We start from the raw sequence: 71,418 nt of genomic DNA, 5'->3' as shown, positions 1-71,418 counted from the left end.
TCGACTTCAGATTTTCAATTTTATATCAGTTGTAATTAGTTTTTACCAATTGTTTGCTAGTTTAGTCTAGTTTTTATTTTCTGAAAATCCTTAGTTTCAGTTTAGTTTCGATTAGTGTCAGTTATAGTTTTAGTTGTGTTTGCAATAATCAAGTGCAACAAAATCCCAGTTTCATCATATCAGTCATGCTCTTCTGCTTATCCTTGGGTATTGAGACTATTAACTCTTGCCGCCCCAGGTGTTCGTAATTTTGGTTCAAGTGAATTGATAATCTTTTTGAAGGCAATTGACTCACACAGTTATGTAGATGTCCCCGTCCTGTTGTCTCGGGGTGCATCACGCTGCCTTGCATGAGGTTAGCTTCTGTTTTCTGGGGATGAGGGTTGAGTGTGCTCCCTTACCTTTTCAAGGTAAGCTAGGTTAGCCTTCTTGTGTGAGCTTTTCAAGTGCACTTTAAAGTTTGTGGGATTTTTCCCTTTATAAATGTCCCTCATAATTTGTCTCTTTCCACTACCAGACATTAGCTTTATCCAAAACAGAGTCATATTCAAAGTAATCCCAAATTGGACTCTGGCGCTTTCTCCCGACTTTTCCTGACATGATTCTGCGCGTGGACGGAGCAGCAACACAGACGACTCGACTAACGTACTGCCACCTGCTGGCATAATGAGACAGCAAGAAAAAATCTGGAAACTAAACTTCATTTTCACCCTTGACTATTGTAGGACACACACACACATCAATGAAACTAAACATATTTTGCTATAAATTCAGTTAATTGTAGTTAGTTTTGTGAACACTCATTACAGTTTTAGTTAGTTTTCCTGTTTTTGTTTTTATTTTATTTCCGTTAACGAAAATGTTTTTTCACTTCTAGTTTTCGTTGTTTCATTTTTTTCGTTAATAATAATAACCTTGCTCTGCACCCTGGAATAAACATAATCAACATGATCAACATTTTACTGCGTGTTATTTCACCATCTTATCGATTCAAATGCTCCATCCTTATGTGGTTTGCGACATTATGTTTATCCACTCTTTCTCTAAATGTTTGAAGAATTTTCAAGTTTGGGGTCAAATTTTGAGAATTTGACCATAAGTGAAAGTTAGCTGTAAAAACAAAAGCTCAGGACAGAACAGTTATCAGTCATGTACTTCATACAAAATTAGCATATATTGAATTTCATATTGATCCTCTGAGTGTAATGGTACATTTTAATTTGAATTTATCAAAGCTAAACACAATAATTTTTCTTTATTTTGCTCTTGTTCTTGTGCAGCACCACCTCCTATCACATGTCCCTGTCGGTTCTATCCTGCTTTTAAATTGCTGACTATTTCAATGAAAGGACCTAAATGACGGGGACCAGTGTTTATTGTTACATACCTCCATTTTGAATGTGACAAGCCTACCATTTCCCTGTTATTCATAGATAACAGGGAATAGAGTTTTTTTTTCCTCTATAAAAGTTAATTGACTCTTTACAGTGGCCTGCTATGGTTAATAATAAAATGTTCTGTCATGAATCGCTGTGTGGCAGGCAAGCAGGAGTGGTGGACCCAAAATGCAGAACTCAGACACGGAAGTGAAACTTAAGGCGCAGCTTTATTGCTGGGAAAAACCTCGTACAAACTAAACTCACCAAAAGAAAACCAAAAGTCAGAACAGAGGAACCAAGGACTGAAACACTGGAAAGAAACACTAAACTGGAGCAGGAGACCAAACACTAGGGACATAGAAGCAGAACACACAGCTAGTTGAGGGTACGACGCGACACTGACACAGAGAAACACAGGGCTTAAATACACAGACGGCAGTAATCAAGGGATGAGAGACAGAAGGGGAACACACCTGGGAGAAATCACAGCTGACGAGACAGGGGAACGTAACTGAGCACACTCACATATGACACAAACCTTCACAATAAAACAGGAAACTCAGACACATGGAACCAGGCAAGACATTGAACTAAACAGACAGATTCACAAACAGATGGGGTGACACCATAGACAGAGACAGACTCAAAGGCAGACCAAATATAACACACAGAACTCAAACAATAATAATCATCATCATCATCATAAACTAGAAAATGATAACTAAAAGCGCTGGGTCACCGACCCAGGACCATGACATGTTCAGTCATGAGTGAAATCAAACCTCTTCTTCCCTTTAGCATTTAACATTCCCAACAATATACTGTGATACATTAATCGAAACACAGCTACTAAAACACAATTTTCTTAATGCAGACCTCAGTAACTCAAAATTAGCAACCAAAGGGTTAAGTCTGCAGTTCACACTCATGTGAAGCTACAGCCTCCCCCTTTAGTCTCTGTCATCCTTCTGTTCTTGCAAAAACAAAACAAAGCAAGACAAAACATCCACCCTTCTTTTACAGGCTGGGTGAATTGTTTGTGGACATTTACTAATTCTAAAGTCAGTACCGTTTTTGTCTCAATATCAAGTCAGTTAAAAGTTTTAGTCCTCAGTCCATCACCATCCAGACACATGCATAAATCCACACACATTCATACCAGATATTGCTGATAATGGAGTCTCACGCGCAACCTATTCGAGCCTTCCTCACCAGCAAGATGACGTCATCATTTTAAAGGAAAACAGTTCCTTGTTTTTTAGACTGGATTGACTCGCTGCAATCCTTTTAGGCTCAGGACTTCTCATGTGATCAATGTCCCATATAAGTGAATTTCTCCCAAGCCCATTATAATCATGGGGAAAAATACTTTGCGACTGTTTCCAGTAAGAATATTTTATAGCGCTTTAAAGTTCAATCTCTCAGGCCTGGATTAAAGAGCTGATTTGTTAAATCAGGAACTCACAAAATACCAAAATATCACCACCGGTGGATCACACCTCTCAGATTTTCTTATTTCAGTGCACTGTAACAAATGCAAAAACAAACGTAACCAATAAAATACTCATATAATAACCAATACTGGGGCCCATTGCAAACATGTCCAAGCATAAAACCATCTTTCTCTCTCTTAGAGAAAGAAAACAATCCAAACCTCACTGATAAAATCAACCTAGTGTCAAGAAAACCCCAAAAATCAATCAAAACTTTACCAGAAAGTCTTTCTCCCTCCCGGGACAATATTGTGTAGGAATACAGGTATTGTAACTCCTTTTTGCACTGAAAAAAACCATGTTGGATTTACTTGATTCAATAGTGGACACTGGTTGCACACAAATGTTTTGCTTTGGCAGAAACTTAAACAACTGAGTTAAATCAACACAACCTTTTCATATTCAGTAAACCTGTGCATTTTGTGTTCATAAAACACGATTGAAACATGTTCAGATGGAGTAAGTTGAGCTCCTGGAATATTTTAATCCTTCCCAATTCTGTCAGTTTATTTCAACACTATTCAGTAACTTTTATCCAAATACTACTTGGTCACTTAAATACTACATGTTGTCTTCATATTGCATGCGGTTCAAGAAAGTCTAGATCATGGTTACCATAAAAATTGAAGGGGTCTACAACAACTACCATCCTCTTATCTTTATCCTGGTTACAGCAGGGCTGGGAAATAACCCTGAAGTGACAGGTTACCAGGCAGGGTACACCCCGGACAGCTGACCAGTCTATCAGATAGAAACAAACAGCCGTTTACACTTACATTCATGGATAATTTAGAATCATCAATTAACCTAGCTCTAATAACTGCATGACTTTTCACTGTGGCAGGAAACCAGAATACCCAGAGAGAAACCACTGCAAACTAGCCAGACTGTGGATTTGCACCCAGGAGCTTCTTATTGTCAAGCAACAGCACTAACCAGCATGCCAACAATGTAGGAAATACAGGAAAGCCATGATTTCCTGTATTTGAGGCAGAATTCTTTTGTTCTTGCCCTTGACAGGTTAATCCACAATAAATAGCAATAGCATGCATGGGGTGTGTGTGTCGTTGTCTGCCTCTTATAACTCCAGTGATTTTCCTGTAGTTTGAAATCTTATGCGGTGTTGTGAATTCCGTGAGTTCAGCAACTAACCACTCTTATTAGATTGTTCTCATTGAGATGACATGATACAAATTGAGTTGTTGGATTTCGTACAGATCTTTAAAGCCTGAGGCAACGCGTTACTTGTAACGCGTTACTGTAATCTGATTACTTTTTCGAGTAACGAGTAAAGTAAGGGATTACTATTGCAAAAACGGATTACCGTTACTTTCCCATAGGAACGCTGCGTTACTGCGTTACAAAAACCGTGATTTTTTGCGAGAATGTCTCATGACAGTGACGTAAGCGAGTGCGACGGCTGTGGTAGCTCGTGTGTCAATAATAGAAAACATGGAGCGAGGGATAGAATACGATCGTGCAGCATTTAATACTTGGAAATACCGACATTACTTTGAATTTGACTCTTTAAAAAGCGACAAAAACATAAGCGTACGTTGTACACTCTGCATCGGAAGAAAACTTTTTTCTACGTCGAAAAATTCCACTTCCAACCTGAGCAAGCACCTACCACGCTGCCACAAGAATGTTAAATTGACAGAAAACCCCCAGGATCCCCTCACTGACGTGACCGCTGTGGCTACCACATCTTCTTCCACCGGGCAAACCTCAGATGGACCCACTCCTGCTAAACAGGTTAAACTAGACGTAAGAGCGACAGGACTTAGTGCCGCTGAACTGAAGAAGCTCGTCGCTGCTTATATCGTCGAGGACGTTGCCGATTTCCACTGTTGACTCTGAATCATTCCGACGCATCATAGAAAAAATACCAACTAAAAGTGGTGTCAAGCTGCCCCAGAGAAAGTCATTTGTAGGATACCTTGAGAGAGAATATGACAAAATGAACTCTAACTTGAAGGCTACACTCGAAGAGGCAGAGTTTGTTTCCACCACTGCTGACATCTGGATGGTAAATAATAAAAGTTTTATGGGTGTAACAGTTCACTGGATTAATTCCACATTACAACGCAACAAGGCCGCTCTAGCATGCAAGAGAATTAGAGGCAGCCATACCTATGATGTAATTGGAGCAGAGATTGAAGAAATCCATTCATCATATGGACTACAAGGCAAAGTTATTGCCACTGTAACGGATAATGCATCCAATTTTGCCAAAGCATTCAGAGTATGTCAGCCCTGTCATTTGGAGTCTGAATCTGAAAATGAAGGTGATGACGAGGAACCGACCTTTACTGATGTCATAGAAGCTCTTTCAACTGCATCTGGTGATGCACAGTTTAGCCTCCCTCCACACTACAGATGTGCATCGCACACAATTAACTTGATTTAACTTGAAGCAATGTTGACAAACATCTAAATTCCTGTGCAGACACTAAGGCTGTATATAGGAGTAGCATTGCAAACTGTTCTGCTCTTTGGACTAAAGTAAGTCGATCAACATTAGCCTCTGAACAGGTGGAGGAAGTCAGTCGGAGGAAACTAATGGTACCGACATCCACAAGGTGGAATTCCCTGTATGAGGCCATTTCTAGAATCATCACAATTCCCTTGAATGAACTTAATCCCCTGTGTGTAAAACTGGGAATCAAGTGCCTTAATGAAAGGGAGTACCAGTTCTTGAAAGAGTACTGTACTGTGATGAAGCCCCTGATAGTGGCTCTGGACATCTTACAAGGGGATGAGTGCACCTACGGGGCTTTACTGCCAACACTCACAAGCCTGATGTCAAAGACGCTTGCCCTGAAAGATGACCTCTCTAGAATGACAGCCAGCCTTCCAGATGTCATTGTAAAGGTAAGATTATTATTAATTGCTTTGGGTGGATTTGTTAAATTTATTATACCATTCACAGTGCTTGGATGTTATACTTTGTTTTAAGCAGCGGGTACAATTATTAAAATGTAGAATAAAAGACCAAGTATTCACCCCTTGTTAAATATCAGGGACATTGATCATCATTAATCATGAATATTAATCATAATATCAACAAAAGCCTCAGCCAAAATTAAATCTCATACAGTATTGATAATAGAAAATATAGATGGTTTAGAGCTGTAAAGCCCACAAAATAATGACAATAGGTAATTATATAGTAAAATAATTTTATTCTTAGATGCATCATATTGTATGTTACAGGCCATCAAGACTCGTTTTGATGCTGTTCTGGACAGCCAAGAAGGACTTCTTGCAGCGGCCACTTGTCCCAAGTTTAAACTTCATTGGCTGAGAGATGAGCGTAGGAGAGAGTATGTGAAGGAGCTCCTGATAACAGAGTGTCGTAAAGCTGCTCCTGCAACTGAGAACACTAATGTGTCCCAAATCCCAGCCAGCCCAGCCGAAATGGACTTTTTTGAATTTCAGAATCAGCCCACAGAAAGCTTCTCAGCAGGAAAAGAAGTAACTGACTTTTTAAGGTCAGGCTATGAGCTTGAGATTCTGAATCAGTTCCCAAATCTCAAAAAGATGTACATGAAATACAACAGTCCAACTCCATCCAGTGCACCAGTGGAACGGCTGTTCAGTTTAGGTGGATTGGTGCTTTCCCCAAAAAGGAACAGAATGTCTGATAGAAGGTTTGAGAAGCTTCTGCTGATGCGATATAACCACTGTTTCAGTCCAAAAGAAAACAATAACACATAGGTCTTTTTCAGGGTCGCCACAAACTGAGACTGGATTAACAGCCTAAATGTAGCATGCAATAGCATTTTCTGTTTTTGTTATCTCAATATTATGCCTCTGCACTTTACCAACTGTTAAAAGATGTTATTGTTAATTTTATTTATTTTATTTACTTATTTTTTGCTGTATTTATATGAAAGGATGTGTGTGTGTATACACAAAAATAATTTATGTTATATGCTGGAGTATGCAGAAATACAGTTTAAGCCTTTATTTTCTTAAAATATGGTGTAATGTGCAGAAATATGTTCAAATGTTAAACAAATTTATTAAAGTCAAAGACTGTTGAATTTAATTAAATTTTTGTTTGATGCACTGTTTAAAAATTGAGATTAAAAGTAATAAACAATTTTTAAAAAAGACACTTTTCCATTTGATTCACTTTTATATGATGGATTATGCAGAAAAAATAGAATTGGCCCAAAAGGTCTATTGCTTTATCACGCATTCAGGTAGTGTATCATGTTTTTTTAAAAGTAACTAAGTAACTAAGTAATTAATTACTTTTGAAAATAAGTAATCAGTAAAGTAACGGGATTACTTTTTTGAGAAGTAATCAGTAATCAGTAACTAATTACTTTTTTCAAGTAACTTGACCAACACTGATGTAGACGTGTGTGTTTGTGTGTGTGTTTGTGTTCATTACTTTCCTGTTCTGGTATTCTAGGTAAACCACGGCCTGAAGCGTGCCCTGGGGTCCTGCCCTCCTCCATTTCAGTCCGTTTGCATCCATTGGTGTTGCTGCTCAAAGTTCTGTCCATACTGGTTCTGGCCCCAATTGAGGCAGTCCTTTTCTCCAGTGTCCTGCATCTTCTCCTTGTCCAGCTCCTCCTTAACTTGACCCTTTTGCTTCTGTAGCTCCTTCAGGGCTTGCTCCTGCTGTTGGAGCTTTTTCGTCAGGTTTGGCGACCTCCTGCTCCAGCAAGCTCCGGCCTAATTTCAAGTCCTGTGTCTGGGACCCCAAGCCTGACTGATGGGTTCGATTAGCAGCCAGCTCCTCCTGAGCCATGCTCAGTTTCTGCTCTGATGCCTTGAGCTCATACTGAGGGCAGAAACCTCAGAGTCTTTTCCGTACAAGTCAGATTGAAGTCCATTGATGTTTCCCTTGCTTTGCTCCCACGGCCTTCTGCAGCTCTGCTGTTCGGCTCTTCTCAGAGGTCAGCTCCTGGCCGAGCCCCGACACCTGTGCCTTCAGCTTATTTTCTTCTGGTGCTTTTGTCCATTCTGAGGTGCCTCCTGACCTCAGTTACTCCTCCTGTCTCTGGCACGCCCTTTTTGCTGCCCGATCATCCGTGTTGGTCCGTCACTGTCCTGCACAGTTTTAATGCAGAGTTGTTAAGGTCAGCATTGTCTTGCTCGGCCTCACTTTTCCTCCAGGCTTAATGGGCATTTCGTCACAGCTCTGTCAGCTGAAGCTGTCTGGAAATCTCCCCCGTGTAATGAAACGGGCCTTGGATTTAACGCTCTCCGTCTCCGCTGCATGAGATCGTTTTCCTGCAGCAGTGTTGACATTTTCAGGTTGTTGTTGTGGGTCCAGCTTCTGTAGCATTTGGTCAGGGTCACATCAAAGATGGTAGAGGGGAGAGCAGGAGTCCAGGTCAGCCTCGGCTTTCCGGGCCGACAAAGCAGCCTGTAATCAAGCATAAAGAGAAAAAACAAAACAAAACAAAAACAAAACAAAAACAGACGAACAGGAAAATGATGTTGTGTTGGCGGTATTATTCAGAGAGGGGAGAAACAACGGGGCCAGGCCCTGTGTCAGCCTTCTCTCCCCCTTTTTTTTGTTTTTTCTCACCATATAATCAACTCATAACCCACCAAGCTGACAGGACAACACAGGTACATGTTAAAATTCTTAAGATCATGTTTAAAAGCTCAAAAAAGGAATTTTCTTTCATTCAGTAATCACTTGTATTAATCAATCAGCAGAAAACATGTCACAATTTGAATCTTTTTGTCACGGTTCTGGGTCCGTTGGACCCAGTATTTTGGGTTTATTGTGTTTTGATTTATGTTTGCATCAGGGATTGTGTTCTTGTTCTCTTGTCGTGTTATGGTAATGTTTATGTCTATTTAGAGTTCCATGTTTCTGTTTATCTGGGTCTAAGATGTGGGTTTAGTTTCATATGTCATTTCAAGTCTGTCTCTGTCTAGTCTGTGTCTTAGTAAAGTGTGTTTTGTTTCCTGTTTTATTGTGAAGGTCTGCGTCTCATGTGAGTGTGTTCATTTTTACCTTTGTCTCGTCTTGTTGATTATTCCCAGCTGTGTCCACCACCTGTGTGTAATTCCCCTGTGGTTCTCTGTGTATTTAAGTCATGTCTTCCGTCATTGTTGTTGCTGGTCCGTCTGTGTTTCCACCCTGCGTCATCTGTGTGTTTCCCTGCCGTCACCATCTTGTACCGTCGTCCACCTTGCTTCATGTTTGAGTTCCGGTTTGTATTCAGTAGTTTAGTTGTCTCCAGTCTAGTTTAGTTCGTGCTCCATTTGCTGTTTGTCTATATTTATTTCGTGTCCAATAAACCACCTTCACTCCTCCACTACTGCCTGCAATTGGATCCTCATTTATTATTTTATACGGCTCATCTCACTCGCCGTGACACTTTTAACCACTAAATTTGTCGTGTCATCACTGGTTGGTCAGACCAGTGTCTCTTTCTTTTTTTTTTTTTGAAGTTAAGTTGTTGTTCTGCAACCCAGAGAGTTTATTTGTTAGTAGTGGATAAACTTTATCATTTAACAACAGGTGTATGTTAAGTTTCGCTGCTTTAGCCTTGCTGGAAAATCTTCACGTGTTCATGAATGTAAGCTGTTTCTTCATTGTGTCTGTGTGCGTTTGTAGGTGGGTTATTTTAACTTTTTTCTCAAACAAGGCATTTCTCTAACACGTGCCTTTCTCTCACATTTCTCTGCTTGTGTGTGTTTTTGTTTCACCTTTTGTTGTGATGCTCCGGATGCCTTCCCAACCTCCACAAGTCTGTTGGCCCCAATTTTATGTGTTAAAAACTTCTCTTAATTTCTCCTCCAATTCTCTCCTCGCTGCTGTCTTTTCCACAGCTGCTGATTCTTGCTGAGTGTGGTTTCCATTACTATAATTTTGCTTCGGCCGCTGTGCTTGTGGGGGGCAGTTGGTCCAGGCCCGTAGCCACCTGTATTAAAACACTAAGAGATTTATTTAATATCATTTTCATCACTGTTAAATAGACCAGCAGGCAACACGCCCACCTTTACAGTGCAGACTACATGCCAGTCTCCCAACACACTCCTCTCTCTACTTCTCAATAATTCTCCACTCTCCCTTTATTTCTCCTTTCTCTACGTCAGTTTTAAAACCCAACATATTTCACACCACAAAACAAATCACACCCGTATTTATCACACAATCTTACTCTGCCGACTGAAGTGCCGGTCTAAATCATGCACGATTTGTCTCTTCTATATCAAAACCCAGCCAAACATCAAACATTCACCCTAGTCATTCAAAACTTTATTTGTAATATTATAATCAGCAAAATCAGCGTTTTAATTACAGGCATGTATCATTGTTTGCAAATCATAATTATAAAACTCAAAAACACGCTAAACAAGAAGCAAAAGTCCTCTGTGCGCTTCACAGCAGCCACCTCATTTGCATGTTCACACACCGTCTAAAAATAGCTCGCAGCGCTGCAGTGCGCTGTCGTCACACACACAGGCTCACACAAAGCTCTGTTATTTCATATTACAAAGACGTCTTATATTTCCAATCACTGTAAGGCCTGACAGATTTAGCACCTACACAATTTTAACAAATTTAAGTTAACGGTCCAACCGAAAAAGTCCAACTTTTTTGTGATCAATTAACCAGTATCTGTCCAACAGTTTCTGGCCTCATCTCTAAAGTCCCTAACTTAATTTAAAAGTGTCCAACACCCAAGGTCCAACCTTTGCTGCCCAAAAAAGCGCAGATACCGTTCCAAATGGTAAAGTGGTCCAACCACTAGTTATTCTGGAGTGCCCCAAGCTCCACAGTGACCAACTGACTATCCCTCAAAGAGGACAAGGCCTAGGCATCCCCGGCTTTGGCAAGCGTTACCTCTGAGCACTGCGCTTCTTAGCGGTCCAACCGCCGTTCTATAATAATTTATAATACTTTGAAACAACAGTCAGCACCTCAAAACAAGTGTATGACTGACGCAGGTCGAACCTGTCTGACCAATGGGGACTTTAACCCACAAAATGACCAATTCCCTATTAAACTAAATTCACTCAGCAGTCCAACTGCTTTAACTTTAATGAGCAGTCCAACTGCTTTAAATCTCTCAGCAGTCAAACTGCTTTAAATACTCAGTACTGTCACTTTCAAAGTTTCATTATCATTACTTCAGCTTCAGTTCTCATGAGATTTTTTCATCAAAATCAAAACAGACATCTACCAGTAATTTCAGTGAGTAGACTTTAATTTTATCATGTCCAATTTGGCACACTTTGGAAATAGATTCAACAGGTAGTGCCTTACCTTTGTATAAGCCGGCTTATGCCCACTCATGTCAGACCACTGGCTCATGCCTGTCCGTTCGACAACCTCGGACCGTCCAAACCTCCAACTTCCACCCCAATACCACAGGACGAGCCCCCAAACTGTTACGGATTCAAATATTGGGGATGGATACAAGAGGAAAAACCAAAAGAACAACACTGGTCCGGCCGGGTTGAGTCAAACAATGATTTTAATGATTACACGCGTGGGAGATGGACACTGTACGCAGACAGCCTCAGATCTCAAAATGGTGGAGCATTGATCAAACTCTTATAGCCTCTAGTGGCCCCCACCTAATCATAAAAGTCTAAACATTCACATGCTTTCTCTCACACAGCGCCTAAGCTACGACCTTGGCTCCCTGTTTATCTGCTCCTGCTGAGATGGGGCAGAAAACTCCAGTATATTCTGTTCTCTTCTAATCAGACAAATAAGGCGATGACTTTCTGCGAACAGTATTTCTTATAACTCAGCAGTATAATGCATCATAAAACAATATCATTCATTCACAATAAATCAGCAGTCTAATGTAATGCAAATCAGTTTAACAAATGCAATAGTTATCACCTTCTTCTAATTCAGGAGAATAATGCAAACCAAAACTACACAATAATTCACACTCTCTAATTAGGGGTCTAACATGGCATAAAATAATATTATAATCTCACACATGGCAATATACAGTGTTAAGAAATTAACCAGCATTTTAGCCAAGACATCCTCCTGAAAAAGCTCTTGCATTTGTAATATTTGTTTTCCTTCTTTTAAAGTTCTTCTCTTCTTCTTGTCCTTAGCGGGCGACCAGCGGCGGTGGTCTCAAGTACTGTTAAGTGCATTCCTGCTGGAGTAGGTGCCATAACGGCTGCGTCTGTTGTTTTTTCCTCAGGAGAGAGGAACACGGGACTGCAGGACGCACAGGGTGTGCGTAGGCACAGAAGCAAAGAGCACGGAATACCAGCACTTGGGAGAAGGCACAACACAGGAGTTGAGGGAGCACTCTGGAGACTTATTGTGTGGTATACATTTACCCCCACTGTAAATAAATGCACTGTTCATTGCACTAAGTCCAGCGTTTGGGTCCTTTCTCCAACATCCCCCATGGCTTGCCCTGGCAAACCGTGACAGAACAATCCTACCAAATGGACCCAGTGGACTTTTCGGAGAGGTTCAGGAGAGAGGTGACAGAACAATCCTGCCAGACATGGACCCAGTGGACTTTTCGGAGAGGTTCAGGAGAGAGGTGACAGAACAATCCTGCCAGACATGGACCCAGCGGTCTCTGAGGAGAGGCTCAGGAGGGAGATTATGGACAGGGTTTACAGACTCTGTGAGTTATGGTGGGAGAAGCCTGCGGAAGGTTTGCGTCACGCCATGGAGAGGTGGCTGCAGGAGACGCTTGTTAAATTCCCCTGGCTGGTGGACTCGCTTAATCCAGTCGTCCTGGACTTCTTACTCTCTACCCTCCACCTCCACTTTCCTCCTCAGGCTGCTCACCGGCTCGGACAGCTGGTGGATTCGTAGCCTGACACGCCGGCCCCGCCGTCTACACGGAAACGATGTTCGCGCCGCCGGCGTTTCTCACCGCAGCCTAATCCACGGACATCTCAAGGCTGTGGTGAGTAATAAGGACACTTTTTCATTTCCCTCACCATCTGTTTGTGTGTCTGCAGTGGACGAGGACGCTGCCGTAAGCCATCCAACAGCGCAAGTAACATCACCTCGGTCAGAGGTCTCCACACCACTCGCTGCTTCACCATCTGCAGCGGTAGCACTGCCGTGGTCTCATCTGCCTGCAGCCACCATTCTGCCATCTTTTTCACCGCCTGCTACGTCGCCACCCGGACCTGCCCAGCCCGAGCCGGAGGAGTTCGCGCTGCCCGAGCAGGAGCTCAGCAAGCCGGAGCGGGAGCCAGCGTCGGCGCCGGAGGAGCTCAGCGAACCAGAGCAGAAGCTCAGAGAGCGGGAGGAGCCCGCGCCGCCAGCTGCGGAGCCCTGCGAGCCAGAGCAGGAGCTCAGAGAGCGGGAGGGGCCCGCGCCGCCAGCTGTGGAGCAGGAGCAGCACAGCGAGCCGGAGGAGCCAGCGCCGCTGCTAGCTGAGGAGCCCGGTGAGCCAGCGCCGCTGCTAGCTGAGGAGCCAGCGCAGCTGCCGGAGGAGCTCGGCGAGCGGGGAGAGCCCGTACCGCAGTCGGAGGGGCTCGGCGAGCTGGAACAGGAGATCGGCGAGCCTGCCACCGGAGGACCTCGGAGGTCCGGAGGGACCCGCTCAGTCAGACCTGGAGGTCAGTGTGCCGGAGGGACCTCTGCGTCTAGTAAGCCTTTTCTGGGATCGATTAGTAATGTCTCTATTCTCCACTAGGGGGCTTTCGCGCGCTCTCCTCATTGCAATAAACAACTGCATGAGAGAAACAAGTGAAAGTCACCCTCGCGATTCTTTTCCCCATTTTCAGGTAAAGGTGTTTAAAAGTTTATATATTTGCGGTCTAAGATATTTAGGATATTAAGATAGTTAAGTTACGATATTTCATAGGTAATGTTAGGGAGTTTTTATTGTTTTATTTGCTTATGCTTCAAAAGTTATGTTATACATATTTCACCAGACAGTTTTCTGTAGAAACAGGAAGCTGACCCTGTGACACTGACAAGAGACCAGTACAGAAATACATATCCGCAGAAGTTGACTTGCATTATATTATTCTTAGAAATTGACCTGCAACACACATACTTTGTGACACACACACACAGCTTGCACACAGACAGCATCAGGACCTGCGTAACAGGAAATGTGATAATATTTGCATATTGACGATGAAACCTATAAAAATAAACGAATACTGCAGTTCGGGGTGATTGCTCTCTGAGTAGTTCACCTGTGCAGCACGTTAAATATCTCAAGTATCTCAGTGTTGATTATTCACCTGACTGTTTGTTAACTGAATATCTCTGACATTTAATTGGTCCTTCGAAGCCGTTAATGGACTGGTATTAATAATAATATTATGCTCCATTTCACAGTGGTATCCTTCCTCAAGTCCCGACGCCGTGACAAGCCTGCGTCGAAGTCTCTGCAGAGCGCCCTCCAGTAAGGGTTGAAAGTCCAGGGACGCTAAAATTCTGTTAGGATGCCTGGGTCGTTGACCCAGGGTATTTGAGTTTATTATATTATTTATACTTTTTAGTCTTTGGTTTCTTTGAGTTCTGTCTTATGGTTTATGTCTCTGTCTTCTTTAGTTGCTCTGTCTCCCCTCAATGGTCAATGGTCAATGGTAACTTTATTGTCCCTGATGGGAAATTGATTCGCAGTATGTCAAAACAAAACAAACAACAAACATACAACCAACACATCACGTACACTCATTAAAAAAATTCTATAATATAATATAAGCCTGATAAAACAACCTAGATTTTCCATCGAAAAAAGTGCAATGTGCAATGACAACAACACTTACAATTTAGTGTTGTTAATTAAGATAATAGCACTAGGTACAAACGACAATTTGTGTCGCTTTGTCTTCACTGCAGTCATTTTATAACGACGACCTGATGGAAGCAGTTGAAAATCGTTAAAGAGAGGATGATCTGAGCACAACAGGACAGAAGTTGCCTTCCTCAGCACCTGCCTGTTATAAAAGTCCACAAGCTGGACCTGAGACCTCCCTGAAATCTTGCCCGCCACTTTAACCAGATTGTTAAGTCTGGTCTTATTATCCATGGACATACTACTGTACCTATCACCTGTATCCCCTTGTCTAGTTCGCGTCTCTGTGTATCCTTAGTTCCTATATCCCCGTGTTCAGTCAGTGTTTGTGTCTGCCCTGGTCCCACGTCTCTGTTCCCTCTGTAGTGCCTGCATGTGAGTCTGTGTTATGTGTTTCCTGTTTTACTTTGAAGGTCTCTGTCTTATCTCAGTGTGTTCAGTTTACGCTTCCTTTTGTCTCGTCAGTTCTGATTTGCCCCAGCTGTGTTTCCCTCCTGTTATTCATTCCCTGATTGCTCCTTCTGTGTATTTAAGCCCTGTGTTTCTCTGTGTCCGTGTCGCGATCTACCGTTTATTTTGCTGTGTGTTTTGTCAATCCGCCGGTGTTAGTTTATTTTTGACCTTTTTCCAGTTATGTTATGTTTGAGTTCAGCATTAAAGCTGTTTTGGTTTAAGTTTCTCTCTGGAGTCTGCATCTTGGGTCCTATCCCTGTCTGCACACAGCCGTCACCTAACAGAAGATCGCGACCAGAACATGGACGCCCGACAGACTCTTTTTCCTCGGAGTACAACACTGAGATGGAGCGGATGGTGAGCCTGCTTGACCGCATTGCCCAGTCCCCTGATTTAAGGACCATGGCAGTGGGGCTGAGTGCGGTGGAGGCCATCATTCGCTTTAACCCCCGGCTTAGCCAGTTTACTAAGGACACTAAGTTGGACGACACCATTACTGCCTGGAGAGAGCAAGTCAAGGCTGGTGAGCTTGCTCTCTCTCTCTCTACATCTTCCCCACCGTTACTCCAGGACAACACACACTCTCCTTCTGTCTCAACATTGCCACGGACTTCCTCTCCCTCCCCACACCAGCTGGGTTCTCGTTCACCTGCCTTTTTCCTGGCAGCTATGTGGTCAGAGGATGAGGAGGAGGTCTCTTTTTCTCCACCGGTTCCTGTTTCCTCATCCCGAAGGAAACGGCGTTCTGGCCGCCGCCACAACAGAACTGTTGAGCATTCTGACTCTGGACACTCTGACATCACTCCCACTTCATCTGTTCTACAAACTGGTTCTGCTGGAGGGTCCGAGGGGCCCGTTCAGCCACCTGTCTCCGCTGGAGGGTCCGAGGGGCCCGTTCAGCCACCTGTCTCCGCTGGAGGGTCCGAGGGGCCCGTTCAGCCTCTTGCCTCCGCTGGAGGGTCCGAGGGGCCCGTTCAGCCTCTTGCCTCGTCAGCTGGGGGTCCGGGAGGACCCAGCCAGCACGTCCCAGTGTCTGCTGATGGTTCTGGCGAGGCCGTTCAGCCACCACCGGCTCCACCACCTGGTCACACCGAGTCTGCAGCTCCGCCTGGTCCGGCCTCCGAGTCTGCAGCTCCGCCTGGTCCGGCCTCCGAGTCTGCAGCTCCGCCTGGTCCGGCCTCTGCTGCTCCGCCTGGTCCGGCCTCCGAGTCTGCGGTTCCGTCTGGTCCTGCCTCTGCTGGTCCGCCTGGTCCGGCCTCCGCCTCTGCAGTTCCGTCTGGTCCGGCCTCCGAGTCTACAGCTCCGCCTGGTCCTGCCTCTGCAGCTCCGCCTGGTCCGGCCTCCGAGTCTGCAGCTCCGCCTGGTCCGGCCCCAGCCTCTGCAGCTCCGCCTGGTCCGGCCCCAGCCTCTGCAGCTCCGCCCGGTCGGCCTCCTGACCTACTCCGTCGCCGCCGGTGTCTCCTGCCTGCCCGGCCCCCTGAACTGTTTTCTGGGCTCTTGGGCCGTCAGCCTCTGGGCCGCCCCCCTGAACTGCCCGGGTTTGGACTGTTGTGCTGTCAGCCTCCGGGTCGGCCCCCTGAACTTTTTGTGAACTGTTTTTCCTGGCCACCTGCGCCTGTCGTGAGCCTGTTTTTTGTTCTGTTGCTTTCCGGGCTCCATTGTTTGTTCTTTTTTTGTTTCTGGCTCCTTGTTTGGTTTTGTTTCGAGCCCTCCATCCTGTTTTCCCCGCCGCCCGCCCTGGTTGTGTTGTTTTTGGGGTTTTTTTTGTTTTGGTGTTTTGGTTTGGGCTGTCTGGAAGCCAGCCCTTAAGGGGGGGGGGGGTACTGTTAGGATGCCTGGGTCGTTGACCCAGGGTATTTGAGTTTATTATATTATTTATACTTTTTAGTCTTTGGTTTCTTTGAGTTCTGTCTTATGGTTTATGTCTCTGTCTTCTTTAGTTGCTCTGTCTCCCCTATCACCTGTATCCCCTTGTCTAGTTCGCGTCTCTGTGTATCCTTAGTTCCTATATCCCCGTGCTCAGTCAGTGTTTGTGTCTGCCCTGGTCCCACGTCTCTGTTATGTGTTTCCTGTTTTACTTTGAAGGTCTCTGTCTTATCTCAGTGTGTTCAGTTTACGCTTCCTTTTGTCTCGTCAGTTCTGATTTGCCCCAGCTGTGTTTCCCTCCTGTTATTCATTCCCTGATTGCTCCTTCTGTGTATTTAAGCCCTGTGTTTCTCTGTGTCCGTGTCGCGATCTACCGTTTATTTTGCTGTGTGTTTTGTCAATCCGCCGGTGTTAGTTTATTTTTGACCTTTTTCCAGTTATGTTATGTTTGAGTTCAGCATTAAAGCTGTTTTGGTTTAAGTTTCTCTCTGGAGTCTGCATCTTGGGTCCTATCCCTGTCCGCACACAGCCGTCACCTAACAAATTCGGGTCCTGGCCGACGTTATACAGGCTCACGGCGCTGGGGCTTGAAGGTGGACGCCCGACAGGCCGGCAACAGCGAAGCCAGGTGATTATTCCACATTTGACACACCTTGCGTAAAATTATCGGTGTTTAGGGTGACACTGTTCCAAGAAAACTCGTCCTACGGGGACTGGCAGTTTTAAGACTCGCTTGTAAGACGAAACTGGCAGTGTAATAGACACTCGTTTCGCAGTTAAAAAAGGCTGGAAGTCTAACTTTACTGGAAAGTAAATAAGTGTACGGAAAGTGTCAACTAACATAGGATAGAAATTGCGCGCATAAACTGTTTTTACTGTTTTGTTGGTGGAGTAAGTTGATTTAACAGCACATTAAGGTGGCTGAACTACTCCACTGAATTGTTTACCGTTGATAGCTCACGTACTGGCTGAATGAGAAATTAAGTTGTGCGTCATCACGTAAAATCGACAACCGCTTTCAAGAATCGCTTGAAAGTAGAAGCCTGATGTTGATAACTTATCTCATTCTTCGTGCCAGTGACAGCTTCACGGGTCTGTCTGTATATTTAACTCAATAAAATACCTAGTAAAGAAATCTTCTACAAAACGAAACCAAATGGTTTGCAGTCCCTCTGCAGTAACTATTTTAAGAGGAACCTTACAAACAGAACTAAACAATGAAATATAGTTGGCATGACGATCATGCCCAGATTGTATAAAATAAATAAAAGGAAATCATTCACATGAAAACCTTTTCTATAAAAAAGAGAGATGCATAAGGTAGATTAAGGCTGTGTCATTGTTCAGCCAAGGAAAGTGTGTGAAAAGGTAAATGTCTCCAGCCTGGGTGAGGGTGGGCTGCAGCCCACCCTAAGCCCTTGATGGATATAAAATATAGAAATAAAAATAATAATAAACTGCTTGTTTCGGCATGCAACAGAGAGAATGAATGTGACTGAAGGTTGGATCTGAGATGAGGCAAACAGAGGACCAGTCTAAAAAGTAGGCACAAACCTGTTAAGAGAAAAAGCAAATTTGTACAGATTGGATGAATTCTAAATTATCTGTTTGCTGAGTAAGATGATCCTAACTATTAAATTGGCTGAGTAGTAGTATAGTGATTTACACTGATAAAATGTTGTAATATACTGTTGTTATTATATAGTAAGAAAAAGATGATAATATTAATAAAAATATAATATTAATGACAAGAAGTATCCTAGTAAGTATGATGTGAGATGGATAATTGTTATGAAGTAGTCTGCATCAAGCTTAAGGTTTGCTCAAACTCAGTATAATGACATATGAGATGAAGAAAATAAAGGCAATATCTAAACCAATTAGGTGCATAGAGGCACTTACCCTGCTTGAAAACCTGTCATTTATCCTAGATAAATATTACTGAGATGTAGAGCACATTTATAATGACAACTAATAAGCCAAACCCTGTAGATAATAGCTAAAGCTACAAGATTGAGAAGCTGATTTAAATATGTGGACACTACTAAGCTAATGAGCAAATTAAACATTTTTATTTATTTGTTTTTAGAGCAGAAGCTGCATAGAGGACAGCACAGGGAGCTGTCTATCAATGAATAAGGAAACACACATACACAAATTGTTACATGTGAAATTATTTTTGGAAAAAATCAGAAGTGAGATGGTTTTGAATTAAGAAATCAGTGAAAAGATGCATGAATTAAACCTGATAATAACATACAGAGGCAATGAAGGAAGCAGCTCACACTCACTGAACATTAACATGCATAGGAAAAGTAATGAAGACCTGCTTACACTTATACACATAACATGAGTTGGTATTTCTGACCAGAGAGAGGGAAACGGGTAGTTTAAGTGCTCAGGATAATAATGAAAATGTCTTAGTTGTGTTTCTTTAGGAGCAAAACAGACCTGGACCAATTCTCCAGGTGCAGCGGTCGGAAGAAACCTATAGGTTAACATGACTGGACATGTCAAAGCAAGTTTCTGGTTGAATTGTTCACAGCGCCATGTCTCCATAAACCTGACAAGTGGGCCCTAACTTGTGTCTGAGGACAAGGGTTGCTGTTAATAAGGTGGGAACTTAAAGTTTGGGTTAGCAAATTTGGGAAAGAAAACTGACTGCTTAAGCGGAGAATTGTGCAGGAGTCTGAAACACTGCAAAAGCAACATATGCAAATTCACGTACATGATTTACAAATGCCCAGTTTTAGAGCTGTAAACTGTGAGCAATTCAAAGTTTAAAAAAAAAAAAAAAATATATATATATATATATATATATATATATATATATATATATAGAGAGAGAGAGAGAGAGAGAGATAAAAATAAGAAAACTTTAACTTCAAAGTTGAAATATGTAAGATGTGTGAATTCTTTGAAAAACTAGGGGGTATCTAGGAATGCCTCAGGTATAAACGTAATGAACAAAAAAACACAAAGAAGAAGAAGCAAAGAGCAATGGAAACACGGACGTGTATAACCTAGAACGATTTCTTCTAGGCTCTGAACACAAACACTCTGTTGTCAGATCTAGCAGATCCAGTTGTAGTAAAAACTACCACAACTTACAGGCCAGTTAAACCACAATATCCCTTAAGCACAGAAGCAAAAACAGGGATCAGGCCAGTAATTGCAGATATGGAAAAACCAGGCATTTTAGTAAATACAACTGAAACAACCTGTAACACTCCGATTTTCCCAGTGAAAAAAGCAAACACGGGGAAATATCGACTAGTACATGACCTTAGAGCAATAAATGACATAACAGAACAAATTCCACCTGTGGTGGCAAATCCACACACAATTTTAAATCAAGTGACACCAAGAGAACAATGGTTCTCAGTTATAGATCTTTCGAACGCGTTTTTCTCTGTGCCATTACATCAAGATTCACAAAAGCTATTTGGATTCACTTTTGACAACCAGAAGTTTACCTATATAGGGTTGTCTCAGGGATTCCAGAAAAGCTCTGAGAAAATCCATGTCATTTTGCATGCTTCCTGCCCCAGGTAAATTCCTGCTATACGTTGATGATATTTTGATTACAGGCTACACACAGACGGATTGCAAAGCAAACACACACAGTTTTGCAACATCTAGCAGAGCAAGGCCATAAAGTCTCACAGCATAAATTGCAATTGTGGAGCCAAGAAGTAACGTACCTTGGCCACAGACTGACAGGACTAGGCAGACAGCTGTTAGACAGCAGAAAAGTAGCTGTACAAAATGCTCCTAAGCCTGTCACCAAACAACAAATGATGAGTTATTTAGGTCTCTGCAACTTTTGCAGATGTTGGATACCTGAATATGCACTGCTGGCCCAACCTTTGCAAAACCTGGGGCCCGTTCTTCGTACGTCGCTTACTACATCCAAGATCAAATGACACATCCAAGATCAAATCATCGCGCTAACCGTGAGCTCGCTAATCCGGTTCCCCGAACACACCTGCTGTTGACGATTACTACAGCTGGACGCAGGAATGTGACATCACTGGGTGTCGTAAAAGGGGCTACGCATCGATAGTAGAAACATTGATCGGCAACCCGCTGATTGGTCGGCGAAAATGTCGAAGGGGCGTGCTCGGTATTTTCCGGCAGCAGAGCAAGAACTCATGAGTGAGGGATTTCAGGAGTTTCAGAGTTTAATTAAAACGCAAGAGAACACTGCAAAGGCTGCAAAAGCAAGGAGAGAGGGCTGGCAGAAAGTTGCTGACAAATCAAACTCGTAGGTAATTTAATAATAATAATAATAATGGATTGGATTTATATAGCGCTTTCCAAGGCACCCAAAGCGCTTTACGATACCACTATTCATTCACTCCCACATTCACACACTGGTGGAGGCAGCTACGGTTGTAGCCAGGCTGCCATATCGCGCCATCGGCCCCTCTGGCCAACACCAGTAGGCGGTAGGGTAGATCTATCATATGACACTATATTGTCCAATATCATATGGCATTATAATATATTATAATATGTTATATTATATCCCCTTTCACATTAGAGCCACAACAGGACCCACAAGAAAATGGGAACAAGTAAAAGTGGAATACAGGAGTATTCTACAGAATGGTAATATTTATCTCTTAGATTGCTTTGCGTCTCTTGGCAAGGTAATACTGGCCTGTAATACTCTGTTAGTTTGTTCATAACAGCAACCAAGAAAAGGGCAGAGGAAAAAAAGACAGGTGGTGGTCCTGCACCCCCTCGTCAACAAGTTGGTTAAGTAAATAATACCCTCACGGGAATATCGATATCTCTCTATGAGCACACTGTCGCGCTGAGGTAAAGGATCCTGTCTGTCCCGCAATATACGCTGAATTCTGAGGACTCTCCTTATCAATCTTGCACCTTCCGCAATGGGTTGGTCGCGTATACGGACAGGACATGGCTGCGACAGGCTTCCCAAATCCACCTTCACTTTTATAGCCGTGGTCTCTCATCTTGATTACACGAAGTAATTTACAATTACTACTCTGAAATATGAATTACATCTGTAATAATCACATACATGTAATAGAATGTTAATAGTTCATTTCCCTTTTTTAGGAAATGACCTGTATGTATCTGTGTGACATCAATAAAAGGATCAAGTGCTGCATTACCTTTAGTTACATTGATAATATTTATTTATGGTGAAACAGTGGAAAAATATCGCTGTTGCTTTCGTATAAATGAAGCGGACATACCTGCGTGGCCGCGATCTAATCCTGTTTACATAAAGTAAACCTGCTCCCGAGCAGTTTTAGCTTTGCCTGACTGTGACAAGCACTCTCCTTCCTGCGGAAGTAGATGGTGCCGAACACAGCTGTATGCAGAAGCTAACTGAAAAAATGAAACCCCGACCAGACATTTTTAGTACACTGCAGCCTACTGTTTTAGAAGCGAAAGCCCTTACTTCCTCTTTTTCAGCACAGAGTGCAGAACTAGCGGCTATCATACGTGCATGCTGCGCAATGGTCGAGAAATAGAAATATATAAATATTCACACTGACATTTAATTGGTCCTTCGAGCCGGATCATATCATAGTCGTTTTGTGCACATAGACACAGCGGTTTTGAGCCTCAATTTGGTACTGTATAACGGCCATTAAGCTAACGGCAGGAGCTAGAACTGTGGCTATTATTATCCATTTGGTGAGGAAACATGTTCCGATACATGTATATTAAGCACTTTAGTATTATGGTTTATTATTTAGTCTTCCCTTCCACCACGTCACATTAAGCAGTACAGAATGTGAAACATTTATGTTCATTTTCATTGCAAAGTCAAAATCACACTCGTGATTCTTTCCCCCCTATTTTCGGGGGTGACACAACTGATGAAATCAAAAATCTAATTGTCAAAAGCATTGTACAATAAACATTGCTTTTTTTTTTTATTTTCTTGCACTGCCACCACCTGGATTGTAAAAGAACATTACACTATATCTGTTGCAAACTGACAATCATAGCTGGACTGGCCATCGGGCATACCGGGCATTTGCCCGGTGGGCCAATGGTAATCTTTCGTTTTTATGGGCCGATGTTTTTTTGTTGTTGTTTTTTTTTCCCGTAAAGGTGAAAACAGTGAAAGATGGTGGATTGGACAGATGCTGGCAAATGTGTTAAAATAACTCACTTGTTTGGTACTGGCTATGGTGGAGCTTTCACAGATTCAGTAAAATTAGCACGTGGTGGAGGCCAGCAGGTGGATGAGGGAAAGGGGAGGCTGAGGAGGAGAGACCCGAGGCGGCCGCCGGTCCGAGTGTCAGGTGAACTGAACTTCAGGTAAGAAGTTATGACCTGCAGTCTATCTGGGTCAGATATGAACCAAGTTTTGGTGTAGTTCATTTTCGTTGTGCTGACTTTTTACAGTCAGTGACAATAACTCGTGCTGTGTACTAGCTAGCATGACGGAGTTTCTATACTGCTGGGCAGGGGCTATGATGTTACTGATAGTGAACTTTATTTTATTCATAAGGTTAGTTAGTAGAGTTGCCAACTGTCCCGTAAAAAACGTAATCCTCTCGTATTCAGAGTTAATATTACGCGTTTCGTATTGCGCTGAAAACAAAGGCGATTTGTCCCGTACTTCAGCTAGAATGGAAAAAAAAGACACAAAGCTGGAGTTATTCTGTGTCTTTACGCTATCAGCTGCCTCTTCTCTCTTCTCTCCTTTTGCTACTTCAATCACGAAACTTATAAATGATCAGCTGATCGGCATTTCTGCCGCAAGTCCTGTCTCTGTTGTTTGTTTATTGCCCACTTTGCGCCAGAAAGAGGAAACCAGCGGAGGTCGCATTAAACAACAGCAGCACGTTTAAGCTTGATCAGCTGTTGTTAGAATTTGTTTAATATTACTTTCTAGTATCAGCTGATGTTTGTTGGAGCCACAGCTGTAAAAGCTGTTGGTCATGATATCGGCTTAAATATCCTGGTGAGAGGGAAACATGAAGATGAAACCAGGAGATGTCCTTACTGAATTATCAGAGCTTAACAGGTGATGGAGAAACAGGTTTACCTTTTAGGTGACATGAATGAGTTGAAGTTATGAACTGTTTCTGAGAGACAAATAACAGCAGGATCCTTTTCTAAGTAGCGGACAGCTGGTAACTAGTGATGTGCGATACCACTGATTTCCTTTCCGATCCGATACCAAGTAATATTCAGGGTGGTATCGACGATACTGATCCGATACCGATACTTTATTTTATTTATTGTATCTCAAATTATAGCGTCATAATGATTGCAGGGCATCAGATTACTTATTCTTATCACTTAATAATGCAGGGTTCATCATATAGAAATAAAAAAACTAAAGTTGTGCCTATTTGAACACCTTGCCTGCCTGCAGCACTAAAGGACTCCGTGAGAGAGGTCTGTCTCGCCCTAGCAGCATCTGCCCCTCTCCTCCTCTTCAGTTCGCCTCAACATACACACCTCATATTCTGCGATATGATTTACTCTGAGGTGTTTGACAAGGTTAGTGATGTTGCCACAACCATACATGCCAACCCTCCCGATTTTTCCGGGAGAATACCGAATTTCAGTGCCCTTCCCGAAAATCTCCCGGCGCCACCATTCTCCTGAATTTCTCCCGATTTTCCACCCGGACAACAAAACTGAAAAACCATATCGCAGAATTCATAGCGGGCCCAGCCAATTCCAGTTTCCTTTTGTTTTTTTTTTTTTGTTTTTTGTTTTTTTGGCCTGTCCCGTTTGGCTCTTTTGCCATCAGAATTGTTGTCTAAAGGCAAAGAAAGATGCCCAACGGATTTACTTTACCAAACTGACCATCCCAGCCTTGCCGTAATGGTCCATTTGATTCACCTTTTATTGTTTATTTTATTTTCACTTACTGAATACGGGACAGACTTGACTGGGGGAAAGAAGGGGAGAAAGAAAGAGGGAAAGAGAAACAGCTGAGAAGAGGGACGGGGGAGAAGGGCAAAAGACAAAAACCAACAGAACGGGCAGAGAAAAAAAAATTCCAGTTTCCAACAATGGTGGCAGCTACTTAGTTTTAATATCACTCTTATTTGTCTTTCTGGGTCGCAAAAAACTTTTAACATATTTTTAGGTGAGAATGTGGCTGTGTAAACTTCAAATATCTGAGCCAACTGACACATTGTTTTCAAACCCCCGCGGTCTTTCGCTACTCGGGTTAAACATGATATATAAGTCACTTTGATAACTTAAAAATGTTATTGTTTGGCTTTTTCAGTGTTTTATTTGTTCGTGAGTAAATCGGTTTGGCTGAGATTAAAGTTATTAGATTAGATTAAACTTTATTAATCCCTCAGGAGGGTTCCTCCGGGGTTTTCACACAGCTGAATAAACGTCAAACAGAAGTGTGAGACGGTCGAGAGTTTACGTCAGCGCCCGGTTGTATTCACCCTCCACCGAGGGAGCTCGTGACGTACAACCCGGCTTTCTTTAGACCGCGAAGGCCAGGTCTTCAGGTGGACCCATATGGAAAAGATATGTATAAATCTTATAAAGTTTGTATCTGTCTTGTGTGAAACTTGTATGAAAAGCATATAAGTGTGAAAACAGATATAAGATCCCTTAAAAAATTATATAATGAAACTTGTATGTTTTGGATACTTACTAAAACAATGTATGAAAGTAATGTGAAAGTGGCCACTTTCATGAGTAAATCATGTAAGCCTTATTTGATTTACTCATGAAAGTGGCCACTTTCATGAGTAATCACATATAAGTTTTTACTATTTCTTTTCCGTATGGGGAAGCAGCCTCTGAATTTGGACACCCGTTTCCGGGCCGGCCAATAATAACAGTGATTTAACGTATTTTATCCGATAAATAAACCCTGTAAAATGTATTTATCACCCCCCCAACAGACCTTTTGAATGTCTCCCTAGTAGGCTACGGCCACAACACCTCACTCTTGGAGCACTTTTTTGCCACATGTATCTCAAACCACGTCTCAGCTGTTTGTGGAGGTAAATTACTTCCGCACAATTACGCTCAGCCATTGTTGTGAGTGCTCACGCCAAGGCGCTGCGAGACATTTATACAGCCGTATTTCGCACATGACTATGAAAGGCGGAAGAGGAAGTAGTTCCTTTGAATGTAGACAATCCGAATGTTATAGTTTCTTTCCACTGTGTTCCTGATAATGATAAACTACAAATTTACTCTAAATTACTAAAATATCGATATTTTAATGTGAGAATCGATTCTAGAACATAAATGATTGGTATCGGAGGAATCGATATTTCAGGATTGATCCGCACATCACTACTGCTAACTGTGCAGGGGCTGGTGAAGCAAAGTTTCTTTCTTATTCTATTTTAAAATGTCTAGCTTTTAACAAATAATTATTCGAATCTTACAACCAAAGTTTTCATCTGATGTCACATGTATAGAAATCCATTATTGTACATAGTAATTTTTTTCAGGGTCCCAACATAATTTCTTCAGAAGTAAGTACTGTATATCATCGGTGTTGGTCAAGTTACTTGAAAAAAGTAATCAGTAACTAATTACTGATTACTTCATCAAAAAGGTAATCCGGTTACTTTACTGATTACTTATTTTCAAAAGTAATTAGTTACTTTTTAAAAACATGATTTACAACCTGAATAGGTGATAAAGCGATAGATCTTTCAGCCCAATTCTACTTTTTCTGTTTTTTTTGTTTTGTTTTTTTTTCCTTGGAAGTGACATCAGAAACAGCAGCATGTGACATCACGTGATGGCGGAGCTTCAGTTCATCCTTTGTCATCCTTTTTTTTTTTTTTTTTTTTTTTAATAGGACAGGGGGAAAGAATGAAAGAAAGAGGGGGAGAGGAAGAAAGAAAACCAAAGGGGAGAAGAGATGGTGAGAAGGGGGGGAAGAGAGAAAAAAAACAAACAAACAAAAAACAAAAAAAAAAAACTCCTGGGTCACCTGTATGGAGAGAAAGAAAAACAAAAAAAACAGGGGAGACAGCAAACAACAAAGAGCAACATAATAATAATAATAATAAAAAAAAAAGCACCATCACAATAAACTAGCTAGTCTTAGATATCAATAGTTACTAAATAATAAACGATATTGTGCAGCACGCAAGATAGACAGCGCACAGTGTGCTTTGAGGCAGCAGCCAAGAAAGCTGTAGTCCGCATCTGTGAATACCCATGTGTACACCTGTGTGCATACCTGTGTGGATCAGCATGCTTGCATTCCAAAGGTTTCTCCATGTAATGATCTGCTAGAGAGTGTGGGGAGCCACAGCCCTGTCCTCTATGGTATCAAGCAGGTATGGAGGAGATCAAAACTCCAGACATCCAGAGGCCCCCAGAACACAAGAGACCAAGGAAGACCCACAGAGGGGCAGCCGCGCCACTGTCCCAGTAAGAGCTAAGGAGAGTCCCAGATGAGAGCTCATTCAGCAGCCGCGGAGCAGAAGCCAGGGGGAGTTGCAGTGACGCGCCCGTGAGCTCCGCCGGCAGCCAGCTGTGCCTGAGTGACCGAGCCCCAGGCCGAGAGGCCGGGGGCACCCCACCTCCAAAGTGGCCCGAGCGAGCCCCAATAAGCGGCCGCCAAGGAGTGAGCCGGTGTGTACCCGGACGCCCACCCCCAGATACAAAGAACCACCAACGCACCGATACTTGAGGGAGTCCGCCACCGGCAGGGGAAGTGGTGGTGGGTGGAGATAGGCCTCCAAACCTTGGAGGGCCCGAGATGTCCCCAGAGAGGTGGCGTCTGATACCCAACCTGACATATAGACACAGACATACAGGCACACACAGACACAAACATCCATTCCCACCCTCATGCTCTCATATGTACTTCACACTCAACCGACGTGGAGACAGACATAAAGGGACGCTGTATACACGATCACACTCCCCAAGCGTACTCTACTAACCGGGTCTAGGTACCCTTGCCCCTGGAGGGGGGAACTGCACCCAGACCCAGGTGGTGTTACCCTTTTCCCTGCGGTGGGGGGAGGCAGACCACCCCGACTCCGCAGCAGCAGGGAGGCCCCAGACCGCAGTCGGACGGCCCACTCCTCCTAGCCCCCCAATTCTACTTTTTCTGCATAATCCATCATACATAATGTAATCAAATGGAAAAGTCTTTTTAAAACTTGTTTTGTTAGTTTTAATCTTTTAACTTTATGCATCAAGTAAAAATTTAATTATATGCCCCATTCTCTGACTTGAAGAAATTAGTTTAACATTTAAACCTATTTTCTGCCCATTCCAGCACATAAAATAAAATATTTTTTGTGTTTACACTCACTCTTTCAAATAGATGCAAGTAAAACACAGCAGAAAATAAATAAAGTCAAAGACTAGCGGTCCTGTTGCTCTATTTTCACCTGTAAAGCAGGAGTGGCGTAGGCGGAGGTTTACCCTGGTGCAGGTGTGCCGGAGCGGTCAGTGGAAGAATCCGCAAGTTTCTCTGTGAGTTTCCCATTATGTCGTAGCGCACTCGGTGCTTGTGTAACCCACATAAAAATAAAAAGAACTGCATTTATAACTAAATTGGAATCTTAAATTTCAACCGGAGTGTGTCCGTGAAGGCATCGCGACGCGTTGTGACGCACGCCACGCCGCGAGTCTGCACATGCCTGTTGTGACCAATCACATTCGCAAGGCACCGATATATGCCTTCCGGGTTGTCACCTCGAAACGACGCGGGGGAGAGGCGTTAGCGGATGGAAGCAACAGGTACGTGGGGCGAGCGCTTTTCGCTGTTTACTATCTTGACTTGTTTTTGAATTAATTGTGGATTGCGTTCAACAGTATTTTGATACCGCCGCGGGTAGATGCGTGGGGCTCGTATGTGACATCGCACGTAGTGAATGGTGAGTTGAGTCTGAATGTTTGTTTGTATTTGTAACCTGTATCAGTATGCCAGTGCTATTAGCTGATGGGATAGCTAAGGCTGAGGCTTACTGCATTACTACTACTCTCACTTTACGTGGCTGTAGTTTTGTTATTTGAGATTGTCATTTATTTTAATTCATTACAATGGTTGGATATGTATTTGTTGTATTTTCTCATGAACTTTATTGTGTACACTGGAACTAAAGCTAGCTTGGGAAATTTAGATGAATTTTGCTAATAGTGGTCCTGTGATTATAGTGCAGGCTAGTGGTGCCCTGGAGAGACCACAGCGACACCACTACTTTGGATGGCGAGCTAGGCCCAACGAGCCAGAACCCCAGCTACAACTTCCTGCGGTCTGGTAGGAGGCTGCTGCGGCCTACACTCTCCCCCCTGGTTTTCAGTCCCCCAAATCTCACTTTCGAGATCTCAGTCTTGGAATCTCAGTTCTGATCATCACACTTCCAATTTCAACCTGTTACAGACTGTCATACGCGTTGTACTTATATCAATCATGAAATAGCAACTTTATGGACATTGTCTGTCGGGGGTTGGAGGAGGTTGCTGCACCGCTGTGCAGCGGATATTTTACAAGCTTGAATTATGTTTTATCTTTTCCCTGTCTGCAGAATTTGTAAATATTGGTATTTGGTAATTTCACTTTATTTTCACTATAAATAATAACTGTAATCATAATATCTGTGGTTGTATGTTTATTGTACTTCACTCACCTCCTAGAGCCGAATCTGATATCTTCTGAATTAGCCCAACTACTCTTAACCAACTTAAATTATTTTAGCTTATGTACTTGCTACACTTGCTTGGAAGTTTAGGGTTTTTTTTTTGCTGTAAAAAGAAGTTTTCTTCCCACGCCTGAGCCAAGGTGTGAAACTGGGTGTGGGTCCCAATCAGCCACCCACGCCCAGTTTCACACCTTGGCTCAGGCAATTAGAGGATCATCAGGGGGTCCTTTTGTCCCTCTGTGGGGGGTTACTCCCACTAGGTTTATATCTGGGACTCTCCACCATTTGACCTTAGAACTGAAGAAGCTTCTCGGATGAGAGGTGAAACGTCTTCAAGCAACTTAAAGAAGTCCAGACGCTTTTCTTTGCAAGCTCCTTTGACTACGATGACCTGGATGACTGAGAACCTTCACAGACATATTGTCAGATGAGATTAAATGTAACAGCCAGTGGCACATTAAACCTTAAAATGGTGAGCAGTGTTTTTGCTTTTATTCTGGGGATTTGTGTGACAAAACTATGCATGAATTGCTTCAAGGTAAATTTCTCTCATTTAGTAGGTTTTCTAATTGGCAGTGACATGTATATAAACCTTGACGTATACAAATGTACTGTTAATGATGAATCAGTTCATACTATGGAAGAAATATAGTATCATCATAATTCAACTATTTTTAGATATTGAATTTATAACACAGAATTTTTGTTGGAAACAAGAATGGCATTTGGTGAAGGGGTAAAATACACCATGAATAAAGCCATAGAGTGAATGGCTGCCTTGGTTGCAGAACGGCCTGATTTAATGACAAGAACGGGGAAGAGTGAGGTGAAGTGAACCAAAGCCACAAAACACGGTCAGACAAGGCGGGAAAAGGGCAGTGATCTGTCCGTCAGTATGAAGTTGGTGTGTGCTTTGGTGAACAAAAACTCCAGACCGGTAGCAGGAAGATGGGAGACTCGTGTTTCACTGAAATAGTGGTGAATTAAAACATCCTTTGTTGGGGAAATTTAGGTGTAAATATTAAAACAGAAATATAGGATTAATATAACATACAATTAGGGATAAATGTAAGGAACACAATGTAAATTATATTGTAAAGTCATTAAAACAGCATACTCTGATTAAAAGAAACATGTAATTGGGTAGGATAATAATAATAATAATAATAATAATATTGAGAAACACGTACAAGATGGGCATGTATACTTGTACCCAGAATTTAACAACTATAAAGTTGCAGCATGCCAGACCATCTTGATTGAATGTAACTTTGCTCCGCACAAGTTTTATGGTAGACATATTCATATTGGTATCTAATAAATGATTAATTCTTAGATTTTATCGAACGTTAATTTATAAATTGTTTCTGTCTTTATGTGTTTGTTTCAGATTATGCAAGATGAAATTATTCAGTCAGCAAGACACTTGCTGCAGTTGCAGACATCATCCAACCGAACCATCCGTTCAGCAAGAAATGACCAGGTGAAAAAGTCATAAACTAAACACTCTGCATGAGCATGGAATTTAGGATGCAACTTTATATCTTACCTGCTCTACACTCGGGGCTTGAATTAAAACAACAGTCAATCACATAAAAAATACTTTTGGTAGTTCTTTTTTTTTTTTTTCCCGATATTTTTATTAAAGTTTTTGCATCGACTTTTACAAAAGACAAATTGAACAATATGCCGTTTTCTTTTTAAAGAACATAAAGCAATATAAGACATACACTCCCACCTCATAATTATAGCAGTACCAGTGGGTGTACAAACAGAAAAAGGAAAAAATCCAATCTAATAATACTAGTAACAAACCCTAGGGTACAAGACAACAGTTCCTGAGTGTACAAGGGAGATGTGGAGAGTATCCAAAACCCCCACCTCCACACAGACACATAAAAACCAAAACACACAAACAAACAAAAAAAAACCAAAAAAAAAACCCCACACATGATAAGTGGTCAGCTTAGTTATAGGGATAAATCAATTCTGTTAGAGAAAAGAAATATGTATAAAGTAGTTAAATAAATACCATCATAGGACGCAGGCACAATAGAATCCATATACTTAAACTTAGGCCTCTTACTTGAACATAAGATAAGAAAAAATAAAATATGATAGAGTCTGAGCTGGCTAATTGGGAGCATTGCGAGACCGCAAAGTCTGAACATGGTCAAAAAAGGGTTGCCAGGTCTTAAAAAATTTGGCCGTAGACCCGCGCAGGGTGAATTTAATCTTTTCGAGTTTGCTAAAATGCAGAACGTCTCTGATCCAGATTTCCCAGGATGGGGCAGAAGGGGACTTCCAACATAGCAATACTACTTTTGGTAGTTCTGTGCCTCTGTCTCTCTCCTCCAAACCCAGATGGCTGCTGGTACTGAACCGGGTTCTGGTTCTGCTTGAGGTTTCTTCTTGTTAAAGGGGAGTTTTTCCTTTGCACTATCGCTTCATGCTGCTCAGTGTGAGGGATTGTTGAGGTTGAGTCCATATGTCCTGGGAATAACTGTTGGGCAATGACACCATGCAATCTTCTGGGATTCCTTAGATAAAAAACCTGTGAACCGCACTTGTCCTTGGTCTTCACAGCTCACCTTTTTACAGTTTATTGAATCAAAATGCTCCAGTTTAGGCTTAGACATGATGTCCAAAACTTGAGGATAACTCTGGCCAATCTAATTCCAAGTAGAGGCTATTATGTTTCAAACGTGCTTGATTAGAAATCTCAGTCAATCCTACATCAATCAAAACAATGCCACCAGGCATTTATGGTGACAGAATAAATTAAGCGAGTTATTTTCATAAGTATTACAAAAATTTAATATGTGAAATGTAACTTAACACAAAAAATTTTAAATGTCTTTTAAAATCTAAACACATAAGGAGTGTAGATAAAACACAATGTAAACTAAATTAACCCTTTAAAGCCGGTCAGAGCGGGCACGCTGTTTTGCGTAACTATTTTTAAATCCCGGTAGCACTGCAACCACGTAAGCTAGCGCAATAATTTTTTTTGCATATGAAACTGGAGGAGTTGTACTTACATCTTATGTCATCTGCTTGTCCAAGGTCATGGTTTCCTTCCACATATAGCTTTGCAAAAATTGCATAAAAACCACTTGCAGCAACAAAAACATAATATTCCAAAAACACGCTTTGCCGATCTGATCAGCTGTTCGTAACACTTCCTACGTTGGAATAGATGTCAGCGCGAACTATCTCATGTCCGCCATTACCTGCCCAAAACCGGAAGTGGCGTCATTTTCGCGGAAATGTAGTTTTTTTTTTTTTTTTACCTTGATGGCCTCACCAGCCTAAACTGGTGTTTTTAAAAGTTATCTTTGACTTTATGACTTTCTGAATAGTTTCTGGGATGCTTAGAACTCAAATTGCACTGCTGGAAATAGTTTATTTTGATGCACATGCTGTTTAATTTGCATTATAATATTTATTTTCATTTTTCCTGCAGTATATAAAAATTGTGTATTTCAAAAATAAAACTATGAAGACACTCAAAATAAATTTCCTGTGGTGGGAAACTATTTTGTGCAACTTTTTGGAATTTACAGTTTTGAGGGATAAACCTCTTAACCTTCTTATTATGTTAAGGGTCAATTTGACCCATTCCAGTTTTTGTGTTGACCAAAGTACTGGTCATCCTTTCTTTTTCTTCATGAAAGCTTATGACTTTTCCTTATCTGGGGTCATGAACTGGTGTGTAAAATATGGACACTTTGATGTGTCCTGGAATGTCTCTGCAGTGTTTGTATACAAAGATGATGTTGCGGGTCATTTTGACCCGCACACTTTTATGTAAGTAAAAAGTTGTTCAGATCCAAAATAAACATTTCTCTTTGATGTACTTTGTTTTGACTGCTTCTGAATATACATTCAGACCCAGGTGTGCATGCAAGAAACGTTCTCTCCCCTATTCTTTTCACTGTTCTCATGTCATTTCAACACACCAAAAATGAGCTCCAGAAGGTTGACGACTGAAGAAGCTTTATCACTGCTTTTCAACTGGGATAGTGATGAAGAAGAAGATGTTTCAGAGACTGAGGACAATGTTATTGATGATCCAGACTGACAATTTTCAGACGAGGAGGAGAGTGTGCCGCCATCTCTACATCAAATGAAAACCAAGGAATGCAGCAATCATCATCCACAGAGGAGACATGGACATCTAAAGATGGTAATATAAAATGGTCATTATCACCACACCGAAGTCAAGGCAGGCTGTCATCTTCTAATATCATCAAAATGACTCCTGGTCCTACAAGATTTGCCATCACACGAGTTGATGATATTCAATCAGCATTTCAACTCTTCATATCCCCTCCAATAGAGAGGATTATACTGGACATGACTAACCTGGAAGGGAGGCGTGTATTTCAAGAGAAATGGAAGCCACTGGATCAGACTGACTTGCATGCTTATATTGGAATTCTGATATTAGCTGGAGTATACAGGTCCAAGGGAGAAGCAACTGCAAGTCTATGGAATGAAGAGAATGGAAGGCCAATCTTTCGAGCAACAATGTCTTTGGAGACATTTCTCAAGATATCTCGTGTGATCAGATTTGACAACCGTGAAACCAGAGCTGGTCGACGTGAAAGAGACAAACTTGCTGCAATCAGAGATGTATGGGATAAATGGGTGGAAATTCTACCTTTGTTGTACAACCCTGGTCCCCACGTTACTGTTGATGAGCGCCTTGTCCCATTCAGGGGTCGCTGTCCTTTCCGACAGTATATGCCCAACAAGCCGGCCAAGTATGGCATCAAAATATGGGCAGCCTGTGATGCAAAATCTAGCTATGCATGGAATATGCAAGTGTACACTGGAAAGCTACCTGGAGGAGCATCTGAGAAGAATCAGGGGATGCGTGTGGTGCTGCAGATGAGTGAAGGGCTGCAAGGGCATAACATCACCTGTGACAATTTCTTTACATCCTACTGGCTTGGAGAGGAACTTCAGAAGAGAAAGCTGACTATGTTGGGAACAATCAGAAGAAATAAGCCAGAACTTCCCAGTGAAATTTTGAAGATGCAGGGAAGATCTCTGCATTCCTCAATATTTGTTTTCACTGAGAAAGCAACAGTTGTTTTATATTGCCCAAAGAAAAACAAGAATGTTCTTGTCATGAGCACAATGCACACAGATGCATCTCTGAGCACAAGAGAAGACAAAAAACCACAAATGATCCTAGACTACAACTCCACCAAAGGAGGAGTGGACAATCTTGACAAAGTCACAGCGACATACAGCTGCCAGCGCAAGACAGCTCGTTGGCCCTTGGTAATTTTCTACAACATTTTGGATGTGTCTGCTTACAATGCCTATGTCCTGTGGACTGAAATCAACCAACATTGGAATGCGGGTAAATTGTACCGACGTCGCCTTTTCCTGGAAGAACTGGGAAAAAGTCTTGTCACTCCCAAGATCCAGATGCGAGTCAGACCAGCTCGATCCCCAGCAGCAGCAGCTGTCATTGAAAAGGTCAAGTGTGCACCATCCAACCAATCTGCAGTGGATCCAGTGGATACAGGTGTAAAGAAACGAAAAACGAGAAGACATTAAAACAAGCACTGTTTGTGAGAAATGCAAAAAGTACATCTGCAGAAAGCACACAGTCACATTCTGTCCATCATGTGGACAAAATTGAAAATGTTGAACACTGAAAAACTGAGAAAATCGAGCAAGTTCAAAAGAAATGTGTTTGTAAAGAAGGAAAAACTTTTACTAAATTGTTCTTAAAAAGAGTTATGGTAATTCAAACTGTATTGTATGTCTGTGTTCTAAATGTTTTTCTAATGGAAAATAAAGTTGCTATTGTTTTATTGTACTTTTTTGACAATTCTGAGTGGATTTACACAGCACGGGTCAAAATGACCCGCAACATAATCAATGTGATTTTTTTTCAACATAATACAAGGGTTAAATTTCTCTAACTAGAAATATATGTTAAAAAAACAAAAACAATTTTCAACTTTTTTGTAGTTTATTGCACTTTTTTGCAATTTATGTAATTACTATGCACTTAATGCAGACATATTATTAAAATTTGGGCTATAATGGTTGTATTGATGTATAGCAACTTGAAATGCTCCCAAAAATGGCTCCACAGCATGTAAAAATATAATATAAGCACTGGCGGACTTGGTTCTATGGTAGGTCTTAAAGGGTTAAAAGTAGGCTATTTATAGAGCTCCTCTATAGTGTGTCAGTTGAGGGCTGTCAGGGGAGCCCATCTCTCTTTAAGAGGAGCCGAACTCTGTCTAGCTCCCCCGTAATTCCAACCCTGTGTTTACTGCAGTGTTAGTGCTGTGTTGAATTTGTATAAACAAACTAAAAAAAACTATTCATAATAGTCGCTTTTAAAAAATTTTGTTAAAATCTTTGTGACAGGTCTTTTCCTGGTATTTTTGCAAGAGGAAAGGGCAAAAGGCGGTTCCCTGCTACATCTCTGGTGCCTGCTAAGAAGCCTAAACCTCTTGAAGTGGTATTTTATTTGCTCCCAAAACAAATGGAGAAGACCCCCAAAGAACATGAAAAATATATCCACACACAGGCAGGGATGGGTCAAAGAACAGCACATCTTGATGAGAGCACAACATATGAAGAGGTATAAACTTATTCTTTGTATTCACTGATCAAAACTGAGAAGTTTTCGCTTAATAAAAGTGTTATTGAAGGTGACCATCACTGCAAGTCACAGGTGGCATTTACAAAAAATAATATTATTATTGGATATTCATTATTAATCATGAAAATGGAACTATAAAGTTTGGATTGAAAAAGATTTTTTTATTACACCATGCCTTTATATTTATCTGTCTCACTCATGTCAGACAAAACTGACTAACTTTTTGTCAATATCAAATAAACTGAGAACTAAAAGGAAATTCTCAATCTCTCCTTGTTGTATAGCTTAGCTTTTCAAACAGTTTTAACAGTTACTTTAGTCTGACAAAAGCCGAATGACGAATTAGCGCTTCCAGTCAGAGACTGAGGCTACGTCCACACGTACACGGGTGTTTTTGAAAACGGAGATTTTCCGTTTTCATTTTAAAAAATAATCCCATCCACACATAAAGGGAGAACGCCGCTATGAACATGCCAAAGCAGCAGGTGGAGCTAGAATCCTAACCGTGCAGAAATGTTGGCCAATCAGAAGTCTACAAGGCTCGGTGGGAAAAAGTAAACAAAGCTGGGGCATAGAAGCAGAACAGAGTCGTATGTGTGGAGGGACAGTAACTGTGTGTATATGTAAGCATTTAAACACTGCAGAGAGTAGAATTAACAGTATTGTAGAAATTCATTTCACTGAAACAATAACGTGGCGCACAGTGTGACGTCAAAAAATGCGCAAACCTTTGGCGCTGCGTTTTCTCCGTTTTTCTAGTCCACACGTAAATGCAAAAATGGAGTTTTCAAAAATATCCACCCTGGCCGGAGTTTTTGAAAATCTTCGTTTTCAGTGACCAAAAACGCCATTTACGTGTGGACGAAAGGTGCAAACACATAGAAAAATCTGCGTTTTCAAAAATACCCGGGTACGTGTGGACGTAGCGCATGCACCAGTTTATTGTATTTCCAGACTTGCTTTCGGCACAATTTACAGTGCACGCTACTCTGTTTTTTGTCAGACTTGAAATAGCCGAAATACCTTCACACTACGGAACTTCTATGGCTCTTCCGTTCGACAATCTCTCCGGCATTGGAACCATCATCTGTTTTCTCTTCGGTAACCTTCGGTCACGCTCGGTTGATTTTTCTAGTCGGCACACTCATTTCCTCCATTACCCGGGCGGTGCGGTGGCTGGCTGCTTCCCAAACAAATACACATGTGCGGCTTGGCACTTGTGCTGTACGTAACAAGTCTCGTGACGTGACGCTGCGGCTGTGATTGGTTCGGTTCTGCGCTACTTAATTTGGATTGGCTGTTCTTTTTTTTTTTTTCTTTTTTTTTTAAAGAGGACAAGAGCGGCGAGGTCTATCGCGATAGTTTAATTTTTCTATCGAGAAAAAGTTATAACGCGATACATATCGTTATCGTTCTATCGCCCAGCTCTAGTATGGCTACAAGTGTTTTTGTATATTTTTTGTCCCTCTCGCTCCCCTCTCGGGGAGAGGGCTCTACCGGGGCGGAGTCAGAGCCTCTGGCTCCTGCACCTGCGAACGATCAACTAATCAACGCTCTCACTACTTAAGGCTGCCACTGGGAATGCCTTGTCGCTGGATTATTGTGTAACACTTGTCAGTGTCTTCACTAAGGCTCATGCTTCTCTCTGAGTTTCCTTCATGCCGTGATTTAACCTGCTCTCTTCTCCCTGTATCAGACCCTACATGCCAGCTTAAGGGCCGCCACTACTGTGAGAGTAAGACCTGTGTGAAAGAGCTAATCCCAAGCGTTGGAGGAGGATTGCTGTAAATAGCCTGCCTGTGTTTCCCTCACCGTGCCTGTGTTCCCCGGAGACCCCCACAAGCTACCTGTTTCGTGTATTAATAAACTGTGAACTTTCGATCTCAGTCTGCCTACGAGTCCCTCCTGAGCCTTGACAGTCTCATTCTTATCCACATTTTCATTTTTAAATATTTTTTCTTTGCAATGTCTAAAATGTAACCCTCCAAAAATGTAAAATTAAAAAGCTTTAAGTCAACATTAAAACATTTGCTACTAGGCCATGTTCTTTTCCCTTAAAGCTTTTTAAAGTCTACCCTGTGTAGAAGTCACTGTATTTTACCAAACCTAGGAAGCGCTCTGGCTCTCTTTCCCTGACAAATAAACCCTTCATTAAATCCTTTTACCTAACTTGTTTGTTGTTGATGCCCCTTTTTGTCACACTTTGAAATGGGGCTCACAGAAGTGAAAAAGAAATAGAACACATAGACATGAAATATGTTCTGGCTTCTACAACATGTCTTCACATTTTATCATTTCTACAGATTGGTCTTAAATTTAAATATGTGTTAAATTTGTTATTAATTAAGGTGACTTAGGAAGCATAAGAAGTCTATTATTCCACAAATTGGTTTAGATTGGCGTAGAGAGGTTTGAGGTCTTCACTCACCCCGGTTCTGTTAGCCGTCAGGGCTGGGGGGCTGGGAGGAGGTGCTGGCCGTCAGACTGGGGTCTGGGATGCGGGGCCTCCCCGCTACTGCAGATAAGGAGGTGGTCCGCTTGCCTCCACCCCAGAGAGAAGGGTTACATGTCCTGGGTATAGCTGCGGCTTGCCCCTCTGAGGGCGGGGATACCGGGACCTGGGATATAGAGTATGTTTGGGGAGTGCGACTGTCTGTGCAGTGTCTATTTGTGTCTGTCTACACGTTGGGTGAGTGCCGAGTATTTGGTGGTGCATATGAGGTGGGAATGCATGTCTGTGTCCGCGTGTGCCTGTTCGTCTGTGTCTATATGTCAGGTTGGGTCTTAGACTCAACCTCTCTGGGTACATCTCAGGCCCTCTAAAGTACGGAGGCCTATCTCCCCTCACCACACTCCCTGCCGGTGGCTGATGCCCTCAGACGTTGGTGTGTTGGTGGTCCTTGTCGTCTGGGGCTGGGCGCTCATGTATGTACCAGCTCACTCCTGGTGGCTGATTGGTGGGGCCGGGCGCCTGTGGCCCGGCTGGGCTCCTTCCGGGGGGTGGGATGCCCTCAGGCCTCTGGCCTCTGGACCTGAAGCTCGGTCCTCTCTGGCACAGCTGGCTGCCGGCAGAGCCCGCGGGCACGCCACTGCAACCCCCTCTGGCCTCTGCTCCGTAGCTGCGGGGTGACCTCTCCTTTGGGGCTCTACTCAGCTCTTCCCAGGAGGGTGGCAAGGTTCCCCCCCTTTGGTGATCCTCCTCGGGTCCTTGTACTCTGGGGCCTCTGGATATCTGGGGCCTGGATCTCCTCCATACCTGCTTCATACCCTGGTGGACGGGGCTATGGCTCCCCACACTCCCTAGCAGATCGTTACATGGAGAAACCTTCGGAATACAAGCATGCTTATCCACACAGGTGTGCACACGGGTGTTCACAGACGCGGACTACACCTTTCTTGGCTGCTGCCTCAAAGCACATTGTGCGCTATCTATCTTGCGTGCTGCACAATATCGTTTATTATTTAATATCTACTGTTATCTACTGCTAGCTAGTTCATTGTGATGGTGCTGTTTTTTTATTATGTTGCTCTTTGCTGTTTGCTTTCTCTTCTGTTTTTTTCTCCATACAGGTGATCCAGGTGTTTTGTTTGTGTTTTTTTTTTCTTTCTTCCCCCCTCCCCTTCTCACCGTCTCTTCTCCCCTTTGGTTTTCTTTCTCTCCCTCTCTTTTTTTCATTCTTTCTCCCTGTCCTATCCCCCAGTCATGTCTGTCCCGTTTGTAGCAACTGAAAATAAAATAAAATACATAATTATAATAAAGGTCAATCAAATGGACCAATATGGTAAGGCCATGATGATTCACTTGGTAAAATAAATCCGCTTGGCATCTTTCTTGGCCTTAAGACAACAATTCTGATGGCTAAAGATCCAAACGGGACACAAAAAAAAAAAATTGGTTTAGATAAAAATTTGTTTCGGAATATCATTTATCTGCCACTGTAGCTGTAGCAGCTGGAGTGCTAATGACTTGGATTGAGGACATTATTGAGCAGCAAAAGGAATACTTTAAGGACATACTCCTTCCACTGACACGTCTTGGATAGAGAAAGCAGAGTCTTGGGACGATAGGGACAACTCGTCCATCACCACAGGTGAGGTCACTGAGGCTCTGGTTGTTGTTAGGCTTTCTTCCAAACCAATCAAACTTTATTTATAAAGCACTTTAAAATAGCCAGCACAGGACCAAAGTGCTGTAAATAAATTAAAAACAATAGAATGAAAGATAACAGAAAAAAATAAAACAACATAGAATAAACTAATAAAAATAAACTAAAAACTAACATGTTACAAGGTAAAGTCAGGGTGAAGTGGTGGATTTTCAGAAGTGATTTAAGAGATTTACTTCCTGTCTTCACTTCAGAATCAGAATGGGGTTTATTGCCAAATGTTGAGCGGGTTTACAACATTAGGAAATTGCTGCGGTGCTTCGGTGCAAACATACTGTTATAAATTAAGCTTAAATAGACATGAAAATAAAAATGAGAATAAGAATTAAAAGTGCTAAGTAGATAGATAGATATATACATGATATATACATGAGTGCAGGTAGTGATCAGTGCCAAACATGGAATGATGCAGTGAACACAGCGTAGGGTCATGTGTTAGTGGTGGGAACAGTTATACGGTTATTGTTCATGTGTTCAACAGCAGAGGGGAAGAAACTGTTCTTATGGCGAGAGGTTCTGGTGCGAATGGACCGGAGCCTCCTGCCTGAGGGGAGCAGGTCAAACAGACTGTGTCCAGGGTGAGAAGGGTCAGCTGAGATCCGAGCTACACGCCCCAGTGTCCTGGAGGTGTACAGGTCCTGCAGAGATGGGAGTCTGCAGCCAATCACCTTCTCAGCAGAGCGCACAACACGTTGCAGTCTCTGTTTGTCCCTGATAGTGGCACCAGCATACCACACACGGTGGAGGAGGTGAGGATGGACTCGATGATTGCAGTGTAGAATTGCATCATCGTCCGTGTTGGCAGGTTGAATTTCTTCAGCTGCCTCAGGAAGTACATCCTCTGCTGGGCTTTCTTAATGACGGAGGTGATGGTGGGCTCCCACTTCAGGTCCTGGGTGATGGTGGTACCCAGGAAGCGGAATGAGTCCACAGAGGTGATGGGGGTGTCAGTCAGGATGATGGGGGGGAGTGGAGCTGTGTGCTTCCTGAAGTCCACAATAATCTCCACTGTCTTCTGGGCATTCAGCACCAGGTTGTTGTGGCTGCACCAGGACACCAGACGTTCAACCTCCCTCCTGTAGGCAGACTCATCCCCGTCCGAGATGAGTCCAATAACGGTGGTGTCATCTGCAAACTTGATTAGCTTGACAGACTGGTGGGTGGAGGTGCAGCAGTTAGTATACAGGGAGAAGAGCAGAGGAGAAAGAACACAGCCCTGAGGGGAGCCGGTGCTGATGGTCCGGGAGTCCGAGACATTCTTTCCCAGCCTCACATGCTGCTTCCTGTCCGTCAGGAAGTCAGTGATCCACCGGCAGATGGGATCAGGCACATTCATCTGGGAAAGCTTGCCTCGGAGATGGTCTGGAAGGATGGTATTGAAGGCAGAGCTGAAGTCCACAAACAGGATCCTGGCGTAGGTTCCTGGGGAGTCGAGATGCTGCAGGATGAAGTGTAGGGCCATGTTGATGGCGTCATCTACAGACCTGTTGGCTCTGTATGCAAACTGCAGGGGGTCCAGGAGGGGGGCCGTGAGGGTCTTGAGATAGGAGAGAACCAGGCGCTCAAAAGACTTCATGACCACAGATGTCAGAGCCACGGGTCTGTAGTCATTTAGTCCAGTGATCCTAGGTTTCTTGGGGACAGGGATTATGGTAGAGGACTTGAAGCAGGCAGGCACATGACATGCCTGCAGTGAGGAGTTGAAAATGCCAGAAAACACTGGGGCCAGCTCGTTTGCACAGTGTCTAAGGGTGGCAGGAGACACACCGTCTGGGCCGGGAGCTTTTCGAGCATTCAGACTCTTAAACTGCTTCCTCACACCTTCTTCATGAATATGAAGAGTTATGGTGGGAGGAGGTGGTGTGAAATCCTCTTTTGTGTGGGGTGAGGAGGGGGTGTTGTAGGTGAAGTGTTTGAAGGTGGTGATGGCTCTATGGAAGGGGGAGAGGTGGGGGAATGAGTGTCCAAAGTGTCTCTATTGTTGGGGCTGTTGGAGGTGTGAAGGCTGCCTGATTGCTTCACTGTGCAAGCTATTATTTAAGGTAGATCAGTAATGGCATTAAAACCAAAATGAAAGAGAGGGCCTTGAGCAGGGTGCTGGTTCATAGCCTCTAAAGATGAATAGCACAGGACTTCTATAAAATTAATACAGGTCAGAACAAAAGGTATTCCACAGCTCATCTGTGAATCCCCCCAGAGGTAGAGAAAGTTTACAACCTTTATCTCCTCTTACAGTTTCACCTAAAGATTGCTTCTAGCCTTTTTCCCCTTTCCTGAAAGGCCCCACCACCTATCCCACATATATACAATTAAGTGACACAAAAGGGATATTACTAAAACATGTGAACAATAGATAAAATAAAATGCATTTCCATCACAGAATGCTTAACATAAAAATTTTTTTCACAAATACGATTGAAATCATACTGTCTTCATAAATATTTACAATATATTTTTAGATTTTGGTTTTATATTTATAAGTGATAAATATGTATAAATTGAAATTGTTGTGACTAAACACTTAAACACTCATTCTCATTCACTGTGTCCACCTGGGTTACAAATGTCATTACGTTAAACTTTCTTGTAAACTGACTTTGATGGACTTTTTGAAACAAGCAGCGCAAAAACAAAAGAACTTCTGGAACATTGAGTTCCAGGGTGGAGCTGGAGTTTCATTCCTAAAACAAGACAGTTAGGGTGGTAGGTAACTACGGAGCCCCGCAGGGGACATGGGAGAAAAAAATTAAGACGGACTTTTGCAAGATCTCGCAAAACTTTTAACAACAGATCACAAAACAAAAATTATAAGGTGTGCTCTTGGTATGGCCTGTTTCATCCAGCGCGACTTTGCATCACATATAAGGCTGTGGAGGAAGGCAATGATTATGTCAAAACTTTGATCTCTAGTTGAGCCTCAATAGCCCCTCAGTTTGGTGCTGTAATGCTGCTAAGGGTTTACGCTCTCATTAGGTTTAACGCCACCTGTGCTTTGTTTTCTTAAGGTGTTGCATTAGTTATTGTGCTGGTTCCTTTCATTTTCATTATCATATAATGAGACTGAATTATATAATATACTCTCAAACTTCAGATCGGTCCAGTACAATGTTCTCTAAGTTTACTGCATTGATTTGCACAGGACTGGGGTTTTTTTTTGGTTGTTTTTGTTTAGTTTTTTTTTTAAATTTAATTTAATTTTATTTTTGGTGTTTTGTTGAAATGTTCACCTTCTGAGGAAACAATATTTTGTACTGTAAGATTTTTTGTTTGTTTGTTTGTTTATTAACGTGTTTTTTGTTACGCGCACACTATTATACAGTAGGGAAGTTGGCGAGAGGTTTTTTTTCCTCTCTTGCTTTTATTTTTATTCAGGCTCCAGTTAGTCCAGTCACTTTGGTGAATCATTTTTGCTACTTTGGGGTACACTGCTGTCTCCTTTGTTCTGTTCTGTAGAGACTTGGGGTGTATTTGTGTTCAGTGTTACTTGAACTTGTTTCTTGTTGTTGTTGTTTTTGTCTTCTTCTTTATGAATGGTTAATGGTAATATAGACCCCAGCATTGCTGGGTCAAGCATGCCTCTTAGATTCGTTAGTTGGAATATCAGAGGTATGGGTAATCCTGTTAAGTGATCTAAGGTTTTCACTCAATTGAAACACCTAAATTCTGATATAGCATTTGTACAGGAGCTTCATCTTCGCATTAAATATCACTATCGGTTATATTGCCCTTGGGTGGGTCAGGTCTTCCACTCAAATTTTAATTCAAAAGCTAGAGGAGTGACCATTCTCATTAATAAGAAAGTTCAATTCTTTTTGACCAATGTTATCGTTGATAGGAATTGTAGATACATCATTGTTGTTGGTACCCTAATGCAGAAAAAGGTTTTGTTGGTAAATGTATATGACCTGAATTTTGATGATGCTGAATTCGCTAATAGATTGCTGAGTAACATCCCCTTTTTGAAAACTCATTTGCTGATCCTTGGTGGTAATCTGTATTGTGTTTTTGATCCAATCTTGGATTGATCTAGTCCTCGTAATTTGACTCCATCATCTGTGTCTAAAACATTCTCAGATTTTATGAAACAGAATGTGTCATGAACTGGCTGTGTGGAGGCAGATGAGGACCCAAACACAAAACTCACGGAGACAGGAACTGAACTCAAAATCACTGCTTTATTGCAGGCCTTAAAACGAAACAGAACTAAACTGGGAATACTAACAGAAGACCGAGGGAACACAGAAAGACACACAGGTTCGGGGAGGAGACATTGACGACGTGACACTGAACTGAGGGAAACATGCACATAAATACACAGAGGGTTAACGAGGGAAGTGGGAGCACACAGGGAACACAGCTGACAAAGATAATCGTAATGGGACAGGGCAGGAGTGAACACAACATGACGCATACTGACGAGAGACTGTCAAAGTAAAACGGGAAGTACACAGAGGTGCAGACAGGAGGAGAGAGAGAGCACGGGCATAGTGGGCTGGGGAAACATGGAATGAAACACGAGGTGAGACGAGGGCTCACAGATACATAGAGGGGCACACGGGATAAAAGTCACAAGGGGAAATCAAACAAGGAACAAAATACAAAAAGGCATGAATACTAAGACTGCTGGGCCAACATGGCCCAGGATCATGACAGAATGATCTTATTGATCCATGTAGATTTTGCAACCCTTCAGTCAAAAATATTTTCTCCCACGTCCACCATACTTATCTCAGGATTGATTACTGTTCGACAGAGCTTTTAATTTGTGTGTTAATTCTTCCGACTATTCTGGTATTGTAATAACCGATCATTCACCTCTGCTATTGGATATTTAACTCTCTACCTATCAATGTAGCCCACCACTTTGGAGATTTAACTCTCTCCTTCTGGCAGTTAAAGAATGTTGTGAATTTATTTCAACTTCTGTCGAGGAGTTCTTGTCCTTCAATCAAAACGCTTCAGTTTCAGAGTCTTTGCTATGGGAGACTCTTAAATTCTACTGACGACAGACCCAGGATAATATACGTAGAACTCTTCATGTAATACATCAGATACAGACATCTAAGAGTACAACCATGCTTATGAGTATTGATGCAGAAAAAGCCTTCGACTCCATAAATTGGGACTTTCTATACAAAGTCTTGGATAAATTCGGCTTACATAAGGGAATTGTTGATACGGTGAGGGCATTATATACTAACCCCACCGCAAGAATTAAAGTTAATGGTTGTCTCTCAAATAGCTTTGTTCTGCAGAGAGGAAATAAACAAGGCTGTGCTTGGTCCCCGCTTCTGTTTGCTTTGTATTTAGAACCTTTGGCACAATCAATTAGACAAAATAAAGATATTAAGGGGATTACCATTGCGGGACAGGAACACAAGCTTGCTTGCTATGCGGATGACATATTGATATACCTAGATCAGCCTACTAACTCCCTGCCTTCGTTGATGAATCTACGCCAAAAATTTGGGAAACTCTCTGGCTATAAAATTAATGTCTAAAACTCAAATTCTCAGTTATAACTAGAGATGGACCGATCCGATATTACGTATCGGTATCGGTCCGATACTGACCTAAATTACTGGATCGGATATCGGAGAAAAATAAAAAATGTAATCCGATCCATTAAATATCACGAAAGCACCTCACAAAGCTTGCAACACGCCGTAACTCACCTCAGAATGTTAGCACGTCGGAGCAGTATGCATCACGTGATAGAGCGGCTGTGGCATGCGGGACCTGTTGGTGGTCTGGATAGCATGTGGAGCTTCGCTAGCAACCCGGCATTTCATCTCCGACAAAGTTATGCCCGAGAGAAGTAAAGCAAGTGTGTAAGTCCATCTCTGAATGTTTGTAAAGCATTCCTGCGTTAAGCTTAACGAGCGACTGCCTCTCCTGCTGCTACTTCAATCATGAAACTGCTTAACGATCAGCTGATCGGCTTTTCTGTCGCGAGTCCGTGTCTCTAGTTTGCTTTTGGCCCACTTTGCACCAGAAAGAGGAAACCAGCGGCTGAACAACAGCAGCATGTTTAAGCTTGATAAGCTGTTGTTAGAATGTATTTATTATTACTTTCTACTCGAGGATCTTTTTCTACGTAGCTGACGCTGGTAACTGTGCAGGGGCGGATCTAGCAAAGTTTAGCCAGGGGGGCCGATAGGGCATTAACAGGGAAAAGGGGGCACAAAGACATACTTTTCTTTCTTATTCTCATTTAAAATGTCTAGCTTTTAGTAAATAATTATCTGACACCCAAAGTTTTAATTTGATGTAAAATGAATAGAAGTCAATTACTGTATATAGTAACTATTAAGTCTAATATATATACCCTAGTAAGCTATAGTACTTTTTCCTTTGGGAAGGTACCATCTGTGCAGTCTGCAATTTTGTTGAAGAAAGATGTTGAATCTATTTAATATTTCTTGAAAAATAATTGATTTCTGTGCATTTTTTTTCACACTGCATCAAATTAAGGTTGATTACGTCGATTAAGCATCATGAGGTGGAGCGTGAGGGGTGGTTCCCTATTTTTTATTTATTTATTTTTGTTGTTGCTGGGAGTTGGAACCCTGTTAGTTAGGTTGCTTAATATTTATGCTAAGTACTCTTTAAAATACCAGAATAGGGAGGATGGTGTAGGTTTAAGTTTATTAGATTGATCAGTATTGCTGAACTATGAAATATTTTTTTTTGCATACAGGTATAACAGAATAGCTTTAGTGTAGTTGTTGTTTTAAACTTGAGTATGACCTTATACAAAATGCAGCAAGATATTTAAAAAACAGTTTTGTTGATTAAAAAACACTATATCGGATTCATATCGGTATCGGCAGATATCCAAATTTATGATATCGGTATCGGTATCGGACATAAAAAAGTGGTATCGTGCCAGCTCTAGTTATAACTATAGCCCTCCTGCTCACTTGGTTGTTCAATATCCAATGAGTTGACAAGCACAATCATTGAAATATTTAGGAGTTGTTATTCCCAAGGATTTAACTAAACTATTTGAGGAGAATTTTGGTTCCCTACAAAGGAGAATAGTGGGTGATATTAGACGATGGAACATGATCCCCTCTCTTTCTCTACACTCACAAATTGAATCTATTAAAATGAATATTCTGCCAAGATTATTATACTTATTCCAAACACTACCAATATCTATTGATTCAAGCCGTTTCAATGAATGGGATAAAATAATATCGCGGTTTATATGAGGGTGGGGGGGAAGCGGCCGAGGGTTTGTTTTAAAACTTTACAACTACATAAGAAGGCGGGAGGATGGGGGTTGCCGTCACTAAAAAATTTTTTTCGGGCTGCTCAGCTGAAGACTGTGGTCAATTGGTGTGATACAAGCTACCAAGCACACTGGAAGACTATTGAGGAGAGCATGTTTCCCTCTCCAATACAAGCTGTCCTGATGGATTCGAACATTCGAAAATGTATTGACACGGTTTGCAATCCCTGGGTGTCGTGCACACTTAATATATGGAGAAAAGTCGTGAAAGAATTTAAACTGGAACAGGATTTGGCTTTATTTAAATGGTATGCATATGACTCTGACTTTGTCCCGAATAAATTGGACTCACGTTTTAAAAGTTGGTCTGCTAAAGGGTTATCTACATTCGATAGTTTGATTAAGGATGGGAACTTTATTAGTTTTGACACACTGAAACAGAAATACAATCTAGAAAAACAGGATTTTTATCGATACCTGCAAATAAGACATTATATAAAGACAACAATCGGTGTGATGTCAAACACTAATGCGGAACTGGTAACTTTGTTCAGACAGGCGTACAGTGGGGATGTCGATACAAGACTCATTTCCTTTTGGTATAATTTTCTTAGAAATAAGCTTCCCCACTCAACTGATTATGTGAAGATGTTATGGGAAAAGGAGGGAGGGATGTGTATTTCAAGGGATGAATGGACTCAGATGTGGGAACGGCAATGGAGGAGTACTTCCTCCAAGAGCTGGAGGGAATTTGGATGGAAGTCTTTGATAAGGTTCTTTATTACTCCGTGTCAAAAGGCTCATTATGATGGGACTCCTCCTGTGTGTTGGAGAAACTGTGGACACCAATGAGCACATCACACCCATATTATGTGGGACTGTCCTGTGCTACGGACTTACTGGAAAGACATTCATGGTACATTACAAGGCATTTTTGACTGTACATTCTCTTTGGACATGAAGACAATCTTTTTGGTTGTATACCACAGAACTGGTCTAAAAATGATACATGTCTGTTAAGAGCTTTACTTGTTGCAAGTAAGAAAAGTATAACTAAGAAATGGTCCTTGCAAGATATACCGACCTTGTCATTATGGTGGGAAATTACGCTAGAGATTTATAGGATGGAGGAAGTAACAGCTCATGTCAATGACAAGGTGGGTTGGTTCCATTTGTGTTGGGATAAGTGGGTCCTATACAGTATGCCAATACCCATAAGCCGAATCTTCTTTTCAAAGCTTGAAACCACCAACCTAGCTAACTGGTCACTCCTGACTGTTTTTTCTTTTCTTTTTTTTCTTTCTCTTTTTTCTTTCTCTTTCTTTTTGCTTTGTTTTTCCCTTGTAAATTGTGTTGATTAATGCCTGTAATCACCTTCGTGAAGTAATATTTTAGAAATAAAGATTTAAAAAAAAATGCTACCTGAGAGGTCAAATTATTTCTTACTGTGTTTATGCTAATAAAAAGATTAATGCCAGGCTTAAAGACCTTATAGCTGCAATTAGTAACCTTGATCAAAGTTATACACTGAACCCTTCTCCAGAATTACTGAAGCAGTGCTTTGTTACTTCGCAGTCGTGGCTCATATTATGAATATGGCGACAAGGCTAGTCATTTGTTGGGACATCAGTTACCACGTCAGGCCTCCTTGCGTGTGATACCAAGTATTAAAAACTCTTATAACATTATTACTACAAATCTCTTGGAAATTGATTCTACCTTTAGAACATTTTACTCTTTGTTGTATAAGTCCGAATTTCCTACGGACAAAGCTAAAACAAATGAATTTCTGCATAATCTTTCAAACCCCGTTATTGGTACTAATATTGCTGGGCAATTGGACTCCCCAGTTTCTGCTGAAAAAGTATTAAATGCTATTACAGCTATGCCAGGGGTATCCAAACTTTTTTCACTGATGGCCACATACACAAAAAATATAGGAGGGGCTGGGCCACTTACTAGAAATTAGGTATATAACCTTAACTATAGAGTATTAAAGTTAGAAAAATCACTTAAAAGTGGTCGAATATATGTTATATTGTTGAATATAATTAAAGACAAAACTGCCTTCATCACAGCTTTCCATAAATGGATCTTTATTGATTTATTCAGAAAAAGCTTTGGTAGCTCATTCTTAGAACAGCAGCCTCAGATTTCTTCCTAGACAGAAGATTTACAGTACAGAGAAAAAACAATAAAGGAAAATGGGATGTGTACATTTCAAGTTTATTATTTAAGTTATTAGTTCGTTTGAAACCATTATCAACATTAACAGACTGAACTGGACTTAATAACAGGAGTGCATATAATTTTAGTAAATTATTCTGGTGAGTATCAGCTGCGCTGGGTATGTAAATCGGGCCATCCAGCCGCGGTGCTGATCGTACGCCACTCGTGCCAAAACTCCGGACAAATGTCACTTGATCAAAGAGCAAATCTGCAACAGATGAGATCAACTGACTTTGCATGTGCGTGCGCCGTGCACAGCGGTGTGTACTCTGTGTGTTAACAAGAAAAACGCATATAAGAAAGTGGTGCGCAAAAGCAGGGTAGTGACAGAATCGATGCGCATTATTGATATTTGAAGCAGGTGTACCTGCACATTAACACACGGGTACTGTGGAATATATTTTTTACTCACCTAAAGCGCTCGTGCTCTCGTCCACTCCCCACAAAAAAATAGCAGCTGTGCGGTGTCTGTGGCATTGGTGCTCTCATCACGTGCGATGGAGTAATCAAAAGCACAAGCTTTATCAGACAGTTGCAGTTTAATGTTCGCTGACAAGTCTTCAATGCGTCGCACAACTGTATTTCTGGACATGCTGACGTTGTTGAAGTCCTGCACTTTTTCCGGGCACATTATTTCGGTGACTTTAACGAGGCAGTGTTTTATGAGGTCTCCATCTGAAAAAGGCTTGCCATGTCTTGCGATGAGTTGGGCGACCTCATAGCTCATTTCTAATTGACTTTTATAAAACATATATTGGTAAATTGCTTTTATCTGTGTTTAATGAATCCTTGGAAAGGGTTCATTACCACCTACTTTCACACAAGCCACTATAGTGCTCTTTCTCAAAAATGACAAGGACCCACCTCCTGTCGTTCCTACAGGACATTATATCTGCTTAATGCCGATGCATTAATGCCGATGGTTAAAGTAATTGCATCTCGCCTAGAGGATCTGCTTTCTAGTATTATATCTGAAGAGCAGAATGGCTTTATAAAGGGACGTCAATTGTTTTTTAATACCCGTACAGTCTTTAATGGTATTTAGTCAAAGCATCTATCTGAATTTCCCGAACTTGTGATTTCTTTAGAGTCTGAAAAGACTTTCGATAGGGTGGAGTGGGAGTACTTGTTTGTAGAAATTTGGATTTGGCAATAAATTTGTTTCTTGGATTCAACTTCTTTATTCGTCCCCTAAATCAGAATCAGAATCGTGTTTATTGGCTAAGTATATGTGCAGACACATACAGGGAATTTGGTTCCGGTAGATGGTGGCTCTCAAGCACAGCAATGTAAATCACACACACACACACACACACACACACACACACACACACACACACACACACACACACACACACACACACACACACGTGTCTATATATACACATTACACATACATACACAGAGCTGTGTAAACCAACTATAAATAACGAATCTAAACTTATATACATAAAATACAGAAATGAATGAGGTGGAATGAATACTACAAAATGTACATAAGGTGCAGCTGCAGTCTGGCAGTGTGACAGGTCAACTGTTAAGAAGGGAGATGGCGAGGGGAAAGAAACTGTTCCTGTGTCGGGTGGTCCTGGTCTGCAGGCTTCTGTACCGTCTGCCAGAGGGCAGCAGATCAAAAAGTCTGTGTGCAGGGTGTGAGGGGTCTGTGATGATTTTCCCTGCCCGTTTCCTGGTTCTTGAGAGGTACAGATCCTGGATGGAGGGCAGGGGCGTGCCGATGATCCTTTCTGCTGCCCGTACAGTCCGCTGCAGTCTGCTCCTGTCCTGTTTAGTGGCTGCTCCATACCAGACTGTGATGGAGGAGCACAGGACAGACTCAATGACCGCAGTGTAGAACTGGATCAGCAGCTCCTGTGGAAGACTGTACTTCCCCAGTTGTCTCAGGAAGTACATCCTCTGCTGGGTCTTTTTGAGGATGGAGTTGATGTTGGTCTCCCACTTCAGGTCCTGGGAGATGGTTGTACCCAGGAACTTGAAGGTCTTCACAGTTGACACAGGGCTGTCTGATATGGTGAGGGGGAGCAGAGTTGAGGGATGTCTCCTGAAGTCCACTGTCATCTCTACAGTCTTAAGAGTGTTCAGCTCCAGATTGTGCTGACTGCACCAGAGTACCAGCCGCTCAACTTCCTGCCGGTATGCAGACTCATCACCATCTTGAATGAGGCCAATGACAGTGGTGTCATCTGCAAACTTTAGGAGTTTGACAGCCGAGTTCTTGGAGGTGCAGTCGTTAGTGTAGAGGGAGAACAGTAGTGGTGAGAGGACACATCCTTGAGGGGCACCAATACTGAGGGACCGAGTTTCAGAGGTGATCTCCCCCAGCCTCACTTGTTGCTTTCTGTCTGTCAGGAAGCTGGTGATCCACTGACAGGTAGCTGGTGACATGCTGAGCTGGGAGAGTTTGGAGGAAAGAAGTTCAGGCACAATGGTGTTAAAAGCCGAACTAAAGTCCAGGACCCTGGCATATGTTCCCAGGCGGTCAAGGTGTTGCAGGATGTAATGCAGCCCCATGTTCACTGCATCATCCACCGACCTGTTTGCCCGGTAGGCAAACCGCAGAGGGTCCAGCTGGTGGCCTGTAATGTCTTTCAGATGGGTTAACACCAGTCGTTCGAAGGATTTCATGACCACAGACGTCAAGGCGACAGGTCTGTAGTCATTCAGTCCTGTGATGGTGGGTTTCTTGGGAACAGGGATGATGGTGGAGCGTTTGAAGCAGGAGGGAACTTCACACAGCTCCAGGGATCTGTTGAAGATGCGAGTAAAGATGGGAGCCAGCTGTTCAGCACAGGTTTTGAGGCAGGAGGGTGAGACGCCGTCTGGTCCGGGGGCTTTCCTGGGCTTCTGTTTCTGGAATAGTCGGCTCACATCCTGAGTGTGTATTTTGAGTTTCAGGGAGGAGGAAAGGGGGGTGAGAGGTGTGGTGGAGGTCGTTGAGTCTGGATTGGAGAGGGTGGTGGTGGTCGTTGAGTCTGGATTGGGGAGGGTGGGGGTGGTCGTTGAGTCTTGATTTGGGAGGGTGGTGGTGGTTGTTAGGTCTGGATTGGGGAGGGTGGGGGTGGTCGTTGAGACTGGATTGGGGAGGGGGAGGGTGAAGGGAGGAGAGGTGGAAGGTGTGTTGGGGGTCAATGTCTGAAGCAATGTCCATGGGGAGGGGAGGGTGGGGCGTGGGAGTCTGTCTGTCTCAAACCTGCAGTAGAAAGTATTTAACTCGTTGGCCAGGTCTTTGTTTGCTTCAATAGTGGGTGGGGGGCGTCTGTAGCTGGTGATTTCCTGCAGGCCCCTCCACACTGACGCAGGGTCGTTGGCTGAGAGCCGTTCTTCCAGCTTCTGGGAGTAGATGCTTTTAGCTGCTTTGATCTCCTTGGTCAGTGTGTTCCTGGCTTGCTTGTACAGGGCCCTGTCACCACTTCTGTAGGCGTCCACTGTAGGTGGTGTTACCCTTTTCCCTGCGGTGGGGGGAGGCAGACCGCCCCGACTCCGCAGCAGCAGGGAGGCCCCACACTCCAGACCGCAGTCGGACGGCCAACTCCTCCTCCTAGCCCCCCCGCTCCTGCAGGTCGCAGAGAATGGGGGTGAGAGAAGACTCCAAACCTCCCTCCACCCGCTCATTGTAGTGTTGATGCATGTGTGTTCTAAGGTGCATTTAAAACCCAGGAGGGCATGGAGCTACCTGCCAGAGAGCAGCAGGTAAGCGCATGGTCGCTCCTGCTAGCCCTCAATGTCTACGTGTATTTAAAATTGAGAGGTGGGCAACGACGCCGGGGGTGGGGTGTACACCCTGATGGTACTTTGGATTCCGTGTATCGTGCCCACCCCCAAGATCCTATATGTATGTGTAATGAGAGTGTGAGTAATGTGAATGTCTAAGTTGTGGGATAAAATTGAGGCAGAGGCAGCCAGAAGGGGACGGGGGGGGCAGCCTCCTCTGCACCCTGGTGACATACCCCTACTCCAAGGTCCTGCATGTGTGGGTGGTTGTGGTGGAGCGGGAAGAGGGAGGCAGCTGGAGATGGGGAGGGAAGGAAGGGAGGGGCAAGTGACCCCTCCCTGGGGCCAGCTCCCCCGCTGACCCCAGTAGGCACCCCCATACTCCGCGACCCGCCAGGGAAAGGGGGCCCAGGCCTATCCAGACCGGGGCCCAGCGCAGCAGCGCCTCCCGGCCCCACAGAGCCCGGGACAGTCCACCCAACCCCACCACAGAGAGAACTGCACGCACCCCACCATCCACTCTTCTTCCAGACTACATAAGACAATAAACACCCAGGCTGAGATCTTCCTCCACCTCTCCTGTATCTCCACCTCTCCTGTATCTCCCCCTCCTGCAGAGAGAGCCCCTGAGGAGAGGAAAGCTCCTGCAAGATGTGACAATCTTCCCCACCAGTTGAAGAGCCCCCCAGGTGGCTCGATGCACCGGCGGCACCCTGCTCCAGGGCTGGGCCCCCATGCACCCACCCGCCCACAACCCCGGCAACACACCAACCAGGACCCAAGCCCCCGAGGCCCGGCCCGGGCCCCAGCCCAGAGACGGAGCGCCCCCAGAACCTCACGCCCATCCCGGACCCACCCAGGGGCAGCCAGGCTACCAGGTCAGTAACCCACGTCCGTCAGCACAGACCCTCCCCTAGCCCCACTGCACGCAGCCGCGAGGAAACAGTCACCTGAGAGCCAACAGAGCCCCTAACCGGACATGACTGCTACCCCGGGTTGAGCCCCCCAAGGAAGATGCCTCCGGGGAACCCCCCAACGCCCTAAGCCTGTCCCTACCCCCACACCAATCACAACAGTGAAGGCGGGACCAAACTATGACCCCCCACCCCCACTAGGTGATGGAGCTGATCAAAGTAGCCCAGAGCAATTGATCTGATGTGGTGGCAGAGGCTGTATCAAGACTAATGTAATCTAATAGATAATTTCTATATTGGTTAGAATTAAGATTGTTTTTACCAATGATGTTTATGCTGATTATTTTGCGCTGGGTCGTGGTTGTCGTCAAGGTTGCCCTCTGTCACCTCTACCCTTTGCCATTGCCATCGAGCCTCTGTCCATCACATTGAGATCTTCCTCTGTATTCAGGGGAATCATCCATAATGGAATTGCACATAAGGTATCATTGTATGCGGATGATTTGTTATTATATATGACTGAACCTGCTCCATCCCTGCTGTTTTCTGTATTCTGGAGAACTTCTGTCACGGTCCTGGGTCTCCTGACCCAGCATTTTTAGTTCTTTGTGATGTTTGTATTATTGTACTTGTGTGAGTTATTCTATGGTTTCTAGTTTCGATCCCTTGCCCTTCATGTTTCTCTGTGTCCCCTCTGTTCTGTGTAGTCTGTGTCTGCATGTTTGAGTTTCCCTCTGTGTCTTTCAGTTCTTAGAGTCCTCTGCGTTATGGTTTATGTCTCTGTGTTTCTTAGTTGCTGTCTCCACTGTGTCAAGTTCGCGTCTCTGTGTGAAACTTCCTGTTTTACTTTGATGGTCCGTGTCTTATGTGAATGCGTCCTGCTTTGCTTGTCTCGTCAGTCCTGATTTCTCCCAGCTGTGCCCTCCTTCTGTGTCTCATTCCCCTCGTTACTTCCCAGTGTATTTAAACCCTGTGTTTCTCTGAGTCAGTGTCGCGTCGTCCTTCAGGCTGTGTGGATCGCCCTGTGTCTCTCTGTGGGTTTAGTTTGTGAGTTCCAGTTTAGTTTGCTTTGTATGACTTTCTCCTGCCAGCGAATAAAGCTGAGTTCTTTGTGTTTAAACCTCGTGCCTGAGTGCCTGCATTTTGGGTACAACTACTGCCTGCCGCACAGCGATTCATGACAACTTCAGCTCGTTTTCAGGTTATAAATTACATTTGGGGAAAATTGAGTGTTTTCCCATTAAAACGGCAGCATGTCAACTTCAACAGTCCGAACTACCCTTTTGTCTCAGTCCATTGGGGTTTAAATACTATGGGATTAATGTAACTCGATCTCTATCCGTCCAGCCTCGTGCCACATCTGCTGGAGGGCCCGAGGAGCTCGTCCGGCCTCATACCTCGTCAGCTGGTGGGTCCGAGGAGCCCACCCAGCACCACACCTCATTAGCTGAGGGTCCTGGAGGACCCAGCCAGCACATCCTTATGTCTGCTGACGGTCCGGGGAAATCCGTTCAGCCGTCACCTGCTGTATCATCCCCCGCGTCGTCTACACTGCCGCCTGCAGCATCCACATCGCCGCCTGCAGCATCCACATCGCCGCCTGCAGCATCCACATCGCCGCCTGCAGCATCCACATCGCCGCCTGCAGCATCACCACCGTCAGATTCTGCAGCCGCCACGTTGCCGTCAGGTTCCGCAGCTGTGTATTCGTCCACACCTGGTCCGGCCTCCGTGTCATCGTCCACGCCTGGTCCGGCCTCCGTGTCATCGTCCACGCCTGGTCCGGCCTCCGTGTCTTCATCCACGCCTGGTCCGTGTCTTCGTCCACGCCTGGTCCGGCCTTCGTGTCTTCGTCCACGCCTGGTCCGGCCTTCGTGTCTTCGTCCACGCCTGTTCCGGCCTCCGTGTCTTTGTCCACGCCTGGTCCGGCCTCCGTGTCTTCGCCTGCTTCAGCCTCGTCTGCTTCAGCCTCGTCTGCTTCAGCTTCGTCTGGTCCTGCCTCGTCTGGTCCTGCCCCATCTGGTCCTGCGGTTGCCACACCGTCATCAGTTCCAGCTTTCCAGGCCTCTAATTGGGCGTCATGGCCGTCGAGGCCGGCCTCATGAGAGAGCTCGTCGGCCTTCTGAGAGAGCTCGTCGCTGCCGCTGGCATCGCGGCCGACCTCCTGAGACAGTTCGTCGCTGGCATCACGGCCAACCTCCAGACCTGCTCTGTGGCCGGCCTCCTGATTTGTTTTATCTGCGTCGCTGCCGTTGCCGTGTGCACAGTCGGCCCCCAGAACTGTTTCCCCATCATGGCTGTTGCCGTCCACATGGTCGGCCCCCTGAACTTTTCGTGGACTCATGGTTTGACCCTGTGTAGTTTTTTTTTTTTTTTTTCAGTTTATTTCTGGACTTGTGCTCCTTTTGTTGTGTTTCCTTCACTATTGGACTTGACATTCTCAGTGTGGTGTGACAAGGGTATAAAACAGGTCAATCATTCATACTTTGATAGTTTTGCCAATTTGTCTTCTCGTTATGGTCTCCCTGTTACCCATATGTTTTGCGATTTTCAAATTTGAAATTTTGTTGCCAAGTGTTTCCCAAATTTCCCCTCTTTACCTCCAGAACAGCAGTGGGAAACTACGCTATCATTTATTCCTCATCACAGAGGAATCATTTCGAAACTCTATGATACTATCCTGTCATGGTCTGGGTGGGTACCTGCAGGTCTCCAACAGCGGCTCCTCCTCCTTTAGGCGGAGTTCGGTTGCTCCTCCCTGGCTGACCACCTGTGAGCATTATTCCGGCAGTATATCAGACCTGCGCACTCAACCGTTCATCGCCTGAGTATCTGCTATCCCCATGTTAGTCAAGTGGAGCATCATTGCTCTGTCCAGAATCCGTGTGATGACTTACCTGTTCTTCTTGTTCTCAGAGGTAGCACCTGGAGTGGAGGTCTTGTCTCTGCTTGGGGGGGTCTCTGTTTTAGAGTGTATTTTTTTTAGTTGTTTTTTTTCATATATAAGTATAATTACTTAGAAAAATTAACATTTTGTTTTAAGTAATTTAAGAAATTGTAAGAAATAATTTTTTATGTATACCTTAGTTTACTTGATATTACTGTAATCGTGTTCTTATTTCTGCATTTAAAAAAATGTTTTCATTATCATTAGCTTTCTGCTTTTCATTAGTATCTATTGATAGATGTACCTTAAAACAGATCTGTGTAATGGTCCTCAAGTTTTACTTATGAATCATTGTTAAAAGATAATAGCTGAGTTCACACCCTCAACTAATGTCATAGATCCTAAATATAATCTCACTCTAAAGTCTTAATGACTAGCTGTCAGTGTTAAGTCCCTAAAAATGACTCATGTTTACAATTTGAAAGATGAAAGAAAAGCAAAAAGTGAGTAATTGAAATATCCGTTTTTGTCAGTTTTTGTCCTCTCAGATTCATGTGCAGATATACTGACCAACATGTGAATAAAAACAAAAAGCAGTACTATTTAAATATAATGCATTAAAATCCAAAGAACAAATGTAATAACCAATTAAACTAAAATATTTTTTTTTTTAAGCCATGCTCTTTTATATCCTCAAATCTTTTTAAAGGACTCAAAGTCTTCAAAGTCCTGCCAATATGGACGTCACTTTAAGCCCTTTCAGTCTACTTTCGATACTTCTGATGTAGCTTTTGCCATTCCATTTCATTCAGATTTTTTTTTGTTTTCAATTCTTTTTTTTGTTTGTTTGTTTGGTTTTTTTTTGTGTCCCGTTTGGATCTCGTGTTTTGTTTTCAATTCTAACAGAAACCTCGAGGGATTTGTATTGACATTCTGAATGTAATTGTTAATTATGATGTGCAATTCCAAACACAAAAAAGTCTCCAAATGCATTACAGAATTTTTGTAGTGCCATCTTTCCTGGTATTAAGGGGCTATTTATGTATCCCTAGCCAACATGCCTATTTCAAACTTTCTCACTGAAAGAATTTAAGATGTCCTTCTTAATGAATAAATAATCCAGTAGGACTGTGTAAAGCTTTGGTTCTCATCAGGACTGTGTTCTGTCACCCCTTTTTATTATGTACACCAAAAGCTAGAGGACATCTTATGAGAACAGATTTATAGTTACGTTTTCTGATGACACTTTACTCTTGTCCTTGCTTCAAGGTTCTGAGTTTGTCCATGGTCCTCTTTTACCTGAATTTGTGAAATGGTATGATGATAACTATCTGGACTTAAATGATTAAAGGAAGTGATTATTGACTTCAGACACTGAAACTGAGTATAAAGTCAGAGTTACTCAAAACACTGATGTCCAGATTTATAAGACTGCACTATCTTTGACCATCAACTCAAGTTCGATGTGAAGACAGATTTCATCGTAAAATGGAGTCTATAAAGACTATGTATCTGTATAGGAGGCTGAACTCTTGTAATAAGAAAAATTTTATTGCTCATTTGTTGAAAGTCTTTTAACATTTTCTTTTATTTGCAGTGTTTTGTCTGGTAAGGTAGTAAGGATACAAACTTCCTCAGCAGTATTGTTAACACCTGGTCCAAAATCACAGGGGTCAGGCAGACAGATAATGAATGACAGAAAATCAGGTGATAAAGAAGGCAAAAAACATCATTATCCATCCTGAACATGTTTTGTCATCTGAGTTCATGACTTCCTTCTCACAGCTAGCAAGGCAACCACATGAAGATGAGAGAAGAGGACCCAAATACAGACAAAGGAGATGAAGGTGGATGTTTAACTGAACACAAGCCTTTATTTGTGGCTGAAATAAAACACTACAAAACAACTAGTTAAAACTTAAACTGGGGACAGCTAAACAAGAAACTGGAAACATAGAACTAAACATCCTGAAACCTGGAAACATAGCTGGTGAGACCCTGGGTAAGAAGAATAGAATGATGAAACACCAGGGATGATACACAGATGCTCTGATGAAGAACAGAGGTAAACACAAACCAAATATACACACAAAGTAATGAGGTGAATGCACAACAGCAGGAAGACATGGCTGAACCTAATAGACATGACGAGACAGGGAGGAAGCAAAATAGAATACAATGACATAGGACACGGACTTTGCTTTTTTAGAAAGGATCGAAGCAGAAGAACTTCCTGGTATAACTCTGAAATGCGCCCCTTGAAGCAGAACACTGGTAAGCTGGACAGGAAATGGCATCTCACTAATTTAGACAATCCTCACTTGGCTTGGAAAAGTTGGCTGCTTTATTCAAAAAAAGCCATCTGTGAAACTAAAACATCTCACTATTCATCACAGACTGAAGAAAATAAGAACAATCCTAGATTTCTCTTCAGCACTGTCATGGTCCCTGTGCCTCCCCGGCCAGCCCAGTGTGGCCACAAGTGTTTGTTGTTTTTCTCTCACTCTCTCTCTCCTACCTGTCTGCCTGGGCGGAGCTCTGGTTGGGCTCCCACCCTTGGCCCCACACACCTGCAGCTGATCTCGAGTGAATTTCAGTTCTCTGGCTCTTCTTAAGGCTGGGGCTCTGAGCTATTCGTCGCTGGAATATTGAGTAACTCTCGTTAGTATTGCCTGGCTTCTTTGCGATTCTACTGTTCCCGTGTTTGCCTTCGTCTGTGTAAATAGGTTTACCTGGATCAGCCCTTTTGTGATCCCTGGACCCCGTGAGTGTGAGTGAGCTGCTTGTGTGGAGACTGTTTGGACGAGGAGCAGAGTGAGTGCGAAGAAGTGTGTCTCCCCAGCCTGTTGATCCCCGGGACCCTGGTGTCCCCCCCCTTCATGTGTATATAGTGCACCAGTGTGATTAATAAAGTGTCGTTGAACCGTGCTACCTCAGTCTGTGCCACTCCCGTGACAAGCACTGTAGCAAGGCTGAATTTTAGCATGTATATTTTCCTTTCCATCCAAAGATACAAAATCATATGAGACAAAAGGTGCATGCATCTCATCAATACAAGCAGGTGGCTATATGCTGTTGGCAGCAGTACAGTTGACTTCACATACACAGAGGAATCTACAGATATACAGGGAAGCTTAATTAATGGACATTCATCTTCTCAATGTCTGTTACTGATACAGCAGTGACTGACTTTAGTAGGATCAAACTTTCCACTCACATGACCCCTGGAGATCCATTCATGTGTATATAGCGCACTAGTGTGATTAATAAAGTGTCGTTGAACCGTGCTACCTCAGTCTGCGCCTGAGTCCGTTCCACTCCCGTGACAGAATATTCCAGCCACCATGGACTCAGCAGATTCAGCTTCCTCCCCGTCTCCCTCCGCCCTGGTCACACTGGAAGCGATCTTACAACGCCACGAGCAAATGCTTGTTCACCTCAGCGAGAACTTCGCTGCCTTAACACTAGCAGCTGCTCAGCGCACTCCATTGCCGGAACCCTCGCCTACCAGCGAACCCGCCCAGGCATCATCAAGCTCCGCAGTAAGTGCTGCCTCACCGGTTCTAGTCCCGGCTGTGTGTGAGTTTCATCTCCCCACACCTGAGCTGTTTTCAGGGGATGTAGGGAAGTGTGCGGGTTTTCTTATGCAGTGCTCACTCCAGTTTCGCCAGCGGCCTCATGCCTTCTCTAATGACGGGAGTAAGATCTCATATTTTGTTCAGTTGCTACGAGATCGTGCGCTGACCTGGGCACAAGCTGTGCTGAGCGCTAGTCCCGAAATTACTTATGATGATTTTTTGTCTCTGTTTCGGAGTGTTTTTGATAAGGGCTCCACAGCTGCGGCGGCTGGGCTCTGCCTCATGAATCTGAAGCAAAGTAAGCGGAGCATGGCAGATTTTTCAGTTGACTTTTGTACACTAGCGACGCAAGCGGGGTGGGGGCAGGAAGTATTAAAGACGGCACTGCTAAATAATGTGAGTGAGGCGATTAAAGATGAACTGATGGTGCGTGAGTTACCCTCCTCTTTAGGTGCGATCATGTCCCTATGCATCCAAATAGACGATCGCCTGCGTGCACGGCGAAGCACGCAACGTCGCTTCGCTCAGCCTTGGCCACCGAGGGACGCCTCACCGGGGCCTGGAGCGGCATGCGAGCACAGCGAGGTTGAGCCCATGCAACTTGGACGTTCGCAGCTCTCGCCCGCAGAACGTCAACGGCGTATGGCCACCCGTGAGTGTTTATATTGCGGCCGTAAGGGTCATTTTGCCTCTTCATGCCGGGCACGGGCAAAAGGGTGCGCTCGCCAGTAGTTGAGAGAATACTGGTGGGCGATATAACGACTAAAAGTTCTCTCCCCCAGCTTATGTTACCTGCGAAACTCACCATTAAGAACGTTACCCACTCTCTTCAAGCTCTAGTGGATTCAGGTGCTGAGCAGAGTTTCATTGACGCAGCTCTGGCGAAAAAGCTAAACATCACACTACACGCCCTACTCGATCCACTTGCTGTCACAGCCCTATCTGGGCAGCGCTTGTCGGACATAACCCAAATCACAGAACCCCTGTCTCTTACTCTCTCGGGTAACCACTCAGAGCGCATCGAGCTTTTCGTGTTTCAAGCACCGCGCACCCCCCTTGTATTGGGTTATCCATGGCTGCTCCAACACAATCCGCACATCGATTGGAAGAAAGAGAGAGTAACCGGGTGGAGCATTGACTGCTACATGAACTCCAAGCTCCAAGCTGCACCTGCTCCAACCACATCTCAAGGGTCTGACCAGCCGGTCGAGCCTCCGGATTTGACCTCGGTCCCGCATTTTTATCATGATTTGGCTGAAGTGTTTAGTAAAGACGGGGCACGTTCACTTCCCCCTCATAGACCGTATGACTGTGCGATTGATCTCCTGCCTGGGGCTCCGCTTCCATCTGGTCGTTTGTACAGCATTTCTCAGCCAGAGAGGGAGTCTATGGAGAAATACATTCCAGACTCTCTCGCTGCGGGCATCATTCGGCCGTCGTCCTCCCCAGTGGGAGCGGGGTTTTTCTTTGTTGCTAAGAAGGACAAGACCCTTCGCCCCTGTATCGACTATCGTGGGCTTAACAAAATCACAGTTTGTAACAAGTATCCTCTGCCCCTTCTTTCTTCTGCTTTTGAGTTACTTCAGGGTGCCACGATCTTCAGTAAGTTGGACTTGCGCAACGCCTACCATCTGGTGAGAATCCGTGAAGGGGATGAGTGGAAAATGGCCTTCAATACTCACCTGGGCCATTTCGAGTACCTTGTGATGCCGTTCGGCCTGACCAACGCCCCGGCCGTGTTCCAGGCTCTTGTTAATGATGTTTTCAGAGACTTTATTAATCGATGTGCTTTTGTCTACTTAGATGACATTCTCATCTTCTCCAAATCTAAAGCGGAACATGAGGTCCATGTAAGGGAGATCCTGCAGCGCCTGCTGGAAAATAGGCTCTTTGTGAAAGAAGAAAAATGTGACTTCCACATGGATTCAGTGGCATTTCTGGGCTACATCATCACCAGAGGGGATTTGAAACCTGACCCAGCAAAAGTTCAGGCAGTGTTGGACTGGCCCAAACCACCCGATCGCCGGCAACTTCAGCGCTTTCTGGGGTTTGCTAACTTCTACAGACGTTTCATCAGGGATTTTAGTAAAGTTGCTCTGCCTCTCTCTAGGTTAACGTCACCCAAGGTGCCATTCCAATGGGACCGGCTGGCTCAGGAAGCCTTCTCTCACCTCAAGGAACAGTTCGCCACCGCCCCGATCCTCGCCAGCCAGACCTCTCCCTGCAGTTCGTCGTGGAGGTGGATGCATCGGAGTCTGGAGTAGGGGCCGTGCTCTCCCAACAGTTCTAGGGTAAGCTCCACCCCTGTACCTTTTTCTCTCGTCGTCTTTCCCCAGCCGAGAGGAATTATGACATCGGAGACCGCGAACTTCTGGCCGTAAAGCTGGCTCTGGAGCAGTGGAGACACTGGCTGGAGGGGGCCGCACAGCCGTTCATTTTATGAACTAATCATAAAAACCTCGAGTACATCCGCTCGGCGAAACAGCTCAACTCACGGCAGGCCAGGTGGGCTTTGTTTTTCACCCGGTTTAATTTCACCATCACTTACAGGCCAGGCTCCCGTAATGTTAAACCAGACGCTCTTTCCCGGCAATTTGCCCCAGTTGGAGAGGAGTCCGACCCTGGATCTGTTCTGCCTACTTCCTGTATTATTGGAGCCGTTACGTGGGAGATCGAAGAGCTCATCCGGGAGGCACAAGACACCGACCCTGATCCTGGCACGGGCCCCCCCGATCGACTCTTTGTTCCGGCGGCTGTCTGGTCCCGAGTGCTCCAGTGGGCTCACACGGCCCGTTTTTCCTGCCATCCAGGAGTTAACCGTACCACTGCATTCCTGCGCAGGTATTTCTGGTGGCCCGCCCTCCTTAAAGACTCATGGGAGTACGTAACCGCCTGCACCACTTGTGCTCAAAATAAGCACTCCAATCAACATCCGTCTGGACGTCTGCAGCCACTCTCCACACCCAGCCGACCCTGGTCCCACATCTCTCTGGATTTCGTCACTGGTCTGCCACCATCTGCAGGTAACACTACAATATTGACCATCGTTGACCGTTTCTCCAAAGCTGCCCATTTCATTGCGCTTCCTAAGCTCCCTACAGCCTTGGAGACTGCCCGACTCCTCACCACACATGTTTTTCGGTTCCATGGCATCCCTGAGGACGTTGTCTCGGACCGGGGCTCTCAGTTCACGTCGTGGGTGTCGAGGGAGTTCTGCTCTGCCATAGGAGCCAAGGTGAGCCTCTCCTCTGGCTTCCACCTGCAAAGCAACGGCCAAACGGAGCGCATCAACCAAGAGTTGGAGGCCGCCCTCCGCTGTGTCGCCTCTCATAACCAGGCCACCTGGAGCGAACACCTGCCATGGATAGAGTATGCTCACAACAGTCACACATCCTCTGCTACCGGCGTGTCACCCTTCGAGGCGTCTCTGGGATACCAACCACCTCTGTTTCCCATGGTTGAAGGTGAGCATACTGTTCTGTCTGTCCAACATCACCTCCGCAGGTGTCGCAGGGCCTGGCGGGCCACTCGGGCGGCTTTACTCCGGACGAAGGAACGGAATAAGGCACTCGCGGATCGCCACCGGACGGCCGCCCCTGAGTATGTGGTGGGGCAGAAGGTATGGCTCTCCACTCGATTCGTGCCCTTACGTGCCGAATCTAAGAAACTCACCCCCAACTTCATTGGCCCGTTTGAAATCAGTGCTGTGATCAACCCTGCATCCGTCCGCTTGGCACTGCCACGCAATATGCGTATTCATGATGTATTCCATGTCTCTCAGGTTAAACCAGTGGTCTCCAGCCCGTTGTGTCCTCCTTCCAGGCCCCCGCCGCCCCCCCGGCTCGTGGGTGGCCAGCTGGTTTATGCCGTCTCACGCATCTTGGACTCCCGCCGCTGGGGTCGGGGATTTCAGTACCTGGTTGACTGGAAGGGCTACGGGCTAGAGGAACGTTCCTGGGTGCCCCGGGCGGCTATCGTGGGTAGGGGTCTGCTCCGGGACTTCCACCGCCTGCACCCGGGTAAGCCTGGTGGGTCGCCGGGAGGCTCCCGTTGAGGGGGGGTACTGTCATGGTCCCTGTGCCTCCTCGGCCAGTCCAGTGTGGCCACAAGTGTTTGTTGTTTTTCTCTCACTCTCTCTCTCTCTCCTACCTGCCTGCCTGGGCGGAGCTCTGGTTGTTGCAGTTCTCTGGCTCTTCTTAAGGCTGGGGCTCTGAGCTATTCGTCGCTGGAATATTGAGTAACTCTCGTTAGTATTGCCTGGCTTCTTTGCGATTCTACTGTTCCCGTGTTTGCCTTCGACTTACCCTCGTCTGTGTAAATAGGTTTACCTGGATCAGCCCTTTTGTGACCCCTGGACCCTGTGAGTGTGAGTGAGCTGCTTGTGTGGAGACTGTTTGGACGAGGAGCAGAGCGAGTGCGAAGAAGTGTGTCTCCCCAGCCTGTTGATCCCCGGGACCCTGGTGTCCCCCCCCCCCCCCCCCTTCATGTGTATATAGTGCACCAGTGTGATTAATAAAGTGTCGTTGAACCGTGCTACCTCAGTCTGTGCCACTCCCGTGACAAGCACTGTAGCAAGGCTGAATTTTAGCATGTATATTTTCCTTTCCATCCAAAGATACAAAATCATATGAGACAAAAGGTGCATGCATCTCATCAATACAAGCAGGTGGCTATATGCTGTTGGCAGCAGTACAGTTGACTTCACATACACAGAGGAATCTACAGATATACAGGGAAGCTTAATTAATGGACATTCATCTTCTCAATGTCTGTTACTGATACAGCAGTGACTGACTTTAGTAGGATCAAACTTTCCACTCACATGACCCCTGGAGATCTATTACATTTACACCTAAAATTCTCCTTTTGCTTCCATTCTGGGTGCTATTTTCTCATCATTTGTCAAAAATATTAATTGATCATAACAGAGGCTTCAGAAGCTGTGTTCACCATACATTCTTCAATATAAGTGAAGCAGGTGAGCAGGCAGAGTCCCCAACCAAAATACACCATGGACAACACATAAAAAACAAACATCCTTGGAAAAAAAGAAAAAAAAACCCATCAACTATTGCTTATGAAATAATTGCTGTTATTACCTGTCGGCAAACACAACAATGTGCCCGCCAGACAGAAAAAGATGCAAAACTATCACCAATACTGTATAATGGATAACCAATTTATTTATTATAAACTGAAAAAAGAACAAGTTGAGTCTTCACATTAGATCCAATCACAGAAGTCCACCTTTATACAGTCTAGTTGTTGAAAACTAGCCATGATAGCTGTTCTTATAGCTTGGTGAATTCAGCTGGCTAAATCCACAAAGAGAAGCAGCACAGGTCAGATGATCAGGGCTGAGCTGAGCAGCACAGAACTGAAAAGCTACCAAACTAAATCACTACAACTCAAACATGCAATCTTCCATAACGCTGCCTGTGTATCCCCTTTGTATCAATGTGGTGCCAAAACCCAGGCTTGGCATGACAGACCATTTGGCCATTTTACTAGAGTGCACAGGGTATGTTTCAGGTAATCTTCCAAGTTAGCATCTCGAAAAAGATACTGACTGAGTAGGGCACATTATTTATGTCTTACTCTTTAAAGAAGCTATACAAGCAACTAGGCATCAAGACTATTCTGACTCTAGGGTTTAGTCATAAATTGTATACCTTTAGGTTATTTCAACCTTATCTTTACCTACTCAAACAGCAAAACATCAAAGGAGACAGTGTAAATTTCTTATACATTCTGAAATGTATTCTAAATACATTTCACAAAATATAAATCTTTTTATAAACATACAATTTATATAAATAAGAAAAGTGCCAGTGCGTTTTATTTGGGGGGGGGGGGGACCACATGCAGATCCACTCTTTACACATTATTATACATTTTTTGTGATATATATACTGTGTATGCTTTATATGAAGGGAAAACCGAAACCCTTAATTTACAAGCATTTAAAAAGTATAAGAAGAGCTGTTGTGGATAATTTTGTTACAAAGTTAAGTTATATAAAAGAGGAACAGTTAACAGACATGTAAGGCAGAGACACACTTAAAAGCAAGAGGGTTTTTGTAGGGTCTTTAACTTAACAATTTAAAGCACCTCAAGGTGACTGTTAGTGTGGTTTGGTGCTGTATAAATATTTAATTTAATTAAACTGAACAGCATAAACTACTAAGCCTCTCAGATAAAGCACCCATTTTGTTTTTTCTTTTGCCTGTGTGTCGTTAGTTCAATTTTTCTATTTAAGTCTGTGTCATTCTGTTCACTACAGGGCCATTCCCACCAAGAAATATTTTCATATTGAAAAAAAAATCGCAATTCTACTCTTTCTGATGTGTCCAATAAATAAAGAGCTGCAGTGAAAGAGATCATCTGCTGCTTGTCTTTCAAATGAAAACCAGCACAGATGCTATTGCTGGTTTGATATGAGCCATAACAGCAGCACCAGGGGGAAAACAGTGCTGAAATTAATTTTGTGGCATACTCCACTTGAAGCTGTAGTTGCAGTAGATGTAGTAGTTGTTGCAGTAGTTGTAGATGTTGTTACAATAGTTTTAGTAGTTGATGTAGTAGTTGTTGCACTAGGTGTAGTTGTTGGAACAACAGTTGTAGTAGTTGATGCAGCAGCTGTGGTAGAAAAAATGTACAAAACATTTTTAACCAAGTCACTCTAAAACATTTGAGACTTTTTGATCAAACATAACGACTATGATTACTCACCTGTGTCATTGACAAGGATGGAATCCCTTTCAATGTCAAAGCCTGTAACGTTTGAGGCTGTACTGTTCAAAACATTTCTAATCTCAGCTTTGTTTGGAACAGATGTGTTTACAAACTGAAGTTCCATCGTGTTGATGACTGATCCCTGCCTGTAAACACAGAGACAAAAATTATAGATTGGAATATTTAGGGCTTTAGGTGAGTGCTCTAAACATTATATGTCAAAATACTGAAATTACCTGAAGTTCACAACATTCAAGGAGACAAAAGAAGAAGGGAACGCCAATCTGTAAGGAGGTTCAATCTGCAGACACAAAGGAGAAGTTTAATTACTTTATACAGTTTTATCGTAAGTATATTATCCATCTTCTAGTGAGAGAAATGTATTGCGTTCTGTCTTGAATATATCCTGTAAAGTCAGGCTCAATGTATGAGTTGGAGATGAGAAAGACAGTGGACAAGCGAAAGAAAGAGAATCTTTATCTGTATTTGTTAAAGTGAAAAGGTTTGTTCAAATATGAAGTGAGAACCAACATCTTAAGAGCTTGTCTCCTTTGAGAGAAGAATAAACATCCAGCAATAATACTGACTTAAAGTGCTTTGCCACAAGTACAAAAGACTGCGGATCAATAGCTCAAAAGCACATGTGTAAATCTTGGGACAAAGTGTTCCAAAGTTTTTAACAGTGCAAGTAAATCTCCAAAAGTTGATTCTGTTCATCTGGACGTAGCGTTTTGGATGAGTGAAACACAAAACACTACATCCAGATGAACAGAATCAACTTTTGGAGATTTACTTACCTGGATGATTGAGCATGCATCAAAGTGCAAGCAAAGATTCTATAGTTGACTTGTTCCTGCTGTAATTCAGTGAAATCCTGTATTGAGCATTTAGTACTTTAATAGCTGTTCTTTAGACACACCATTCATGCTACTTTCCACAAAGTAAAACACTTACCTGTGCCTTTATAGATGCAGCTCGCGTTTTAAAAGCTTCAGATAATGAATTCAACAAGTCTGTTGTAAAATTGCTTCGAATGGATCTGAATTCAACAAATATGGAAGTGGTGGAGGTCGGGGAAGAGGTGGTGGTTGAAGCCGTCGTTTTTGTGGTGGTGGCACCTGTGATTGTGGTGGGGGCTGTGGTGGTGGTGGTTGAAGCTGTCGTTGTTGTGGTGGTGGCACCTGTGATTGTGGTGGGGGCTGTGGTGGTGGTGGTTGAAGCCGTCGTTCTTATGGTGGTGGCAGCTGTGATTGTTGTGGGTGCTGTGGTGGTGGTGGCAGCCGTTGTTGTTGTGGTGGCTGGGGCTGTGTTGGTAGTGGCTGCCGTCGTTGTTGTAGTGGCTGGGGACATGGTGGTGGTGGAAGATGTGATTGTGGTGGGAGCTGTGGTGGTGGTGGCAGCCGTTGTTGTTGTGGTGGCTGGGGCTGTGTTGGTACTGGCTGCCGTCGTTGTTGTAGTGGCTGGGGACGTGGTTGTGGTGGCAGCTGTGATTGTGGTGGGAGCTGTGGTGGTGGTGGCAGCCGTTGTTGTTGTGGTGGCTGGGGCTGTGGTGGTAGTGGCTGCCGTCGTTGTTGTAGTGGCTGGGGACGTTGTGGTGGTGGCAGCTGTGATTGTGGTGGGAGCTGTGGTGGTGGTGGCAGCCGTTGTTGTTGTGGTGGCTGGGAACGTGGTGGTGAAGGCAGCTGTGATTGTGGTGGGAGCTGTGGTGGTGGTGGCCGCAGTTGTTGTTGTGGTGGCTGGGGCTGTGTTCGTAGTGGCTGCCGTCGTTGTAGTGACTGGGGACGTGGTGGTGGTGGCTGCCGTTTTTGTTGTAGTGACTAGGGCTGTGGTGGTGGTGGCAGCTGTGATTGTGGTGGGAGCTGTGGTGGCTGTGGCAGCCGTTGTTGTGGTGGCTGGGGCTGTGTTGGTAGTGGCTGCCGTCGTCGTTGTAGTGACTGGGTCTGTGGTGGTAGTGGCTTCCGTTGTTGTTGTAGTGGCTGGCGCTGTGGTGGTTGTGGCTTCTGTGGTGGTTGTGGCTGGCGTTGTTGTAGTTGCTGGGGCTGTGGTGGTAGTGGATGTCGTCGTTGTTGTAGTGGCTGGGGCTGTGGTGGTGGTGGCCGCCGTCGTTGTTGAGGTGGATGGGGCTGTGGTGGTGGTGGCAGCCGTTGTTGTAATGGCTGGGGCTGTGGTGGTGGTGGCTGCCGTCGTTGTTGTAGTGTCTGGGGCTGTGGTGGTGGTGGCTTCCATCGTTGTTGTTGTGGCTGGTGCTGCGGTGGTGGTGGCAGCCGTCGTTGTTGTAGTGTCTGGGACTGCTGTGGTGGTGGCAGCCGTCGTTGTTGTAGTGTCTGGGACCGCTGTGGTGGTGGCAGCCGTCGTTGTTGTAGTTGCTGGGACTTCTGTGGTGGTGGCAGCCGTCGTTGTTGTAGTGGCCGGGGCCGTGGTGCTGGTGGCAGCCGTCGTCGTTGTAGTGGCTGGGGCTGCGGTGGTGGTTGCAGCCGTTGTTGTAGTGGCTGGAGCCGTGGTTGTTGTGGCTGATGTGGTGGAAGTGGCATCCGTCGTTGTTGTAGTGGCTGGAGATGTGGTGGTTGTGGCTGCGGTGGTGGTAGTGGCTGCCTTCGTTGTTGTAGTGGCTGGAGCTGTGGTGGTAGTGGCTGCCGTCATCGTTGTTGTGGCTGGGGCTGCTGTGGTGGTGGCTGCTGTCGTTGTTGAGAAGGGCGGGGATGTGGTGGTGGTGGCTGCCGTCGTTGTTGTAGTGGCTGGAGCTGTGGTGGTAGTGGCTGCCGTCATCGTTGTTGTGGCTGGGGCTGCTGTGGTGGTGGCTGCTGTCGTTGTTGAGAAGGGCGGGGATGTGGTGGTGGTGGCTGCCGTCGTTGTTGTAGTGGCTGGGGCTGTGGTGGTGGTTGCTGTGGTGGTAGTAGTGTCTGGTGCTGTTGTTGCTGCCATCGTTGTTGTTGTGGCTGGGGATGTGGTGGTGGTGGCAGCCGTCGTTGTTGTGGTGGCTGGGGCTATGGTCGTGCTGGCAGCCGTCGTTGTTGTGGTGGCTAGGGCTGTGGTGGTGGTGGCTGCCGTCGTTGTTGTAGTGTCGGGGGCTGTGGTAGTGGCTGCCGTCGTTTTTGTAGTGGCTGGGGTTGTGGTAGTGGCTGCTGTGGTGGTAGTTTCCGTCGTTGTTGTAATGGCTGGGGCTATGGTGGTGGTGGCAGCAATTGTTGTTGTAGTGGCTTGGGCTGTGGTGGTTGCAGCCGTTGTTGTAGTGGCGGGGGCTGTGTTGGTTGTGGCAGCCATAGTTGTTGTTGTCGCTGCCATCGTTGTAGTGTCTGGGGCTGTGGTGGTGGTGGCTGCCGTCGTTGTTGTAGTGTCGGGGGCTGTGGTAGTGGCTGCCGTCGTTTTTGTAGTGGCTGGGGTTGTGGTAGTGGCTGCTGTGGTGGTAGTGGCTGCCGTCGTTGTGGTAGTGGCTGGGGCTGTGGTGGTGGTGGCTGCCGTCGTTGTTGTAGTGGCCTGGGATGTGGTGGTAGTTGCTTCCGTCGTTGTTGTAGTGGCTGGGGCTGCGGTGGTGGTGGCAGTCGTCGTTGTTGTAGTGTCTGGGGCTGTGGTTGTTGTGGCTGTGGTTGTTGTTGTAGTGGCTGGGGCTGTGACTGCTGTGGTGGTGGTGGCTGCCGTCGTTGTTGTAGTGGCTGGGGCTGTGGTGGTTGTGGCTGCCGTCGTTGTTGTAGTGTCTGGGGCTGTGGTTGTTGTGGCTGCCGTTGTTGTTGTAGTGCCTGGGGCTGTG

The 71,418-nt window shown here is 44.1% G+C and overlaps 1 long non-coding RNA gene across 1 annotated transcript; it reads left to right on the top strand.

Annotated features, from left to right (window-relative positions):
- The first annotated feature begins 28,607 nt into the window (after positions 1 to 28,607).
- On the top strand, positions 28,608 to 29,198 carry LOC106675466 (uncharacterized). The gene is made up of 3 exons (XR_001341934.4): positions 28,608 to 28,653; positions 28,729 to 28,790; positions 29,071 to 29,198. It is a non-coding gene; the product is annotated as an uncharacterized LOC106675466 (long non-coding RNA).
- Positions 29,199 to 71,418: the final 42,220 nt, after the last annotated feature.

The sequence above is a fragment of the Maylandia zebra genome, linkage group LG3 (genome assembly GCF_041146795.1).
Source record: "Maylandia zebra isolate NMK-2024a linkage group LG3, Mzebra_GT3a, whole genome shotgun sequence".
In the NCBI taxonomy this organism is placed as follows: Eukaryota; Metazoa; Chordata; class Actinopteri; order Cichliformes; family Cichlidae; genus Maylandia; species Maylandia zebra.
Note: the sequence above shows the minus strand (reverse complement) of the source record. Positions and strands in the feature narration are given on the sequence as shown.